The sequence below is a fragment of the Carya illinoinensis genome, chromosome 10 (assembly GCF_018687715.1).
Source record: "Carya illinoinensis cultivar Pawnee chromosome 10, C.illinoinensisPawnee_v1, whole genome shotgun sequence".
In the NCBI taxonomy this organism is placed as follows: Eukaryota; Viridiplantae; Streptophyta; class Magnoliopsida; order Fagales; family Juglandaceae; genus Carya; species Carya illinoinensis.
The window spans coordinates 8,942,927-9,015,015 of NC_056761.1; the positions used below are offsets into that span (position 1 = coordinate 8,942,927).

Genomic DNA, 72,089 nt, shown 5'->3' on the forward strand with positions numbered 1-72,089 from the left:
TAAAATTTATTTTGTGAGATTGATCGATTGAAAGATTTTATTATTGGATATTTTGACTATCTATATATTTATCTTGATTCATTGTGATTTCTGAATACAGTGAATGCTTGAAGAATCCATGTGATATTCAAATAGATTTGTGAATGTTTTAATCATCAGTCGTTCATGTTCAATCATTAGCGACTATTTTTCTTGATCTTAAATGTTAAATTTTTCAATTAAACGGAATCATTATTCTATTTTAATTGAAATAAATCGATTGGAAATAATATTATAAATTATCAGACGGATCCTCGAAACATTAGTCTTTCTCCATATCAATTCATTTTATTATTTTGGTTTTATTCAGTTATTTCAAAAATCATCATCTCAGTAATTTTATTTTATATTCGATTGCACGTTTCCTTTAGTAATTTTTTTTCTTTATTTGAATTTATTTTCTTTATCACAAAAGTCAATCCCTGTGGATTCGACCTTGTGAAGTACTACACATGTATACTTGCAAGTAAAACTACACTAAATTTGTGGTTCATTAGTTTGAGTCAAAGTTTAGACGCAACATCAAACACACCCACAAAGCTTCCCACTAGCAAAGCTTTTACTTCACATCCCTTTCCCTTTTACAAAAAGGCCAATAGAGGAATTTAACTAAAGTCAAAAGTTACTAGATAAGCTTTCAACTAGGGTACATAAACTAAGAGGCTAACCCTCTTATTTATAAGTCTGGGCCTATGCCCTTTATTTTCTTCCCACTGGTGTGGGACTAAAGAAGGAGAAAAAAAGTCAACAATCTCCACCTTGCGACTTTGACTGGTTCCACAGCCAAGCTCTACCTTAATGAAAATTTTCATAGTTTTCGCTATCATGTTTTACCATAAAAGCATACTCACTCAGAATAAACCAATTCCAAACATTTCACTTCGGCCCATGTCGAAAAACAACCTTATTGAAAATTATGGTATAACTTTCACATTTGGCTCTCCTGGATGTTCATCAGCCATCGACATGACTTTCCACCACACACGCTGCATCAATGCCAAACCAATGTCTGTGTGCAAACTTGTGAACCCGTTAACATTAACACATCCTCTATCGTGACAAGTTTTGAAAATTAACGGCATACCATAAGGACGTACATGTCCCTTTTTAAAGATCAAAGTCTGCCATGGAAAGAGATACAACGTTAACATCATTTCCAGTATATCTATTTACTGACTTGGAGCTACTTGCTAAACTTGCTCCAGCTCTTGGACAATTTTTCTTGATATGCCTAGATTGTCCGCACTCCTAGTAGACTACTTTCTTTTTCATGAAATTTTCCATCTTCCCATTTCTAATTGCTACCGTTACTAAGTTCTTAAGTGGAATATTACTTCCATTACCTAGTATTCTCTCTTCAGAAAAGATTTAATTGGTAACATCTGAAAAAATTATTTTCTCCTTCCCATGTAACAAAATAGGCTTCATGTGCTTATAGGAAGGTGGAAAAGACCAGATGAGTCTCGAGGTTTGATCCTCATTATTAATTTTAACTCCAATAAATTCTAACTCAACGACAATGCCATTGAGAACGCTTAAATGATCTGAAATAGTTGTATGTTCACTCATCTGCAGTGTATGAAATTGCTCCTTCAGGTACACACGATTTGAGGCACCCTTCATCTGATACAACTTTTCAAGTTTTTCCCAGAGTTCCTTTGCCGTAGATATTCCATGCATATTTGCAAGAACATTTTTGGCCAGGCACAAACGTATCGCACTTGCTGTTATCAAGTCTAAATCATTCCAATCTTCATTACTCATTTCAAATCTACTATTTTCACCAGTCACACTAGTACTAGTGTTGAATCAAGACATTATTGACTTGTACTTGCCACAAGCCAACATTGATTTTTTAATCAAATTTCTCAACCTCAAATCTGAAAGGATTTGAAGCCCTACTTCCTGACATTGCTTTGATGGATTTACTATAGAAATGAATAGTACATCACTAAGTAAGTTCCCAGGAAAGATTGGAGGGTCACAATGGACACACTTAAAATTTCCAATCTCCTAGACAGAACCTCCTTGATTGTATGTATCCACACTACCACACCAAAACTCCACCCCACAAAAAGAACCTAGGGCTCTGATACCAATTGTTGGGAATTGGGACCTCCCAAATTCACCCTTCCTAGGATCTACTATTTACAAGAATAACAATAAAAATAGAGAAATAATAACAATACAAAATATTTACGTAGAAACTCTTAAACAGGAGAAAAACCACCAGATCCAGAAAAGAAAATCTACTATATGAAAAATTATTACAATCACACGATTTTTCTCATCACCCCAAATAAACCCACAAAGTTTCTCACTAGTAAAACTTTAACTTCCCACCTCTTTCCCTTTTACAAAAAGGTCAACAGATGAATTTAACTAAAGTCAAAAGTTACTAAATAAGCTTTCAACTTAGGTACATAAACTAAGTCTGGGCCTATGCTCTTTATTTTCTTCCCATCGATGTGGGACTAAAGAAGGAGCAAAAGGTCAACACAATTTGATTATCTGAAAATAATTTAAATTTTTTTGTTTTATGTCGTTTTTTTTTTCTTAAATCTCTATTAGTCCGTTTTGTGCTTTTTTGGGAATATTTAGGCTTGAGGACAGAATATTCATGAATTGGTCCCTTCTTTTGTGCTCTTAGGAGTTTAGGCAACAATTTTATTTTTTTGGATGAACTCCATGGTGGATTTTCCTTGTATTCTGATTCAGAAATAAGGGCTGAAAGGTCACTTTTTGACATAGATTTTTTTGTCACTTTGTGATGTATAGTCGCTGAAACATAGGGTTTGAGATCGATTGTCTTGTGGGTCATGCATAGATTTTGACATAAATTACATATTGGAGTATTTGACTTGCAGAGCTGTTGTGGGATACTTGAGAAATTTGTATTAGAAATGGAGCATTTGACAGTTCTTGGTGATGGATGATCTTCTACGAATTTAGTCAGGGAAGAAGATGAGGAAGATTTCAAGAGTTGTTGCAAGGATGAGAAAGTCTGGAAGGAGACTGAAGGATCTGTGAAGGAAGAGTCAAGAGATGATCTTGATGAATTTTCAGTGAATATGTTCTTAGGGTTTTTTATTTGAAAGAGGGTGGAGTTGTGGACGGGAAGCAGGGAGGGATGGAGGACATATGAGATTTACATTTTTTTTTATTATTATTAAGAAAAACTTTCATTACTCACTCATCAAAGAAACTCACATCCATAACTGGATATATGCAGGAATATCCATATATCAATCATTATCTCATAAACCAATTAATATATTTAGAGCTCTATCAATATACTATTTTTTTTTTTTATTCGTCTGGTCTTTATTATTGCTGATACTCTTTATATATAAACGTTCAAGACACAATACCTTGTCTAAATAGATACTTGACTTCACTATTTTTAGAAAGAGAAGACTCAACTTTTATAGATAAACCTCCAAGAAATGAAAGAAATGATGAGGTTTTGTTTAGTGGATTAGATATCAAGGCTTGATAACAAAACAAAACAAACCCGACCCATTGTTTTGTTTAAGACACGTACTAGCTTGTAGCAAAGATGTCACCGCCACATATTATCATGGAACCAATGATTTTTTCAAACAAGACATTGACTATTACTTTTTTAAGAGATAGTGTCTGGAACACGCAAGCAATATTGCCTATATATATTACCTAAATACATACAATCATTAGCAGCACTACATTATGTCATTATATAGTATAGTGGGTTTTTAATCTTCATGGATGTTCATCATTTTTTATTGACATTTAAATGTCACTAGCAACCTCTAAAATGATTAGTAGCAACTAATTAAACGAACGTCCCCAGCTCCAAAAGTTCATGAACTAACTTCGTTCAAAAACCCTACTTTGTAAAGTGGCAAACATCCTTGGATCATGTCTGCACTTCATCATCTGTGTTTTTATCTGATGATCTGTATCCTCTCTACTCAATAATTATCTTTTTAAAAAGGGATAATATATATCATAATGGATTATATATATATAATATATATATATATATATCCTGCCATCATAATTACTTTAAGCTAGACACAGGAGCATGTCCACATCAAAGTTGTTAAGTTAGTTAATGAAATATGCTGAAAAGCAAATGGTCTTTTCCATTTTTTAATTTTTATTTATTATATTTGTTTAAGACTATATAATATGTGCCATAGATATCGTGTTGACGAGGCCAGCCTGATTGTAAATGTGATCAAATGCCAAATTTCCGGCCAAGAATTAAAACAAAGATTAATGAGCGTACTAAATTAATGATATTTGTCCTTTTTTCTACCTCTAGTACTGGCACCGGCATCTTCATATTATAATAGTAATTTGAGTCCTCTCACCTGGTGAGAGTAAGGTTTTCTCTTAAGTTTCCTGTGGAAAACTTTGAGTATTTCTCTCGGACCAAGGTATGTGGAGATGGGTCATCTGGCTGGGGACTTGACGTCCCTCTATGAGGGTCTGAAACTTACAGACGAGGAAAAACATGAGATTGAGGTAAGCTCAGAAGATATGACGCCCCCAAATTCCGTTTGGGATCGGACAGACATTTGAAGCGTCGAGACATGCAACACAAGGTTACTTGCCCCCGTTCATGACATATAAGATGCAATATTCCTAACATGCATCTAACATTATGCAATATTCGCAGCGGATAATTTTTTTTCTTTAGCAATACTATGCACCAAATTGAAAATATCTCAATTGCTTAAAACATATTTTATACATAAAGACCCATTGAACAACTAAGATCACAACACTAGTCCAAAATGCTTATGATCCAAAAAGTACTGGAGATGCAACTCCATCGTACAAGTAGTAATTTAACTACTATATTAATGTTAACGACGCACCATCGTTCAGTCGACTGTGTCTAGTTGGTCAGCTCCTGATCCTCCTTCAGGGGAATGGTAGTTGGGACTACCACAATGAGATTTGATTACAAATCTCAGCAAGTTAACAAGAAACTTCCACACAGACTAATGATGCATGGATGACAGTAAAAGCATAAATGCATAATCAAATTCATAAGTAATTAAAGCATAACTTAGCGTACAACATAGCATAATTGACATGACTTAAATTGAAACATGAACTGAACTTGACTTGACATGAACTTGATCTGAAACTTGACTTAGCATGAAAAATACATACTCCACAGTTGTTGTGGCCCCATGTATTCTACGTGTAAATACATACTCCACAGTTGTTGCGGCCCCATGTATTCTACACAAACTTGACTTAACATGAAAAATACATACTCCACAGTTGTTGTGGCCCCATGTATTCTATGTGTAAATACATACTCTACAGTTGTTGTGACCTCATGTATTCTACACATCACAATGCAGTTAAATACATACTCCACAGTTGTTGTGGCCCCATGTATCCTACATAAACTTGACTTAACATGAAAAATACATACTCCACAGTTGTTGTGGCCCCATGTATTCTATGTGTAAATACATACTCCACAGTTGTTGTGGCCCCATGTATTCTATACATCACAATGCTGTTAAATACATACTCCACAGTTGTTGTGGCCCCATGTATTCTACACAAACTGAATGTACTCAAGATGAGACGTGACTAGAAAACTAAAGGACTGGAGCCCTGACGTAACATAACGTGATTTGAACATAACTTGAAATACATGACCAACTTGAGATAGAAACATTTCGTAACATGGCATAACATATAACAGACAACATATTTAATATGACATACTTGTAATGTACAGTAATACATTACAGAATATATTATGTAACAGATAAAAATTGATGACAGAATAAATTCTGTATAATAGACAATTACGTGATAACTTGGCATGGCATGACATATATGATAACATACATACATACACTATAGTTCCTTTACTTAGCACACATACACAGTAGACTGCTAGTAAGTTAAAAGCTAACTTACCTCGATCTCCGCGTTTCTTATAAAACCTCAAGCGCGATCACGAGGAACTGTAATTAGTGATTCTAAAAGTTAGTACTAAATCACTAATAATTTGAAATATGGAAAAATACTAACTTAAAGAGTAAAATTTCCATTTTACTTTCTACATGTAGGAAAATGACCGTTTTACCCATAACTTAAGGATTTTGCATACTAACTTCAAAAGTCACCAAAATTTACATGCCTCATGTAAATTTTATCCTCAACTCAAATATCAATTTAGAAAAATTTAAAACTAATCACAACTATTAAAACTCCATAGGGCCGAAATTCTCATATGTTATTTCTATTGATTTTTGTTTCCAACTTGTTTTGATCAACCTTTTGATCTATGACTTATAAATATGTGATCTTCAAACCAAACCATCACATGGTTTAAAAAGATGTCCTAAAACATATATAAGCTTCTAATTCAAGATCACATGGTTAAAAATTAACCAAAACATAAATTTAGCCAAGAACATCCACACTTTGGCTTATCTGAATATCTCTTTGCATAAAATTTCATATCTTTGAAACTAACATCAAATATCTTCAAAATAATAATATAACATGTATATAAGATGCTTAGGATCCTCCAATAAAATTATCAAAGTCATTAGAATAGGTTTAGACCACCAAAGAGTTAAACTTTCTCAAAATAGAAACTGTTTTTCTTCTTCCAGTTTCTAAGTTTCTAAATCTAAGCAAATATTTCATCAAAACCTTTAATCATGCAAAAATCCTCAACCAATAGTCATATATACATGTTAACAATACTCCATAAAAATTTCGGACCAATATCTATCCATTAGCTTGGTCAAAAACTCCAAACTATAACATATTCTCCAGTTTATCTCCCAGAATGACCTTTTTATGGTTTACATAATATTTTACTGACCAAATGATCTTAAAATGGGGCAAATAAGATATCCATGTAAACTAGACTCAAAAAGGAACAACTTATATGAAGGAGACTTTATGATAAAACACTTACAACAGCTTCGAAATGGGCATGCAAAAGAACTCCTAAAAGCTGTCCGAGAGAGAATGTTTGATATTCTTTTAAAGAAAAGTGTAAATGAAGATAAGTTCGTGGGTGATGGCTGGAGATGCTTATGGAAGAGATAAGGGAGATGATAAGGCTGGAGTTGAGAGTTGAGTGTGGTTTTCTCCTACCCAAAATATCTATAAAATATTATCTCAAAATATTCTATCCAATAATATCTATAAAAATTAGCTCAATATATTTTCCAAATGTGGAGTAGACTTGGAAGAGTAAGGTGGCTAAAATCTTTCTATGTGTATTTTAAATCTCTATTCTTAAGATATTTTCCAAATGTGTATTTTGCTTAGGTGTCATGATCTCACACCTTGATTTCCTTCACAATTCCATCTAATGGTTTCTCTTTGTGCCAAGTATCTAATACTATTCATTATGTGTGGTTAAGATCTTGCCAAGTGTCCAAATAAAATATCGCTAACCTAATTTGGACATTTCACACTATGATTTTGAAAACACTGCGCTCAGTACATTTACCGAGGTTACTATTCACTCCAAAAATAAACGTAATAAACTTAGTACTGAAAAATTTTAAATATTCAATTAAGCCTAGTGGTGTAGACTATAATGTATTCTGACACTTTTAACTATCTCAAATAATTAAAATCGCATTTCTGGCACCATAGTAAGTGATAACACTAACTATGTTGACAGGCTAAAATTTATGCGATTAGTCGATTCATGTAAACTTACAGAGTTTTCACGAGGTTTCTAAAGTCAATAGAAATTCCTTAATTAAATTTCTAGCGGGCTGTTACAGAAGAGCTCTCGTTATCAGCATCTAAAAGCAAGCTATGTTTAATGATATGCCTAATCTCAGACAAGGAAACCAACAGAGGAGCTTTAATGAACACTTTGCCAAAAATATGGAATGCAGAGGGGAGAGTGGCTTTCAAAGAAGTGGGTAGGAATATGTTTCTGGTGGAGTTCAAGACGAAGACAGATAAAACAAGAGTGATGAATGGACGTCCATGGTCTTTTGACAAGTGCCTGCTGTGTATTCAGGACTGTGAAGGTGCCAAGTCTGTTAAGGACATGCAGTTCTGTAATGAACCATTTTGGATTCAATGTCATGACATGCCTTTTGCTGGTATGTCCACGAGCATGGGGGAGAGGCTGGGCAATTCTTTGGGAAAGGTTCTTATGGTGGATACAAATGGTAGTGAAACATGTTGGGGAAAATTCCTACGTGTGAAGGTCATGTTGGATATTACCAAACCTCTAGCTAGAGGCAGGTTCATTAACATGGATGGTGAGAAGTATTGGATTCCTTTTCGTTACGAAAGGCTGAATAACTTCTGCTATCACTGTGGAGCCATTAAACATGGAGAAGGAGGTTGTGAAAAACTGGAGGTGGGACAGCAAGCTGGGGTTAGCTCTGGACAGCAGTATGGAGCTTGGTTGAGGGCGAGCAGTAAAAGACTTATTCAATCTGCAGAGAAGGTTGAGAAGGAGAAAGCTGATGGGAGTTCATCGGAGAGTTGCCGGCGGTTATTCTCAGATGACTACAATAAGGAAGGTGACAATTATGGCAAGACACCAGAGGCAGGTGGACAGCAGGAAGGCAGCCAATCATTACACGGGGATGGGGAAAATGCAACTTCCAGTGCAAGGAATAAAGTTGTCAGGCTAGTGGAATCAGTGGTGCATGCTGAGGAGACAGGCACACATAAGGAAAGTGGGGGAGGCACGCCAACAATTCTGTTAGAAGTACCTATTGTATAGATGGGCCCAGCTGTAGTGGAGGAGGCTAAAGAAGGAAAGAAGGGACCACGTAAAGGGAATAGTTGGAAAAGAAGAGCACGTGAGTTTAGGATCCCCTCAACTAATCAAAACTCAGTGGCTGGTCATGACATGTCCAAACAAAGCCAGAAATGCAAAAGAAAAGCACAGGATTTATCGAATGGTGAATTGGCCAAAAGAAACAAATTGTCTTTAAGGGATGAAGAGGATGAAGATTTTCCTATGGCAGTGGCTGCTCTGCAGCCCTGCCAACCACTATGATCATCTTAAGCTGGAACTGCCGAGGGATTGGGAACCCTCGGACAGTTCGAGAACTTCACCTTTTGGTGAAGGAGAAGGGCCCAAGAATAGTCTTCCTGTCAGAAACAAAATGCAGGAGGGATAGAGTGGAGGGTGTGAGAAACAAGGTGGGTTTTGATGAAAGTTTTGTTGTGGACAGTGTAGGGAGAAGTGGGGGGTTAGCAATGATATGGAAAGCCGAGATGCAAGTGGATCTTTACTCTTATTCCCAAAGCCACATTTCTCTGCTAGTAAGTCAGAATGAGGGAGGACAAAAGGTTATGGTGACAGGCTTTTATGGGAATCCTGTGGTGGAGAAAAGGAAATTAAGCTGGAACTTGCTCAGAAGGCTTAAACCAAAGGGTCAGATGGCTTGGCTATGCTGTGGTGACTTCAATGAACTGCTCACCAATGAGGAGCAGCATGGTGGAGGTAACAGGACTTTCTCTCAAATGAAATACTTTAGAGAAGCGCTTGATGAGTGTGAGCTCAGTGATTTAGGCTATGAAGGATCAAAATTCACTTGGAGCAATAAAAGGGAAGGGAATGCTTTCATTAAAGAAAGATTGGATCGTGCTTTTGGCAACCACAAATGGCATCTGTCCTTCCACCAGACAAGAGTGCAGGTACTTCCAGTTCTTCAATCTGACCACTCCCCTTTATTAGTTTCCTGCATGAGTGAGGATGACTTAAGTAGCAGAGGTAGCAAGATCTTCCGTTATGAAGCTAGCTGGTCAAAAATAGAAGAGTGTAAGGAAGTAGTAAAAAATACCTAGGAATCTAGTATGAGAGGCGATAATCCTATCCATAGGATCCAGAACAGCCTAATCAAGTGCAAAAACAAATTACAGGATTGGGCAAAATCTTTGGGAGGGAGAAAGAAGAGAAATTTACAGCAAAAAAGAAGCATATTACAAGAGGTTCTAGATGCTAATAAGGGAGAATTAAATGATGAGATAAAAAGGCTGCAGGGAGAGATAGATGACTTGCTGAAGGAAGAGGAAGTTAGATGGAGACAAAGGTCTAAACAGCTTTGGTTAAAAGAAGGGGATAGAAACTCTAAATACTTTCACAAGTGTGCTACTCAAAGGAGACAATGGAATGCAATAAGGGTGGTTGGAAATGAAACTGGACAGGTGGCTAGAAATCAAGAGGAGATCAGTTCTTTGTTCCAAGAATACTATCAGAACTTGTTTGAGTCCTCAAACCCTCGAAACATTGAGGAAGTTTTGAGGGCCATTGAACCAGGAGTAACCATACATATGAACAGGCAGCTAGTGAAGGAATGTAGCTTTGATGAGGTGAAACAAGCTGTTTTTGAAATGGATCCGATGAGTGCACCAGGCCCTGATGGCTTTTCAGCAGGTTTTTACCAAGATCACTGGATGTGTGTGGGGCCTGCAGTATATATGGCAGTTAAAGAGGTGTTGTCTGGTGAAAGAGGGGTGGGCAGGCTTAATGAAACTTATATAGTCCTAATCCCAAAGAAGAAAAAGCCAGCTCTTGTCTCTGAATACAGACCTATAAGCTTGTGCAATGTGCTTTATAAAGTTGTGTCTAAAGTGCTGGCAAACAGGCTGAAAAGGATACTCCCTTTGCTCATCTCACCCTCTCAAAGTGCCTTTGTGCCGGGTAGATTAATCTCAGATAACATTGTTGTAGCATATGAGGCTATGCACTCTATGCAACATAGAATGAGGGGTAAGAAAGAAGGGTACATGGCAGTCAAGCTGGACATGAGCAAGGCATATGACCGTATTGAGTGGGATTTCTTGGCAGCGGCTTTGAAGAGCTTTGGCTTTGATGACAGATGGATTGGTTTGATCAAGACCTGTGTGGAAACAGTGAGTTACTCTTTGATGGTGAACAGAATTCCTCAGAAACCTTTTCATCCTTCAAGAGGATTAAGACAAGGGGATCCTCTATCCCCTTATCTTTTTATTCTTTGTTCAGAGGTACTTGGCAGGATGCTAAACAAAGCTGAGGAAAAAGGATTTATCTCTGGGTTTCCTTTTGCTCGAGGCACTTTATTGGTTAACCACCTCTTTTTTGCAGATGATAGTTTATTCTTCTGCAAAGCAAATCCATTGGAATGGAGCAGGCTGTACAGCATACTAAACCAGTATGAAAATGCATCTGGTCAGAGATTAAACATGGAGAAAACTGCACTGTTTTTCAGCAAGAACACACGTACTGAAACCAAGGAAGCTATACTGGCAGGAGCTAGTCTGAGTGAAGCAAGAACATATGAGAAATACCTAGGCCTCCCTTCATACGTAGGAAGGCACAAAGTGGCAGCTTTCAGACCTATCCTGGAGTCCATAAGAAACGGAATGAACAACTGGAAGGTTAAATTCCTTTCACAGGCAGGCAAGGAAGTTCTGATGAAGTCTATAGTCCAGGCAATTCCAACTTATTGCATGAGCATCTTCAAACTCCCAAGGGCAGTGCTAAATGCAATAAACAAGCTAATGAAAAAGTTCTGGTGGGGCAGCAAAGAAGAAAAGACCAAGACTCAATGGATCCCATGGAAACAAATGGGAAAATCAAAAAAGGAAGGAGGGCTAGGTTATAGGGACTTTGAAGAGTTTAACCTGGCTCTACTAGCAAAGCAGGGATGGAGGATCATACAACATCCCTCTTCCCTAGCAGCAAGAGTACTTAAAGCTAAGTACTTCTTCAGGACAGATTTCCTAAAGGCCAAGGTGGGGAGTAATGCATCCTTCCTATGGAGAAGTTTCATGGAGGCTAGACCAGTCCTGCAAGAGGGCCTTACATGGAGAATAGGAAATGGTGATTCAGTGCATATTTGGGCAGACAAGTGGATCCCGAGACCCTCTTCCTACAAAGTTCAGTCCCCTCTACAAGATGAATATGCTTCTAGTAGGGTGTCTGCACTAATTGACCTAGCAACAAGGGAATGGAATATGGAAACTCTTAAAAAGGTCTTCACGGAGGAGGAAGTGGTGCTGGTGAGTAGAATTCCTATTAGTGTGTGTAACGCTCAAGACAAGCTGATATGGAGGTGTACTAGTGATGGTAAATTCTCGGTTAGGAGTGCTTACTACCTGGCAGGAGAAATGGCAGCAGAACATAAAGGACAGTCCTCTCAATTAGGACAGAAGAGTGACTTATGGACTAGACTCTGGAAATTTAAGGTACCAAGTGCCACACGCATGCTCTTATGGAGAGCCTGTCATGACTCACTGCCTACAAAACAGCAACTAGTGAAGAGGAAAATTGCTTTATCCCCTTTGTGTCCAATCTGTATTTCTGAAACAGAAACCACTACTCATGCACTTTGGTCCTGCTGTTCTGCCCAAGATGTGTGGGGATTCAATCCAAACTGTTTACAGAAGCTAAAGGTGGTGGACATTCCATTTAAGGAGTTGGTTACAGAGCTACTCGATGGATTAGATGAGCACAGCTTTGCAGTCTTTGCTGAAACTGCATACATGCTGTGGAGGAGAAGAAACAGTTATGTGTTTGATGGAGAGTTCTTGGACCCCAATGCACTTGTAAGGGTTGCCAACCAGAAAGTTATTGATTATAGAGAGGCAAACTAGAAAGTAGGGGCAGGAAGAGCAGCTGCAAACCAGGTTCAGTCCTACTAGTGTGCTCCTCCTGCTCAGTTTCACAAGGCCAACTGGGATGCCTCGGTGGACAAGGCCAAATGCAGAATAGGCATAGGAGTGATCATTAGAGATTGGAGGGGCAAGGTTGTGGCTACACTCAGATGTCAAAGGGCCTTATTTCCAGATCCTGTATTAGCAAAGACATTAGGAGCTCTTAAAGCAATCTCTCTGTGCCAACAGCTACATATAAATAGAGTTATTCTAGAGGGAGATGCTAAGGCAGTGGTGGATGACATTAACTGTGACTTAGTGAAGTGGAACTCAGGAGGCATGATCATCCAAGACATTAGGCACAAGACTAAGTCGATGGTACAGTGTTCTGTGTAGTTTGTCCCAAGGTCTTGTAATGTTATAGCTCATTTGCTAGCAAAAGATGCACTTAAACTCTCTGAGGAGAGCATTGTATTGGAGGGAATCCCCTCGTGTATCCAAGCTTCAATGCTTTAAGTTGAATATGAATTGAGGTTCTTCTTTTCAAAAAAAAAAGTACTGGCATCGTCTCCCACTGCGCCCCAGTCACGATTGGCATGCATCATCTTTCGTGAAAAAATAATCAATTTAATCACTTTATTTTTGTTTGGATCGTATTATTACGTAATTTTCATCAATCATGCATATTATATATATATATATGTATGTCTGTGTCAACGAGGAATAATATTAGGCACCATATTAAGAGAATTATGGAAGAATGTTAGGCACCGTTTGTTGTATATAATTGCCTTTCCATGTATAGTATTCGGTGGCATAGTTTATATAATAAAGAGAAATCTCAAGGCCAGAGTATTCGGACCAAGAAATTGTCATGGTATCAGAGCTTTCTTAAAATTTTTTTGTGTTTCGGTCTATCTTAGTAGTGTGATCCTACAGAAATTTTTTTTCTTATAGAAATTTTTGACCAAGCTGTTCTGTTCTGTGTCTTTCGACACTCTGTGAGTTGTCTTTCGGCAGGTTCTTGGCACCATCATCTCGTGTTCTGCAGTTTCTTGGCACTCTGTTCTTGGCTTCGTGTTCTGCAGGTCCCTCTCCTCTCAGTTTCTCTTGGTTCTGCAGGTCCCTCTCCTCTCGGTTTCTCTCTTCTCTCCTCTCCTCTCGGCAAGTTCTGCAGGTCCCTCTCCTCTCGGTTTCTCTCGGTCTCATTTCCCCTCCTCTCGGCAGGTTCTCGGCAAACCACACGAGAACAGCTTCTGCAGGTTCTTCTCTCGGCAGGTTCTGCAGCTTCTCTCTTCCCGTGTATTTTTTTTCTTTCTTTTCCCAGCCTCGGTCAATTATTCCTCTTTTCCCAGCCTCGGTCAATTATTCCCAGCCTTAGTCAATTATTCCAACACAGCATCCGTTATTTTCAAACCCGATATATATGGGTTCAGGTCCTTTTTTGTTCTTCTTGAGGCTGATGACAATCTACTGAACAAATTCTTCTTGAGATTCTGTGTGGTATTTCGAGCACACAGTCCGTGGGTCATTTATTTTTTTGACAGTTTCGGTATCCTCTCGGCAGTTTTATTAGCTTCCTAATTTTTTTGTGATTTTGCTTCTTGGCATCTTTAGTGCTATTTTTTGTCTCGGCAATTTTTTTCCAATGGATTCTACCCCTGTGTGTGTTAAATTTATGGCACAAATTATTCTACCTCGGCATTTCAGTTTGAATTTTTTCTCAAAGGCAAAGACCTTTGGGGTCATATTGATGGCACGGATGTCGCCAAACCCTCTGCTTCTACACAATCTCAGGATGTCGGGTCTTCTCCGTCATGGGCCGTACTTGATGCAAGCATCATGTCTTGGCTTCTTGGTTCCGTGGAGCCCCATATTATCACCAACTTGCGACCTCATCGCTCCACCCAATCTATGTGGGCTTACTTGAAGAGGGTTTATCATCAGGATAATGATGCTCGTCGCTTTCAGTTAGAACATGCGATTGCCATGTTTCAACAGGGTAGCCTTTCTATCCAGGACTACTACTCGGCTTTTCTGACCCTTTGGCATGAATATGCTGATTTGGTTACAGCAGATGTTCCCGATGCCGCTCTTTGCACTATTTAGACTCTTCATGCGACTAGCCGCCGTGATCAGTTTCTTATGAAGCTACGTTCGGAATATGAATCTGTTCACTCCTCTTTACTAAACAGATCTCCTGTTCCCTCTCTTGATATTTGTTTTGGAGAGTTACTTCGTGAAAAACAACGTCTTAGTACTCAAGCTATTCTGGAGCAATCTCATGGCAGTTCTGGGATGTCAACTGTAGCTTATGTTGCACACAGACGAGGACCCTTTATCAATTCTAAAAACTTGCAATGTTTCTATGGCAAGGAATATGGGCATATTGCTGCCAATTGTTCTAAGAAATTCTGCTCTTATTGCAAGAAGAAGGGTCACATTATCACAGAGTGTTGTACTCGCCCTCAGCATCGTCAGGCCCAAGCATTTCAGACTTCGGTTACTGTTTTGCCTGCAGCGACTTCTGCAGCAAATGGCTCTCCTGCACCTCCTGCATTGAATTACTGCACCCCCGACATGGTGCAACAGATGCTCATTTCGGCATTATCAGCAATGGGGTTCCAAGGTAACAATTCTACTAAATTCCGGTACGTGGACTCGGGGGCCTCCAATCACATGACTAATAATCTCATTGCTTTATGCCATGTCCGGCCCTACGCTGGTAAATCTGCTATTCAGACTGCTAATGGCAGCTCTTTGCCCATAGTTGCTATCGGAGATGTTTCTTCGAAGCTCACTGATGTGTTTCTTGCTCTTCAGCTTTCTACGAATCTTATTTCTGTTGGCCAATTAGTTGATAATAATTGTGCTGTTAATTTTTCTGGTGATGGTTGTGTTGTGCAGGACCAGGTAACGGGGGAGCCGATCACAAAGGGACCTAAAGTAGGGCGCTTGTTTCCACTATTTTTGTCTGTTCCTAATTTTTCTCCAGTTTCTTCTATTAAGTCTTTTGCTTGTAATAATGTTTCAAATCTTAGTATGGTATGGCATCGTCGTTTAGGTCATCCTCATACTCAAATCTTATCTTATGTATTGAACTCTAGTTCACTTGGTAATAAAAATCGTTCTTCTTTATCTCTTGAATGTGATTCTTGCAAACTTGGTAAAAGCAAAACTCTTCCCTTCCCTTTGCATGCTAGTAGAGCATCTCACTGCTTTGATCTTATCCATAGTGATGTTTGGGGACCTTCTCCTGTTTCTTCACATGAAAAGTTTAAATACTATGTGACTTTTATTGATGATCATAGCAGATTTACTTGGGTTTACTTTCTTCGCTCTAAATCTGAGGTCTTTCGTATTTTTACTGAATTTTTAGCGTATGTTGACAATCAATTTTCTGCTTCTATTAAAACATTACGCACAGATTCCGGTGGTGAATATTTGTCTACTGAGTTTCAAACATTCTTGGCTTCTAAGGGTATTATTCATCAACGTTCATATCCCTCTACTCCTCAACAAAATGGAGTAGCCGAATGCAAAAATCGTCATCTCCTTGATGTGGTACGTACTCTCTTGTTAGAATCTTCTGTTCCATCCATGTTTTGGGTCGAGGCTCTGAAAACAGCTACTTATTTGATTAATCGTTTGCCTTCTCAAGTCTTAAATATGGAGTCTCTCTATTTCTGCTTATTTGCTACGCAACCTAGTTATGATAACCTTCGTACATTTGGTTGTGTATGTTTTGTGCATTTAACTCCTCATGAGCGACATAAATTATCTGCTCAATCTGTCCGTTGTGCTTTCTTGGGATATAATGTGTGTCAAAAGGGATTTGTGTGTTATGATCATACTTTACATCGTACACGGATTTCTAGAAATATTATTTTCTTTGAAAATCAACATTTCTTTCCTGTGTCTTCTATGTCATCCTCTTCTACTATGATTCTCCCCTCCTTTGAACAGCCATTCTCAGATCATCATCCGGTCAGTTCTCGCTTTAGACCAGGTTTTGTGTATACGAGACGCTCCCGTCCACAGTCTCTTCCGGTAGCTCCACCGATATCTGCTCCTACCATGCTCCAGGACCAATCAGTTGCAACACCCTCAAAGCACTTGGCACGTCGCTCTTCTCAAGTGTCAGTACCTCCGGATAGGTATGGATGGTTTGCTTCTGCTCTTACTGCTACATTATCCAATTTTGATATTCCCACATGCTACTCACATGCTGTCAAGCGAGATTGTTGGCGACAAGCTATGCAAGAAGAAATTGCTGCTTTAGAGGCCAATCACACCTGGGACATTGAGCCATGTCCTCCTACCATTGTTCCTCTAGGTTGCAAATGGGTTTATTCAGTCAAAGTCCAATCTGATGGACGTTTGGAACGTTACAAAGCTCGACTTGCTGCACTTGGGAATAATCAAGAATATGGTGTCAATTATGAAGAGACCTTTGCTCCTGTGGCTAAGATGACTACTGTTCGTACGATTCTAGCTCTTGCTGCTTCTAGTGATTGGCCACTACATCAGATGGATGTTAAGAATACTTTTCTTCACGGAAATCTTAAAGAGTGTATTTATATGAAGCCACCCCCGGGATTGTTCACTTCTCCAACTTCACATGTGTGTAAGCTTCGTCGCTCTCTTTATGGTCTCAAACAAGCTCCGAGGGTCTGGTTTGATAAATTCCACACAACTTTAATACAATTTTCATTCAAGCAAAGCAAGTATGATACTTCATTATTTCTTCGAAAATCAGACAAGGGTATTGTTGTTCTTTTAGTTTATGTTGATGATATTGTGATCACTGGTTCCGATTCTGTTTTACTTGATCAGCTCAAGACCCATCTCTTAGAGTCCTTTCATATGAAAGATCTTGGATCTCTCACATATTTTCTTGGTCTTGAGGTGCATCGTAGTCCCTCTGGTATTTCACTCAATCAACATAAGTATGCTAGTGACTTGGTGGCTACAACTGGCCTACAGGAGGCTACTTCTGTTGATACACCTATGGAATTAAATGTCAAGCTTCGCAAAGAGGAGGATGACTTACTTGTTGATCCTAGTTTATATCGAAAGTTGGTGGGTAGTCTTGTTTATCTCACCATTACTAGACCAGACATTTCTTTTGCTGTACAGCAAGTCAGTCAATTTCTTCAGACTCCTCGTCATCTTCATTTGGCTGCTGTTCGTAGGATCATACGCTATGTTCAGGGCACTTCTGCCCGTGGTATATTCTTCCCGGCTAGCAACTCTACTCATCTTGTTGCTTATAGCGATGCTGATTGGGCTGGTTGTGCGGATACACGTCACTCCATCACTGGTTGGTGTGTGTTCTTAGGTAATACATTGATCTCTTGGAAGAGTAAGAAGCAAGACAGAGTTTCTAAGTCATCTACAGAATCTGAATACCGGGCGATGTCTTTAATTTGTTCTGAAATTATTTGGCTTCGAGGTATGCTTGCTGAACTAGATTTTTCAGAGACCGATCCCACACCTCTACATGTCGATAATACGAGTGCTATTCAGATCACAGCCAATCCTGTCTATCATGAGCGCACGAAGCATATTGAAGTCGATTGTCACTCTATCCGTGAAGCATTTGACGCTCGTGTTATCACTCTTCTACATATTTCTACTGATCTTCAAATCGCTGATATCTTCACCAAGGCTCTCACTCGTCATCGACATTGCTTCTTAAATAACAAATTGATGTTTGTTGATTTACGGGCATCAATTTGAGGGGGGCTGTCAACGAGGAATAATATTAGGTACCGTATTAAGAGAATTATGGAGGAATGTTAGGCACCGTTTGTTATATATAATTGACTTTTCATGTATAGTATTCGGTGGCATAGTTTATATAATAAAGAGAAATCTCAAGGCCAGAGTATTCGGACCAAGAAATTGTCAGTATGTATGTATGTGTGCGCTCTTAGATTACCATGTCTAACCAAAAGTGCAAAATAAAAATACATAATTTTTCCTGCTAATGTACTATATATGGTGACCATGAAATTATTTAAATAGTCACGACTAACCTCTAGCCAGCACAAAGACCAGGCCGGTGCCAGCACTAAAATCGGAGCCGGGGTTGTACATCTGCAGCACCTTGGCCGGCACACCGGACTCGACAGCCACAAAGGAAAGATTCTCATCAGGACGGAGCGGGTACGTGGCGAACAACCCATACTTCTTTGACACGTGTCGAGCCTTGTTTGGTTAACCAAAATCAAAAATCTCATCTCATCTCAACTCATCATTACACTTTTTTCAAATCCTCATACAAAATATAATAAACAATCTAACTTTTTCAAATCTCAATACTAAATTAATATTCAAAAATTATATTATAATAATATTTTATCCATTACTATTTAAAATATCTCATCTCATCTCATCTATGTAACCAAACAGTGACATTAATTGTAGCATTGTCCGGAACCCTGGTTGGTATGAAAGTGTTCACCCTCTGCACCCCGTCGACGGTGGTGAGGTTGGCAAAAGCAAACCGAGCAATCCTATCATAGGTGTCATCGGGCTGGAAAATGTAAGTAAAGGTGTGGCCCAAGAAGTCACCGTTCAAGCAGTCACATGAGAAGGGCACGTTAAGTCTGGTACCCATATTGATGATATTCTCGTTTGCGATGTTGGGATTGTATTTCAGGATCTCGGGTATCTGTTGGTGGAAGAGGTCGCTAATATAGGTGAGGTAATTTGAACCTTGCCAAAGATAGTACGAGGCTAAGGCAAGGTGGCAGCCAGTTTTGCACTGGGCTTGGACTTTGGGAGCTAAGAACAATAGGAAAGCATGGAAGGTTAAGAGAAATGAGAATGAGTGGGAGTTTTCTCTTTGAACTCTGTTGGATAATGATTAATTTTGTGTTGTTAATTTTAATGATACAATCTGTGGATTTATCTGCATACGTACGACGTCGTCTTTGTCATGGCTAATTAACTAATTTATTATTTAATTAGTTGGCTTTATATAGCTAGCTATGGCCTTTGTCTTTATACATATGTCACGTTTACGATATTTTTAATATTTGTGCTTAATTTGTGTTTGAATTATTGTTAAATATATATTATCTCTGCAGCCTTTAATATATTATTACTTTAAACGTAATCTTTGACGGTAATCGAGTTTTAAATAATTCACACTTTTTCACGAGAAACAAACAAGAGCAATTACAGTAGTGTTCAACTCGTTAATGCTTAATTCCTTCAACTTGCCGGGAGCTTTTTCCATATGGTAACGTTATATACAGTTATTTTTACGTATTCTTTTTGTACTTCACTGATATGATTAGTTGGATTAATTTTTTTAATACACAACTAATCATATCACTGGAATGTACAAAAGAATCTACAAAAATTGCACATAGAACTTTTGTTTTCCATAACAATACATCCAGTGCATTGATATCCATCAGATCAATCTCCTCGTGAATTTGTCTATAAAAATTAATAAAAAATAATAATATTTGCAGTCTAAATACCGCGCACTTTTTTAAAAAAAAATAAGTAAATATAAAATTTACATAAAAAATTAATCTTTTAAAAAAAATGTACAATACTTACGTAATCTATAACTACATCTAATATTACTTATTAAAAAAATACAGTCCCCAATTAAAAGATAAGTTTGAGGTGAAATGAGTACACATGTTAAGCCCAACGAATGTTCATATATAGAAGATTAAAGCCCACTGCTAGGATGGAATGGAGGAAAAGAAGATATCACAAAGATAAGAAATTAATCCGATATGTAGTTAGGAGGGGACATAAAACTATAAGAGATAAAACATAAAGCAACAAAATAAACTAGAAGAGAGGCACAACAACAAAGAGAATGGGGTTTCGGATTTGCTTCCTTAGGAGATGAACCGACTTTGGGAAGGGAAGGGAAGGGAAGGGAACTAAGTGATCGAACTCCATGGAAGAAGTGATTATAGAGAGATTAGTGAGGAATGAGAGCTTGTATGAAACTCTACTTATAGTGCACTTTACATCTAAGAACCGTGAACGTGGGCCCTAGTGCCGAAATTTTATATAAATACGTAAATGCTCGTCTATTTTACTTTCAGTCATTTATTATTAAGCAAGCCATGAATGAATGTTCCAACCACACCACTCTCATGTATAAGAGAGGGTCATCTAACAATACTATTGACATTCATCTATAACCAAAAAATGCATCGACATGATATAATAGCCAAACTACACAACACAAGGTTTTCAGCACAAAAGATTTAAGTACCCTTAAGAGCAAGGCCCTTTGGCTTTACTCTTTAGGATAAATTTGTGTATTTCTTTGGTCCAATAATATACATGTAAAAGAAGGTCTATGATATAAGGCTTTGAAATTGAGAAATGTTTAATCTATAAAGAGATCTTTTAAAATAAAAGTTATAAACTTATATCACTTTCTACAATACATTAGATCGTAAAACTCTTTTTATTATAAAGTAGATCATGATCTAATATATTGCATTAAGATAAGTTTGTTTATAAACTATTTCTATATAATCTTTTGATAAATATATATGTAAGTGTTCTCTATAAAATTTGTAGGAGCCAGAAAAGTTCAAGTATTGGCATGCAATTGAGGAATCTCTGTCTATATTCCTTTCAAAGATAAAGCATTCCACAAAATCCCAACACAAAAATACACAATATGATATAATTAGATTCCAAAATCATGTTGTCAAGGTTTCATCATTCGATCATATATTCCCCAGTCCGTGAAAAAATTGTCACGGGATAGCTAGAGATCAGACACCATCAAGTTTTTTTTTTTTTTTTTTTTCCTTTTTTTTTTCGGTGGGGGTCGGTGTCTTAGCAGATAAGGCTTTTGGAACAGCAAAGCCCGCATGTATATTTTATAAACACCCGATATACAAATTTACCCAATCAATGTCTTGAAATTGATGCACACTATCTACAAAGGAACACCACTTCACACCATCCACAAAGCAACAGGTCTTTGTTAGATGTGTGGAAATTTTATATTTGAATTATATTTGAGAATAAGATATAATTGAATAAAATGAGATCAAATAAGCATTCATCAGATCAGAAAATTTTTTAATTATTTTTTAAATTTTTGTGTCTCATTTGAGGCTCCAAACCTGCCCTTAGAGCATTCTCACCGAAATAAGCAAATCCAAAAAATTGACACAAATGGCTAATAAAACATAAAAACATATTATTACATTGGATAATGCAAGTTACTGGAATATGAACTTTGGGCTGCAGTAAAATCAAGGCTTCAGTCAAATTGGGCTAAGAGCTGCGCCATGACCAAACCCTTTCTTTAATATTTTCTTCCACCAAAGCGCTCTCTCTCTCTGTAGTCTTTAACCTCAGTCTCTAGCAGCCCCTTACAACATTTCTCTCAGTTTAATAACCACAAACAATATTAAATGATAATTAAAAATATAAGTTTTTAAATAATAATTTAATTAAAATATGATTATTAACATATAATTGGTAGAACTGTAAAATGTGAAAAAAATAAATAAATAAAATTATTAAATTAATAATATTTTATTATTATATAGGATAAATAGATAATCCAATATAAAGATTAAATTTAAATGAAATAGACAAAGATAAAATCATGTAATATTAGCCAAAATATGAATTTACTTTTAGCCAGTTCAACCAGAGTGATCTAATAGCACTCCTAGTGAATTTTTCATCCTATCTTTTAAAATGTATCACCAAAATTCAATTTTTTGATTTAACATGCTGGCTTTTATAATATATCATATATCAATTTATCTATTTTTTCTTTATATCATTTAAATATTATACTTTTTATTTTTTTTTATTCATTTCAAATATTTTCTCTAACTATTAATGATATATTCATATCTTTTGATATTTGCAATATATCTTCATATATAATATTATATAATTATATTCTATTTGAAATTAATCTAAATTTATAAACTAAATCAAAATATAAATTAATTTAAAAAATTAAAAAAGATATTATATAATTCTTGAGCAGTAAAAGTAGCATTGGAACGAGCGAGTGGGTCTGAAATGAAGATAAAATACTTTTAAAAGAAATGGAAAAAATTAAATGAAAAGAGATAAATGAATTAAAAATACTTTACATAGGTAAACACTTTCTCTAAATGTAAAGGGATTACTGTAGTAAAATGAAAAATAAGATGAAATACATCATCTATTGTAAGTCACTTTTAAACCATTTTTTCATATTTAAAAAAAAAATATATATATTATAGAACATTCCTTGCGTGTGCTCTAATGATCATAATGCCTTCCAAGTCTTCATGTAAATGTCTTTCTAAAAAAAGAAAAATTGAAAAAAGTGTTAAATGATGCACAGATGTAATTAAAGATGAAACTGCATATTGAAGATGTCATTGGCAGGCAAGCTAGCTAGCGTCCAACTGCCAGTCCCCTTGTCATGTCATGTGTCCTCACCCCGCTCTTGAATGCAAATCTCACTTGTCACTCTTAAAGTTCCAACCTTTTACTTTGTTTTATTTTGTAAATTGAATTTAACATAAAAAGAAAACTTTGATTCTTTTGCACTTGCTTGGCTCAATCAATCTTTATACCAAAATTGATCACTCATTAATCTTATGAAATAAGATTGTTTTTTAAGATTATTGAAGAAAAGAATCATCTGTCGTTTTTACTTGGCATCCAAAATGTGGAATAACCTATTTTAGAAGCTAATATTTATTTTTTATTTCTCATTTTCTCATTTTCCTTTTTTCTAAACGTCTAATTGCCTATAAAATGAAATATTTTTCGTAATATTGCAATTAATAAAGTGTTGCAGTTAACGTAATTATTTGTCTCACGACATATGCAGGTGGAGCAGTCAAGGTGACAGGCGACACCTTTAATTAATTAAAACACTTCACTTCTGAATCGTTATTAACCGTCACGGGCAGTGACACTGTGATTCAAAAGAACTTTCGATTAACAAAATTAAGGTTTGTGGGGTCTGTTTTCATAGGTAGCTAACCCACTTTTAATTGAGTTTATTGGGCAATCGATTAGACACATCAAACCCAAAACTATGAGCCTTGGCCCACTTAATTTCCTGCTGCGCCTGTTTTTTTTTTTTTTAAACACTTAAATTTTAAATCAAGTAATATTAATAAAAATAGGTGATTAATTTGAATTATTTTATTGATTTGAAACCTTTTAAGTGCTATATCATATGATAGGAAACTGATTTTTTTTTTTTTTTGCAATACAAATAATAACATTTCTTACCACTATATTTTTACAAGATTTTTTTATAATTGACCAACATGACAATACCACTTTTTTTTTTTTTTTTTTGGGTGATATTTTTGGATATCTTATGCGCACCTCGATTAATTTCACAGAACTCTGAAGTTAAAAGCCAGTTAAACCTCTAGTGGCCTTGAAAGAATTTGAACTAGTGACTATTGGAGAGGAAATCTAAGACCTGACCGATTAAACTGCCTTTCAGGATTAATGTGACAATACCACTTCATCTAACATCTTACAATTTTTTTTTTCCTTTAATATTAAGTATATGATCTAATTTGGGTTTCATTTGAACTTCACATACCCATCTCCATTTTTGAGAGAATTATTGAAAGAATTATAAACAAAAAAAAGGCTACGTATGTATCATTACTCAACTATAATTCGTTAAAAAATCATAGTTTAATAATTTATTTAATGCTCTAATATTTTTTTTGCATGGGTGATAGAACTAAAATTGTATAATGTTAAAAGAGTTCTATTACATATAGTTACTTTTACTTTTACGTATTTTTTGTACATTCTATTGATATGATTGGTCAAAACTATTATTTTATATTAAAAAAATAATACAGCCAATCACTTCAGTGAAATATATAAAGAATACGTAAAAGTGACTATACATAAAATTTTTAATGTTAAAAACTAACAAGGCATAGATGAGCAAATGCAATGTTTGAAAAATGATAATTAATAAACAAAGTTATCATATAAATTCATTTTGGAGGAGGAGAGGAAATGGTTACCCCATGGCAGTGAGTTTTTTGTTTGTATTCATTGTTGCCTCCCATGTTTTACTCGAGGCAAGGGAGGAATAATTTAGCAAATAAAGCAAAAACCTTTAAATAATGCCATTGTGTAAAGTTACATAAAGTTATGGACAGCTCAATCCCTTCCTATATAAAACAAGAATAGGAGATAAAAAATATTTTGTCTGATTCTAAAGCCCTTTCTTTTAGTGCGATCCAGCTTGTAGCATCTGGCAAACAAGACAGCCTAGAAGCAAATAATCAATTAACCTAATAGTTATGAGTTTTACTATATATAACCACAGTTACGTACTAATATGTATATTAATACTAATTCATTCATATTTAAAATTTAAATTAATATTGTTTTTAATAAAATTTATTTTTTGATCAATCACATCACATTAATACATAGATTAGTGTACAATTATACTTACAATTATATTTTTTCAATAGTTAGTGAGAGTACGTACAATGTTAATATGTCACCAATCAGAATAAAGCATAGAGTTTATTTCCATAACATCACGTGAATAGATAGAAATGAAAATTATAAATAATATTTACAGTTTTAAGATGAAGAAGTTTTACGTGATTTTACTTTAAAAAATATAAATTTAGAGATAAATGATATTTATAGTTATAAGATATGTAAATCTCAAGTATTCTTTTAAAAAAATAGATAAATTTAAGATTCATGTAAAAATTTTATTTTCTACTCCATTTTTTTTAAAAAAAAAACATGTAGGACTTGTACAATATATGATTGTATTTATCATTAGTCAAATCTAAGAGCCACATAAAAATTATTTTTTAATAATTCACCTCATATTTTTTAAAGTGACTGCGAGAGACCTGCACACCCTAAATCTGTAACTACCATTACTTCTAAAAACTAAAATTATATATTTAGGAAAAAACATAAATATTTTTGTTTTAAATCTAATCATTATTATGTTTCAAATTCTAAACCTAAACATGATTTTAAAAAATTATTTGCTAATAAAAATTATTTAAAAAACTTAGTACTGTTAAAAACAAATTTGATTAAATATATTTTTATTAATTTTTATTCTCTTAACAAGTTGGAACTTATTCATGATTTTCTTTATAGTTAGTTATTTTATTTGTATAATAATTAAATATCTATCTACTGTCATGGTGCAATGGACCATCAAAATCAACATAAAGTAGGGCAGATAAAAAGGCATTTAAATTGTCATAAAAAAGAAATATAATGAACACTGTTTTTCAGAGCATTCCACACCTAATAATTTATCATCAGTACCAGAAAGCCGAAAAGTCCGTCGGCAACTTTACAAAGTCAAGAAAAGGATCAAGTCCCCACAGCCTGCAGCCTACCTACCGATTTATACCAATATTGCAATTTGCCCGTTGTGTTGTGTTTAACATACAAGGCACAAAAAGTGGAAGATCGGTTGCTTTTACACCAATCATGATTCGCATTCGAGGCTAACCATTTCACCTTTGGAATATATATACATACAACACTTTTTATAATTTTATATACAATTATATTTGAAATAAAAGTTACTTTTATATGATAAAAAATTATATAAATAGTTTAAAAAATGATTTTAATGTATTATTACTGTTTATCTTATCACAATCTCGTCACTGCCTTCCCTCTTCAATACAAGAGAGTAGGTCGCACTTCTTTCACTTAAACCTTATTTGTGTAATAAGATATTTTTAAATATTATTTAAATATAAAATATTTTTTAATTTTAATTTTAAACCTTTAACTTTTTTATCTAATTATTATTCAAACACGAAACTCAATACTGCTATTTCAAATTTTAAAATAAAAATTATATTAAAAAATTATATTTAAATAATAATTTTATAATATTATTATTTAACTTTTTTATTATCATTTCTTAAAATCTAATAAAACATCTTAACTCGAATAATTTTTTTTATTATTCACATACTATTTTATTAATATTTTAAAATATTTTTAAGTGTCCAAACAAATTTTAAGTCTCATAATATGTGTTATAATCCAGGTTATATTATTTCAGTACAAGCGTAATTCAATAATTACTCTATACATTTGAGATTAAAGATGATATAATACGATAAATTAGTTGGGACAAAATCTTGAAGGGTGGTTTCTATAATTAGGAATCAGTATAAAACTTAGCTTTATACCTCCTAAGGAAAGGTTTACCCATTAACTTTTCATACCTTTTTAAAATAACAAATATACACTAAATCATTTTTAATAAAAATTTAAAAAGTCAGGAAAATAAATGAAAAAAATAATGGAGGGTTATTGGAGATCAATCATGTATCTGTGCACGGAGGCTACCCGTAGGATGGAAGATCCACCTTTTATTTTTAAATATATTGAACGAGTTACGTTTAGATATTGAAGTGATTTCAGATTATTTATAAATAATAATAAAATATTAAATAAAAAAAATATTAATAAAATATTAAATAATGATAAATAGTAATGGAGTGACTCGGATCACTTCATTACCCAAACAAAATCTTTTACTTTGAATAAAAAAACAGGTTATATATTTGCTTATTAAATTAATCAAATAAGCTCATAGTTTCTTTGTTAGACAAATTATTTGTACAAGTCCTACGATATACAAACACTACACAATCATTTTAAAATAAAGTTAGCAAACTTATGATCTATATAAAAAATCTATTTTTAAAGGAAAAATTCTACTCATCATCTTCAAACTATACACTGCATATTTTTTCTCTCTTATTAAATGTGTGGTTTATAGATAATATGTTAAATAATTAATTAATTTAACAAGAATAAAATTAAAAGAAATTTTTTTAAAATGAAAGTGTATTATTTGAAGATAATGAATATCAAAGTTTATTTTTTAATAATAAATTTTATTTTAAAAAAATCTAAAATTTATACACTTTAATACTATATCTAGCCCCTAGGGGTGTAAAAAAAACTAATAAACCGATAAACCGGACCAAACCGGTGGCATCGGTCCGATTCCGAGGTTGGTTCGGTCCAGTACCGGTTTTAGTTTTCTTAAAATCGGTCAAAATTGGTCCGGTTTCAATTTTTCTTTTTCTAAAACAGGACTGGACCGGACCGAACCAATTTATATATATATTTTAATTTTTTATATTGTATATAATATTTATATATAATATATAACTATATATAAAATAGTTTTGTACTATATGATAAATTACTAATTAATATAATATTAAATTTTAAAATCTTATATAATTTTGCTTATTGTATTAATAGTTATAGTAATATTCTATAGTGCATATTAATAATTATACTTATACTATATCACTATATATTATAATATAATATAATATATCATTATATTATATATTATAATATATCATTATAGTCTATAATACAATTATAATATACTACAATATATTATCACTATAGTATTATATGCTATATTATATATATTATATAATATATAATATAGTTCATTAAAACCGATAAAATTAGATCAAATCGAATCGAAAACTGGTAAAATTGGAGTACCGGTTTAGGAGGGTAACGGGTGCGTAATCGGTTTTGAAAAATACAAAACCGGTATATACCGGTTCGGTTTTAAATTTTATGTAAAATTAGATCAAACCAAACTGATTACACCACTAATAACCCCTATAAACGAAGATATTTTACAAGACTATGGGGTCGCAACTTCCCAATAGGCAATAGTTAGGCAATGGCTGTAACAGCCGGTGATAGGTACGGTGGTTAATTGTGGAAATTGTAGGCTCGTAAATATGGATCCAAACTAGCCACGTTTAAGGTCTTACTTATAAGATCGGAAGTAAAGATATATGCAGATTCTTCGGAATATACTTACAAATTAAGAAGAGATTTGTTACTTATAACCTCCATATACTACACACATCACTTTTTTTTATTTTTTAAATTTATTTTTAAATCTTTTTTAGATTTATTCTTTTTAAACTAATTCAATTTTTCTATTCATTATTCATATACTAACTATTTGTTTAAAGAAAAAAAAAATAGAATGGTGTGTGGTGTATAGACTTTTGTTTAGAATTTTTCAATTAAGAATGTAATGTCTCATCATCTTGTAAAGCTTAGACTTCAATATGAAGAGAAACATATTATGATAGAAGAAGCACCTATTTTAGTTATGGAATATGTAATGAGACAGAGTTAAGGAAAATTATCATCATTCATTCATCAGAGAAATTTACATATATGACTGGATACATTAGATCATAAACATGATATGTCCCTATATCAAACAAGAAATCATAAACCAAAATTATGCATTTAGAACTCTACCAGTACATTATTTCTTTTTGTGACTGGTCTAGTTTTCATTATTGCCGATACTCTATAATCAAACGTCCAATAGACAACACTATCTACCTAAACAGAGGCTCAATGTCACCATTCACAGAAAGAGAAAACTCAACCTCTACAACACAAACGTTTGAGAGACAAACTCTTTTTTTTTTTTCTTTTAATTGTAGTTAATAATAAGGAAACCAAAAGGAAAACAATAAAATAGATGTGAAAAATGACGGATTGCAATTTGAACCAATTCTGGTAGATTTTGAAATATGTGACGGCCCGTAAAGGCAACACTTATCTCTTTTCAGCAACAAATGTCAGATATGAAAAGTCTGATGATGGCGAGTTAGGTAATCTGGCATGTGTGTTGAGAAAAACTGCTGAAAGCCTGGCGCATGAGGACCACGTGTAAAAGTGGGCGATGCGTGAGAAGCACGCGTGAATCACCACCTTCCTCCAAACATTTTTCGACCTATGAACCTTTTTGTGCAGTGCATGTCTTTTGGAAGTTGCATGAAAGTTATAAATATGCATTTTTTGGCCTTGAAGAAAGCAAAATAAAACTAAACAAAAGAAACATTGATAAACAAAGTGGGTGAATGAAAGAATGGGAAAAGGAAAAAGAAGAGGAGGAGGAATTCTAGCGAAAATCAGATCTAAAATCCTTGATTTTTTTAAGGAGGAAGGAGGTGCCTAGGGTTTTAGCCTTTGGTGTTTTGAAAGACTATTTATATGACATAATTCGATTTTAAAGATAAGTTTTAAAATTTAAATATTACAAATCAAATCTTCTTATTAGGATAATGTACTATACACTAATAGAGTAACCCCATTTTTTAAAATCTTAGAGCCATACGACTACAAGTCAAACTGATAACAATCCCATGAAATCAAAAAAGGAGAAGAACATGAAAGTTTGAAACAGACAATGAAATGCAAATAAGGGTAAGAGCATTAGCATTAGATTAGTCATTAGATTCAACAAAATAATAATATAATATTACTTTTTTAATAATAATATTTTTAATTTTTTTCTTCATATTTTGTAATTATACTAACCATATGGACATTAATAGTTTAATTTAGTACTTAAATAATTAATTTCCAATTAATTTAGAATAAAATAAAATAAAATCATTGCCTATTAAAATTAGAATAAAATATTAGTTTGAATGTGGAATAGTAAACCTTCAAATTTAAAAGAAGAGTAACAATTACTGAAGCTCAAAATTTTTCAAATACCTATTTAATAAATTTAATGTAAATTTATTTTAAATAAATTCATCAAAATTTAAAGTTACATTAACTTTAATAAAACCAATGCTAATACCCTAATCACTTGAAAGAGATTTGCATAGAATATCTAATCCCAAACATCTGATAACTTAGATACTAATAAAGAATGTGCTTTAAAATTCCCACAAACTTCTGACCATTCTAAAATCCATTTAAGAGAGGAAGACATTATGCCATCAGCTGTCAAATCATATTATATTTTTCTTTTCTATTATGTATATAACACGTTTGCATCTAAATTACTTTCAACTATTCACGTAATCTTCATATATTATATTTTTTTAATTTTTAATTTTTTATTAAATTTTTAATATATATAAATAATAAATAGAAGAATTTAATTAATTTAATAAGAATAAACTAAAAAAAATTAAAATTTTAAATTTTTTTAAAAAATATAAAATATAGAAATTGAAAAAGTTGAATGACATTACTCATATATTCAAATTAAAGGAGACAAGATTCATGCTGACTCAAATCCGTCTCAAGAATTATAAGTAATATTTGCTTGGGGTTCGTTTCTGCGAAATTGCGAATCATCCTAATTTAGAGCCTCATGACAAATTAAAATGATATTGTGACTGTGGAACATAGCAATATTGATCTCTATGGACGGTTGTATTTTTAAATAATTTTGAAGTTATGGAAGAGAAATGCTTTAACCAAATTTTTTTTTATAAAAGTAAATTCACGAACTGACATGACTTGATAGTATATCAGAATATAATTAAATTATTTTTATTATAAAATAGATCTAACTTATCACATAAAATCATGCCAATTTATGAATTTACTTTATCTTATTAACGTGGCACTATGTTGTTTATTAAAAAAGTTATATTCAAAACAAAATAAGACTTAAAAACATAAAAGATGAGATTAAAACCTTTGATTCTCCTTACCTTTTTTACATTTGTATTTTTAATAAAATTACAGTTATACTAGCATTTTCAAACCAAAGTCACATATTTTTAAAATTCTTCTAAATAGTTAACTTTTCAAAAGTAACAACTGAGAAAAAGCATAGGCAGAAGATCCAAAGCCAGGGGGGGAATGCCATGGTGATGGGCCATAATCATACTCATAGTCAAGAGACTGTGTCTGGCGGTAGAGTGGAACTTGGAAAGCTTCACCCGTTGCTTGCCTACTGCGAACCAACCTTTCCCCTGTTTCCATTATTTTTTTCATTTTCTTTTCTGTGTCGCCGACACACATATTCACACACACTCTTTCGCTTCTGCGCTCTCTCTCTCTCTCTCTCTCTCTTCATTACTCTAAGCTACGAATCTCCATCTCACAGTCTCACTCTCTGTCCCTTTCTTAATGGCGATGTCTCTGACCATTTGCCCCGATCTTAATCCAAATCTCTTCCTCTTCTTCTTTGGCTGCAAGTCCATGTTGCCCTTGCCTGTGCTCTGCCTTACCTAAACCCAACCTCTGATCGAGCCCCCGGCAGTCGTTCGACCCGAACTACAATGGCTAACCAACACGCTGATCTCCCACTCTCTTTAACTCGCCAACTCTCTGAGTTTGTGTTACTTGTGCTGATTCTTGCTTCTATGCCTCTTGTTAGAGGCACTACTGACCCTTCTGACGGTACATTTCATTGTTTTTTTTGGCTGTAATCAGTTTTCTTTCAGTGCGTCTTTATAATCATTGTTTGATATTTGATTAATCAGGTTGGTTGTGATTGGATTTGAAGGTATTTTTTAACTGGAAAACTTAGATTTTGATGTTTATTAGAGTGAGATGGAATGTAAATGAACTTTGACTTTCCGGGTTTTCATTTTCGCAATATATTTTCCTGAAGCGCAAGCTTTCAACTCAATTTGTCTGCCAAGAAAAGGCAAAGAAAACGAAAGAAGATGAAGTTGTTTTTAGTTATTTCTTGACAACTTTCTCAGCAATCAAATGTATAATTTATTTTATGCATCTTTCATTTTTCTTTTTGGGTTATGGGTCTGATTCAGAGCCGGATCCAGGAATTTATCTTTGAGCAAACAAGTATTATATAACTAAATATATTTTTTCATAATGTTATCGTGCTATATATAAAACAAAAAATAATATAAACACCATTCAAAATACAAAAACATATATATATATATATATTCAATATATCAATTTAGAAATATATGAAGCATGTTATTGTAATAGAGATAAGATTTTTCCCTCTTTAAGAGAAATCGTAATATTTTAAGCATTAATGAAGAAAAATGTTGAAGGACACTTAAGAAAAACTGGAGAAAACTCAGTGAAGAAAGGATAAAGTAGAAGAGGATAAGGAAAAGTTTGAAGGGGACTGACGGAAAAATAAAGAAAGATTTCACCCTATAAGCTTTTGTTATAGATATATTGAATTTTGGAAATTTTGAAAGATTTCACCCTATAAGCTTTTGTTAAATATAGATATATTGAATTTTGGAAATTTTTAGGCAAACTTCTCTCTCTCTTTATTTTTATTTTTAAATCAACATTTTTTATAAGAGGCGGGATTAGATTATGACTTTAATGGAAACCTTAATGCTCATATTTCTTAAAATGTTTCTAAAAATGTGATTATCATGGGTTTTTGAGTGGCTAGGGGGTTATTTTAATTTTTTGGGGACCAAGAATAATTTTTCATAAATTTATAAAAGAAAGCAAGTGAGAAATGCTGTTTTCAAGAAATTTAGAACATTCATTCTTTTTTATCTGTCAGATGGTTACCGCCTCTGTTTTGATTGGTTGCTTCTTTTGAATTGCAGTTCAATCTCTCCAGGTTTTGTACACTGCATTAAACAATCCTTCTCAGCTAACTAATTGGAAAAGTATTGGTGGTGATCCGTGTAGTGAGTCATGGAAAGGGATAACCTGTGAGGGCTCAGCTGTTGTTTCCATGTATGGATGTAATTGGAAAATGTGCTCTTTGCACTGAATTGATGGTTCAATCAGTTTAAAACTTTGTTAATGGGTCTCCTTATTGTTGTTGTAACAGTGAAATTTCTGGATTAGGACTTAATGGGACAATGGGATACTCGCTTGATCTCAAGTCATTGAGAAAACTGTGAGAATATTATTGCTTTATATTTTTTTTATTCGGTGCATTAAATTTTACTTCTTTTTGGGCTAACTCAGTTGTTGATTATATTTTACTTGTCTTTGTTAGTGATCTGAGTGACAACGGCATTCATGATACAATCCTATATCAGTTACCACCAAATCTTACAAGCCTGTAAAGTTCAATGTCTTGATGATGGTTTCCTTAGTTTTAAAGCTGTGACTTTGGTATTTAATGTGATATTTCTTGTTGATTGTATTATGCAGAAACCTTGCTAGCAACAACTTAAGTGGGAATCTTCCTTATTCTATTTCTAGCATGGTTTCTCTCAGTTATCTGTGAGTGGTTCTTTAAATGCTATGAGGTTTCAATCACTTATGTAATTTGGTTGCAATATGGAGGTCTTCGTATTGCTTATTTGAAAAATCATTGGTTTTAGGAACGTTAGCCGTAATTCACTTTCACAGACATTTGGAGACATCTTTGCTAATCATTCTGGTCTCGCAACCTTGTAAGATACCTTTCTTTAACACTTTTATCGTATGATACTTGATTTGCTTATTTTTCTAGTAGAATTTAGCTGGCTTCACTGAGTTTTGAATAACCCAGTAGTAGTACTCGTCCATATTCTCAGATGATTTATACCAACAGATTATTTTGCTTATTTTGAATAACCCAGTACTACTTTTATCGAATGATATTTGATTTGCTTATTTTTCTAGTAAAACTTAGGTGGCTTCACTGAGTTTTGCATAACCCAGTAGTAGTACTCATCCATATTCTCAGATGATTTATACCAACAGATTTTTTTGTTGCTTTCGAGATGGTTTTTGTTTTATGTTTTATATGTTTTCCAACTTGCTTGTGAATGCAGGGATCTCTCTTTTAACAACTTTTCTGGAGATCTTCCTAGTTCCCTAAGTTCATTGTCCAACCTCTCATCACTGTGAGTATTTTAATGTGCTACTTTTGTTTTAAGATCAGTTCCTTTTTAACTTCTCATGGTCTCTGAACTTGTCGCAGATATTTGCAGAAAAATCAATTGACTGGTTCTCTTGATGTTCTTACGGGTTTACCTTTGACCACTCTGTGAGTTCTTTTCCTCATGTTTGGATCCGAGGTTGCATTATCTGTTTTTCTATTGTTCTTACACGCTATATTTTCTACAGAAATGTTGCAAACAACCATTTCAGTGGATGGATACCTCAAGAACTTAAAGCAATCCCTAATTTTATGTAAGTCCTTATGGATCTTGTTTCACATACCCCAAGTTCTTTTGTAATGAAACCTTCTGCAATATTATCACTTACTCTCTGTAAACAAAACAGCGATGGTGGAAATTCCTTTGACAATGGTCCTGCTCCTCCTCCACAACCATACACCCCACCTCCTCCTGGAAGATCACATACTAATCGACCTCATGCTGGATCGGGCACACCTACCGCACGGGGTTCTAATGGTGAACCATCTCATTCAAATAAGGGGTGGACAATTGGGGCTATAGTAGGCATAATCCTGGGTTCCATTGTCATTGCTTTAGTTCTGCTACTTGCTCTTGCTTTCTGCATTCGAAAGAGAAAAAGGAAGGACACTGGTGCTAGAACTCCCAGGAGTAGACTCTCGGTTGAAAAAAATAATGGTAGATTCTCTTTCCCTTGTTCCTGTTTCGCCCAGATATCATTTTTTTTCTTTAATATTTGATCTATTCAGTTGCATTTATTGTGATCGGAAGTTTGAGCCTTTGAAGGGCCATAATTATATAAAAGTAAATATACTTGAATCTTGATTTTTTAGAGGTTTATGACTGTAACAAGTTCGTCCTTTGTTTTTGCAGTAAATACTGAGGTGCAAGAGCAGAGATTAAAAAGCATGGCTGCTGTTACAGATCTGAAGCCCCCACCTGTGGAAAATTTGATGGGTGAGAGGGTACAAGTAAAAAATGGATCTGTGAAGAGAATAAAGTCACCCATCACTGCTACTTCATATACTGTTGCTTCTCTCCAGACAGCAACAAATAGCTTCAGTCAAGAATTTCTTATTGGTGAAGGCTCCCTTGGTCGTGTTTACAAAGCAGAGTTCCCTAATGGAAAGGTTATTTCGCTTTGTTATGGTTATTCTGAAAATATTTTTCCTCATAATATTTTCTTTTGTTCTGTCATAACAACCCCCACTCTATTCAGGAGCATGGTTTGGATATTTTATCTTCTTTTCATAACGCTGGATTTGGATGGTAGCAAATTAACACATTTGTCGTGTTTTATATAGATAATGGCCATTAAGAAGATCGACAATGTGGCGCTATCATTACAGGAGGAAGATAATTTTCTGGAAGCTGTTTCAAATATGTCTCGCTTGAGGCACCCAAACATTGTTACGCTGGCTGGATATTGTGCAGAACATGGCCAGCGTCTTCTTGTTTACGAGTATATAGGAAATGGGAATCTACATGACATGCTCCACTTTGATGAAGATAGCAGTAAGACTCTGACTTGGAATGCCCGTGTTAGGGTGGCCCTTGGCACTGCTCGAGCCTTAGAGTATGTTATACTTGTTATTTTATGTATTCCTCTCCCCCTTTATGCCCTTTTGAGTAAATGCCCTTTCTGAGGAATAGTTTTGGTTATCAGGTACTTGCATGAAGTGTGCTTGCCATCTGTTGTACATAGAAACTTCAAGTCAGCAAACATTTTACTTGATGAAGAGCTCAATCCCCATTTATCAGACTCTGGTTTGGCTGCTCTAAATCCAAACACAGAGAGACAGGTAGATCAACAGAGCTTTGTGTAGTGTATTGATTAACAAATTTTGTTTCCTCTGTGCATTTGGGTACTTGCTCTCTATATAGGTTTTGTCCTTGCTTGCACGATAAATTATCTCTATTTCATGCTTCACAGGTTTCAACTCAAATGGTTGGTTCATTTGGTTATAGTGCGCCTGAATTTGCCTTGTCAGGGATATACACTGTAAAAAGTGATGTGTATAGCTTTGGGGTGGTGATGTTGGAGCTTTTGACTGGTAGAAAGCCACTGGATAGGTAAATTTGTCCTAAATTACTGAAGATTTTTAAAGAAGTATCTAACTGAAAAATCATGTCCTTGTTCTTAGAATCTCTCTGGAAGATTCTTCATTATCTTAGTGTTGATATATTTGTAAAGTTTTCTATTTCCCGCACATTCTTCTGTTCAGTTCAAGGGTGAGATCAGAACAATCACTTGTTAGATGGGCTACTCCCCAACTCCATGATATTGATGCCTTGGCAAAAATGGTTGATCCTGCCCTGAATGGCATTTATCCCGCAAAGTCTCTGTCACGCTTTGCCGATATCATTGCCCTCTGTGTTCAGGTAAAATTCTGTACTACTATTTTTTTTACAAGCAAAGGATGGCATTATTTAAAATTAAAAAAAAAATAGAAAGAAAGAAAGAAAGAAAGAAGGTAAAAGGCATAGCCAAGCAACGCTAATGCTAAGATTTCTTTATGTTGAGCTTAGATTTTGATAAACAACGGACATTACACATTTTTGGCTTGTTAAAGCAACTCAATCCTATGTTTCATAAAAGTTGATCTTGTTGAAGAAGGTTTTATTTTTCCATCTAGCCATTGACATGGATGGATATCTTGGTATATTGTTCCCTCCTATCACTTTAGATAATCTATTTTGCCCTTTTTTCAATGCCATGGTTTTTCCAATCATTTTTCAAATTTTTTAGAATGTTCAATTTACAAATTTGGTTCTTCTGTATAGCCGGAACCGGAGTTTCGGCCTCCCATGTCTGAGGTTGTGCAAGCGTTGGTGAGGTTAGTGCAAAGGGCTAGTGTGGTCAAAAGGCGCTCAAGCGACGAATCTGGTTTTGCATATAAGACACCGGAGCACGAGGGAATTGACATGCCATTTTGAAAGCCGAGCAGCCATGTTGGACCTATAAATGGCGTTGCAGTTTTGTGCACAGCTACGCAAAGCTCAGGTGAGTCTAGATCACACATAGTGAAAAGTGGATAAGTTGTATTGATCCCAATAAAATACATGTAATTATGTCCCCCAAGCATTCTGCATCGCCATTTAATATTCCAATTTGCAAATTAAGGTATATATCTCGCTAGAATTGTGCTATATATTGTATTTTGAAACGTCCAACAGATCTTTCGCGGCATGATATTATTTTTAGCTAAGTTTTGAGTTCAGCTAGCTGTTAATGAACAAGTTCTGTTCGCTTATAATCATGTATTATGTAACCTCATTTTTTGTAGAAAATAAAAATAAAATAAAATATAGAAGAGAGAATGGGAAGGGAGAAAGAAGGAGAGAGACACTTTTAGGGCTACATCTTTGCTATATTGAGTTATCTGAAATTCTGAATACATAACATGTCTCTATTTATAGGAGAATGAAACTAGAGAAATAATGGAAATACAATCATCAATAATACTAATTGATATTGATTGATTTACACAATAAAATAAATTTGGGTGTTTCTTGGAACGAAACTTCGAACCCAACAGAGCTCGGTTCACATTCACCTTGGATTGAACAATATTATTCTTCATCTTGAATTTTATCATTTTCATTCATGGGATTTCTCGAAAATAGACAGGTAGTAGTCTCACTTAATGTTGTGATAGATTGAGAGTAGTATGTATTCCGTAGTATCCTGGGAGCATCGAAGGTGAATGATAGATGACAATATATGAAGGTAAGAACAATAAAATCTTCAAGACTGCCAGTTATTTATGTAAATTACTGGTTAATGCGTTATATATATATATATATATATAACGCCATCAGCCTGAATACGCTACTTTACCAGAAATTAACCCGTTCTGTGGGAGTCTTGCGAAGGCCTACAAAAAGACAGGTCGGTCACGTGAGGAACTCCTTGAATACAGGGTGTGTGTTGGGTTGGATCTGAGATTCTGAGCGTTGGAACTCGGAAGACAGAAACAAAATGGAAAATTGAAATAAACGACAAAAATGTCGCTTTACTGATTGTGGAAGGACATTTGAAGCGCAACATCAATACGACACCCTTCGATGGATCTGACCAGGCTGTGCCACGTGCATCGGTCGTGTCGTTTTTTTATTCCAGGTTCTTATAGTGGTTTCAACTTTCAACAACTGGGTTTTAATTGAATCGTGTCGCTCCCATATTTGAAGAATGTTTTTGATAACTTTGGAGAGTACATAAAAGTCGGATTAGATGTTGGTTATAGGACTAATGGGGTGTGCAAAATGTAAATAATTATTATAATTCTGAAAGTTTTTCTTGTGAGAGGTATTCTTTCCTCAAAAGTGAGGATTATGAATAAGAGTGCCGTCCTTTCACGTTGAAATAGGTAAAACCGACAAGGGTATTCTCACGATGTGATTTGAGCTTCCCATTAGAACAATTTCACCAAAGCTGAAGTCATTCTTAGCTTTGGTCACGTTAATTTGGATGTTCAAATCTTGGGTTCCTTCTGGAGCAATGTCAAACCAAAGTGGTGACAAGCTAACCACTGTCCCATTTGGTGGCAGCACAGAACACAAGTATGTCTCTGGCCTGAGTCCTACATTCTTGACTGTGCGTTGTACTGATCGAGTTCCCGCCAGTGCTGACACTGTCACTGAAGGGAGGTTCAGGTTGGCAGGGTGGCTAAAGGAGTGGTTGCAGACCTCCCCAAAGAAGTTCTTGATTGTAACTGGATCAATGCCGGGTAAAGAGCACAAGAAACTGATGTAGTCATCATATCCTGCTTCAGAAATATCATAATATCAGATTTGAAGGAAGAAAAATCTTTAAGCAGTACGTTTCCTTTAGTTTTCTCACAACCTGAGGATAAGACTAGACCGGGATCCATGGCACAGGTAGGAGTGACAAGGCCGGCACCAAAGTCGAAAGGAGTGGAAGGATACAAGCTACTGATATCATATCCTTCTGCCATAATACGTTCTCCATTAATATCATATTTGGTAGCAGTGGTCGACATTGCGGATGCTATCATTGATGGAGTCCACAAAGGATTATGTTGTTTGATGAGTGCAGCTATTCCTGCAATATGAGGTGCTGCCATGCTGGTACCGGACAGCAATGCAAAATTGTATCCTAAATAACCAGTCAAATTGGATAAATTCTTATTTCCTATCAGCAAAAGCAAGTGAAGAAAAGGGGGGGGAGTGGAAAAAGAAAGCGAGCGACTACACCGTGAACCATTAAGGTTGCTGCATAATCAACAATTTAGCCATGAAGTTTAAGAAGCAATAGATGTTTGGCATTTGTATTTACCTGTTAGGATGGGATCCAAGACGCTCATGGGGCTCCAAGCTGCCCAAACTTGGTGACCTGGAGCAAGAATATCGGGCTTAAGAACATCAGCAGGAGTTTTGTTAATGTCAATCAAATCCGGCCCCCTTGAAGAGAATCTACTAACGACAGGCGCCTTCTTCTTGAAAGAAGCAACTCTACCATCTACTATAGACGCTCTAGCTCCAAACTTGACAAATCCTCTCTCATCCCTGTGTGTTTGTTGCTCATAGTATTGTGATATAATCTACAAAACAAAAGCATCATGTAATATTCTTAAAAGATTGTGGAGTAGTACTGCTGCTGCTGAATTAATCACTTTGTTATCAATATTATCTGTTATTACCTGGGCATCGGCAATAGAGGGGATCATAATTCCCGGAACAGCAAAGGGAATGGGTTCTGCAATGAAATCACCATAGCTTGGGTTTGCAGCTAGAATAAAACCCATGAATCCTAGCGTTCTTGCAGTGTTGATGATGGCAGTGAGAGTGGAGATCTCGTTGAAGAAGCCGGCTGAGAAGGTGCATATGACGACCCTACCTTGCACTATTTTTCGATCCAATGCTTCAGGATATTGGCACTCTTCAACATACGGTGGAGTTCTTGGAAACCTACCATTTATCTTAACTGCATCCTTAGCCAAAACTAGCTTATATTTAAATAATCCTCCCCCAAAAGTCGGTCCTAAGTAAAGGAAGAATATATAGATATAGATACATACATTATCAATTACAGGAATAGATGTAGAATGATTTTGATTTGGTTAAGTTTTGGTAATTTTGGAAACTAGCTAGAAGAGAATACCTGATAATCCCACCCCACCAACTTTTTGGCCATTTCCAAGGAGAAGAGAACTGGGGTAAGTTCTGTCTGTGCCAGAAGCAGCAACTCCGACAGCCCAAGGGCTATAAGATATTACCGTAGAAGGATCCGGGCCACGATTACCTGCTGCTTGCACCACAAAAACTCCAGCTCGTCGTGCAAACAACAAGAAAATATCTAACACGTTTAAGAAGGTGGGTGTAACTTCTGGTGTTTCATCTGGTCCAACAGAGAGTGTTAAGATATCCACTCCATCTTGTGTTGCCTAGATTGTTAATTACCAGATTATAATTAGATTCATCAACGAGAAAATATATATATATATATATATACTCGAAACATAGAAAGTTCAATACTTGCATGCGTGCTTGCATGCATTATATTCCTTTACACAAAGAATGATAGTTGCAGAAGAGACACGATATTAGTTTATATTCCATCAAAACTGGCTTCTTTTAATGTTAGTTTATCTGCATGGTGAACTTGAAATGCGAAGCAGTCTTACTTGATCAATTGCTAATACCACATCAGTTAAAGTTGCCACTGTTGGATAGACAGCCTTATAAACAGCAATTCTGTGTTAAAAAAAAAAATAATAATAAATAAATAGATTGACATTTCTCGGCCCTGGCCTGCAAATCCTATATAATAGACATCAATGGATGTCGCATACCGTGCGCGTGGTGCCATTCCACTAGCTCGCCCATAAAAGAAGTCATTCACAACAACTGGTACTCCGGAATTTCCCGCAGCAATTGATGCCACATGACTGAACAAAGGATATAGATTCTAGTCAATATAGCGAATCTATCGATCAACAATCATCTGTAAGTGAAATGCATTGCAAATAAAGCTCAAAGCATCGCCATCCTTTGCTCATGATCGAGCATGCATGTCGAACAACGTCAACATGCATCCCCCATCCTACCAATGGACTATTCTTCATGCATCCCCAACGTCAACATGCATCAATTTCCCGCAGCAATGATGATATTCTCCATCATTTTGAGCATCATCATCATTTTATCACATGAGTAATGCTATGTATAAGTTCCAAATATACAAGCTCCATGCAGCCCTTTGTAAAAAAGAACCCCAAAAGAAAAATGTGTGTTTTTTTTTTTTCTAACATTTTTACGATGGGTCCGCTTGTTTTACAAGAGCTTCCTCATGAGGACTTATATATTTAGGGCTAATCATTATTCATTTGGTATATAGATATACGTTTCTCAAAAGCATGATAACTTTATATATACCTTCCATGTCCAACTGCATCAAAGGGTGAGAGAAAGTCCACGGATGTATTAAGAGTGGCAATCGCTTCAGCCCCTGCTGAGAAGAACTTTGCCGAAACTATTTTTCCGTTACAAGAACTAGCTGGGAATCGAGGACCCGTTTCACAAGCACCCGAAAAGCCCGAAATATTGGATTTAAAAGGACTCAAAGGATCATTGAGGAAGCTCGGGTGGAAAGGGTTGATGCCTGTGTCCACGAAACCAATCACAATCCCTTCGCCTGCATTTCTGTCTCCTCCTTCCTGTGTCCACACTTCTGGTAAACCTAGGAATTGGGGAGTATATGTCGTCATCAACTTGGCTCCTCTATCTCTCTCCATCAACTTCACCCCTGGAGCATTTTTCAGTTTTCTAGCCTGAACATTATATATGAACATTGACCAATTCATACAAATACCATAAGAAATTAATGCAGTGAACAAGTGTGAGAGCACCTGGGAAGGGGTGGTGTGGACAGCAAAGCCATTAACGATGTGTTTGAAGCTACAGAGCCTTTTGTAACTTCCAGTCTCTAGAGTGCTCAGCAAAAGTTGGTCATGAGAATCCACCAAGTGTTTTTCATGAGTCTTGGAAACTTCACTATCCATCCATGCAAATTAGGAACTATAATGGTTCAGCTATTAATGAGCTAATATCAACACAAAACAAGGCGAGGATGATCATTTAAAAGAGAAGAAGAAGAAGAAGAAGAAGAAGAAGAAGATCAATTTAGACTGCTTATATGAAGATCTTTATAAGCATCTGTTCCCTAGCACTATTTCTCGTCTTTCATATATGTTTATTCATACTCACACTAGTATATACCGATATTTTTTGGCAAGAAATTATTGACGACTTGATATATAGTACCATTGACTAGGAATTAAACAAGTGTTTGACCTGAACCTGTTTGGCTCAAGTGTTCTTGCATCTTCACGAAATGAAGAACCTGTATGGAATGCAACGGGGTCTCCTTCCATCAAAACCAAGTAAATTGCTCGCTCTTCTGAAATGCAGATTACGAAGTTTACATGAAGGAGAAGTGCCATGATAAACTGTAACCGAACTATTTTATCAATCTCTCGTCCCATGCTTACAGCTAGCAGAGGAATACTAGTTTAGGGTGATGTACAGTTTAAAATGGGACTGGTGATGAAGATCAAGAAAGCTGTTCAACCCTTTAAAGCACGCAAAAAATAAGTGACTGGCCACATTGTTAATGTGAATAAAGCAACTTGTAATAAGAGAGTTATAAGATAAGTGATTAGCCAAATTGGAGCCAACCGTTACTGTTCTCTTCTGCTTAGTTTAAACGTTCGGTGTATATGCACGTTGTCCTAGCTTGCCATTTCACGCTAAACAACCTCGACTGCAGATTTTTTGTTTCTGTTTTTGGGTTGTTCTTGTTCGGATTTCTCGTGTTTTAACTTCAATTCATTTTTTACTTCGCTAGGTGCAATTGGCATACAAATTTGCTTTCATAGAATGCCTCTAATTCCCCTTCCCTCACAATCCTCACGAAGAATTTTGACCATATTTTACTAAAAAGAACTGCTCCATACACAAAGAGATTACATAAAAGTAAACTCACAAATTTATGTGATTTCACATGATACATTAGATCTACTTTATATTAAAAGTAAATTTATAATCTGATGTACCACACGCATGCATCTTATCATATTTGAAAATAAGAAATATTTAGATGATATCAATTTGAAAACATAAATGACTAATTATAAAATTCCAGTGTCATGATATCTACATTCAAGCAAGGGATTTCTTACTACCAGTCCAACTATTTTTCAAAAAAGACTAGAAAACTCGGATGCTTTAAATTTGTATCTAGCATTTGACGACTCAAATTCCTACAAAAATACCATGTATTTCTAATTCTGACCGTTGTGCATCATTTTGAAGCCAACCAGACAAGTTTGAACTAGAAATCATGACTAAAAAGTGACTACCTTGCCTAGTCTCTGAAGTTTGAACCACCTTTTAATTTCTGGTAATCATGATGAAGAATAGCCTAAATTCAACTGCAAAATTCTAAGCTGAAAAAACAAATGTCAATACACAACAAAAATCAACACGTCCGTCCAGCCATGCATGATTGCATGTACATACTTTGATAGAAGCAAAACACATTTATGTTTTGGATTCCTTTTCTTCTACAGGAGAAATATAATTCCTATTCTCAGGGAACAGCGGGCGAGCTCAAAGAGTGTATAGTACTTTAACGGTTAATTGGAGTGTGCATCCTCTCAACAATTTTGTTTACAGCATCACGGGACATCACCAATGTGTCATGAAGCAGGATGCTGTAGACATTCAAACCCTGCAAAATCACGGGCAGCAAAGCATCAGCAGTGGCAAGGAAACCAACGTCCTAAGAGGTATTAGTTGTTTGCTTTCAGAAAATCTTTTCATTTCATCTCATCTCATTATTACAACTTTTTCAAATTCCATACAAAATAATATAAACAATTCAACTTTTTCAAATCCCAAAACAAAAAAATAATATTAAACAAATATATTACAATAATATTTTATTTTCAACTTTTATCTCAATTAATCTCATCTCATTTCATTAGCAAAAACAAATGAGGCATGGCACCTTAGTCATGGGAAACTATATAGCCACACATTTCGATACTAGAATATGCGTGATAATATTTTTTCATCTAGGTAAATTGACCAAACCACCCCATTTTTTTTTCTTTTTTTCTTTTTTTGTGTTTTTTTTGGTGTGGGGGGGGGGGGGGGGGGGGGGGGGTGATAATCGAACATCTTGGAAAAATGAAAAAATTTGCCACAGTTGTAACCAATTCCATTGCCTAAAGAAAATGAAGCCCATTGCAGCTAGGAACCGGCCCATGCTTCTTATCCCTATCTCTAGTTAGGCCAACAATATTATTGATTTTCTTCCAATTGATTCACAGCAAGGAACAAAGTCCAGAACAGCAACTTACAATCGATGGCAGTACATTTACATAATGTAGATTTTGGGTGGCCAACTTCAGCTTTTCACCTATCGGGCAACCATCCACCAGCAAAAGTTTCTTGGTGTTCTCCATTTGCTTGAAGTAGTTCACCAAATTTTTAGTCTTGTGTGTAGGAACCTCCAAATCGTCAAATACTAGAAGCTGTTCATTTGCCAACTTCCCCAAGTTATGCTTCATAAATCATATAGAAAATAAAAATTCAAATACTCAATTAATGAAAGAACGTGCAGAATCTTGCCTTTCCTTCTGCTGCACGTGCTGTCAAAGCAATCTTCAGCCCTAGACGCCGAACCTTCTTATTCAGCTTGATAGCATGACTTCGTGGCTTAGGACCATGCATAGTAGCACCGCCCCTAAACTGTTACATGCCCATTGTATTGAATAAGGTCCATTGAAAAGAACCTTGATCACAAAATAACACTGGGAAACTTATAATTCATAAGCAGAGGACAGAAAGTATGATAGTGGTTATTTCTTATAAAAAAAAAAAAAAATCATTTTTTTTTATCAGTTTCTTATAAAAAAATTCATAAGCAAAGTAAATTACCTGGGGTCCACGCAATGTTCCATGCCTTGCTCGACCAGTACCCTTCTGCCGCCAAGGCTTTCTCCCGGTGCCACTAACCTCACTAATGGTTTTTGTGGAATGTGTGCCCTGCAGGCCACTCAATCAGCAATAAACCTTACTGATATCCACATCCACTCCATCCCCATGAGTCATAGGAGAGGTAAATAACATCTTTTCACTTTTTGGCTAGATTTTGGAGCAACTATATACAATATGACAGCTGAGAAAACTTGCATAGATATTATTAATATTTCCAAAGAAAAAAAAGCAGGTGAGAAAAAGGCTTGATATCATAGAAATGCTTATTCAGAACAGACTTTTCCTCCCTTCCCACCCCAATCCTAGCAAAACTAAATCAAATACTGCACTTAAAATGAGAATCAAAACTGGAACTCAATAGTTGCAACAGTTCCAAGACAGAATGCAGCCAGACGATGCCTCAGACTTGATAAGGGCATCACTATAACCATGGATGGTTATTGATTTGTTTTCTTCCAAATACGCAAGCACTTACAATTTTTATGTAATACAATTAGTGCCATAATAACCACATGCCACCAAGACTAAAAAATAATTATCAATAAGTACCTGTTGTCGTTTTGCAAGCTGCCATCGAACAACACGATGAACAATATCCTTCCTAACGGGCACGTCAAAAACATCACCAGCCAAAACCATGAAACCCTTGTCTTCGTTGTGAAAATTTGTTACTGGAATTACCAGGTCCTGATAAAGTCCTACAGCACGTTACATTATGTCATGAACACATGCTCAAAAATACAGTATGCTTCTCCTATGAAACATGGTACCTGTAAAGTCATGCATGAAATTTTAGGTTCTTCCTCGTACCTATAGAACGCTCAGCCATTGCTAGAGGCTTCAGGGACAATAAATGAGAGGGAAAAGCTCCTTCACCCGATTCAGGAGTCAGAATGGATGTTGAAAGCCATCTATTAGCAGGGACAGATGATCCACCCTACGATAATACATACAATATAGACTCGTGACTAAATCGCCAAAAGTACAACAAGCCAGTGAAACCAAACAAATTGACGTGTTGAATATACAATTGCTGTGTCTACATATCAGAATGGCTTTTTACAGAAAGATTGAGGAAGAAAATATAATAAGCATGCACCTTGAAAAGACCAAAGGATCCTGGAGAAAATATATTATCCCCATGAAGATGGCCGCAAAAGTCTGTCAAAAACAGGGGGAAAATGGACAAATAAAGATCTACACAGCCGCAAAAGCATCCAACTTTACAATCTAACGATATAACAGATACATATATCCCTTACCATAATAAGGACGAAACGATCGAAACGTGATCGTTGGAGAATCACACCGGCCAAATGCATATAAGGGCCCATAAAAGGAACGTAAAAGCCTTCTCGATATTGACACCGCCATATGCTCAAACGAACTAGCAAAGACTCTCGAAGTTAATCCAACCAAAGTAAACCAATCAACCTGTTCATCTACACTCCCATAGATTAGTTTTCCTTCAGACTCTCTGTAAAGCACACATTCTAAAACCTTGGTTAAAAAAGATCTTTCTTGATGCGGAATCCTAAATATGCAGCTAATGTGCATTGCGGCGTGGCCTACACCCGGAAACTCTTTTAAGAGGATTGATTGGAATATTATTTCACAGTGGGAATTGTATTCTCTAAAGTCTGGGAATTAAGAAGCAGTGTTTATAGCTCTCTATTACTGACCATTTAGATTGATTTCGAGGTGTTTGCCAAAATTCCGTACAGAAACTGAAACGACAAAATAAAATAGCAAAAATATTGGCCATCAAAAGAAACGAAAACTAGAACAAAAATATATATATACCTTTTCAACTTCGCTGCAGAAATATTTCCGAATAAATTCGTCTGTATATTGATGGCCGGCAATGCGCTGCCGGAGAGTGCGTCGGATGGAAGGAGGCAAACCAAAGAAAGGGACTTGCTACGCAAAAATGAAAACCCAGTTAGCACATGGAATGAGGGAGTAGTAGTTGGGGCCTCGGTGCGTGAAGCCCATTTCACTTGCATTAAGGGCTTTGACTAAGCCGAGAAAGCCCAAGTACATTTTCCATTCCATCGCCAACAAATTATTATATATTTTCAAAGTACAAATATGCGATATTTTTATTCTAACATAAATAAAAAGAAAATACTTTAGTCACAAAAAGATTATATAAAAGTAAAACTATAAATTTATGTAACTTGATATGATATGTCAGATTGTAAAACTATTTTTATTATAAAATAGATTTAATAAATTTCACGAAATTAAATTTATTTATAAGTTTATTTTGTATAATTATAGCAGTTTTCAAATCAAATTCTATCACGTGACCAATATGGGTGGTATGTTTTCTAACCGACTTATAAATAGAATAAGTCATCACAACATAACCTATCACTAATGACATAACATCTTACCTTAAGATAATATGATTCCAATACAAACTAATAATCGAATAAGTTATATGATAATATATTATGGTGATATACATTGCCTTATATTTTGTTAATAGGTTATACGCTCACCCAATACCTCTAAAACCCATGGTCTCACCCAACCTTCACCTAGTTCTCATGGTAGACGAAGTTCATTTGAATCAAGACTGATTGGCCAACTAAAATATGTTTTTGTTCCAAAACTGCTACCGTTGTATCAATTTCTTTCGGTTGATAATAAAGGATTTTTTCTTTGCATTGTTGATGGTTTTAGTGAAGAGCTTTTCAACTAATCATCTTTACACCATACATTACACATTATTTTTTATTTTATTTTATTTTTTGCTTAACTAAAAGAATTTTTGTACTCATCAACTACACACCGCATATTTAATAAAGAAAAAATAAAATAAAAATAAATAAATTCATGTGTGATGAATAATAATATAAAGACAATAAGTAAAATTTTTCTTTAGCGAATGCCCATGATTTCAATCATTTCCTTGTCTCATTTTCACGTCCCTCCTACTGGATCCAGATATTTTTGAGTCTCCGCACGTCTTTCCTACTCCCGGGTACTGTCGTCCAATCTTTCCTTGCAACCTTTTCAACCTCTAATGATAGATCGGTTCCTTCAATTGCAACTTCGGCCAATACAGTCCGATCCCTACCTCTTTCGTTGCTTCTCCATCTCTGCCACATGCATTTATGCAAGCAGAAGTACCTGTTGATCCCTTGTCCATTACTTCTTCGAATTGTGCTCCTCCTCCAGTACCCACTGCTCTCATCACTAGCTACCTTTCTTGCATCATCTGATATGGAGCACACCTCGGCCTTTGCCTCCATAGTCAAGCATGCTGGATGTGAAGAACAATCATGGATGAGGAGTTTGATATGCGGGACTCTTCGGAATGGCACCTGGACCTTTGTTCATCCTAAACCATCTACGAATTTAAGTGGGTTTCTCGTACGTATTAACAAGGCTGAAGGTAGGCAGATGGTAGTGTTGATGGGTGGCTACAAAGCACTCCTAGTTCATAAAGGCATTCGTCAGCGACTAGGGATGGTTTTGGAGAGACACTTTATAGTCTTGTTGTTAAACCGACTTCCATAGAACTCTACTCTCACTCACCATTTCTGCATGTCGGTGTATGAGACGGATAGATGTGAGCTGGGCTGTAAGAAAAAATCGAAAAATCAATCGAACTGAACAATTAAGTCCAATCGGTTTCGGTTTCCAGGAATCAAAACTTATTAAAAACCAATTTGGTTTCAATTTTCATAATTTGAACCCAACTGAAATATATATTTTTAATTTTTATATTATATTATATATATACACTAGTAGAAGAAACGTCCTTTGGACATTTACCTAGTTGAGAGAAAATAACCTGATAATATATATAAACTATATACATGACAAAATAAAATCATCTATAGATAATATTCATAGCATATCAACTATGCATCTCAAAATAAGTTAATATACACATCAATCATAGTAATATAGATGGCAAAATAAAACAAAATAATCATATATGTTAACTATGAATCTCAAAATACAAGAATGTATAAAAAAAATGAATGTCAAAATTAAAGAATATACGCATCCATTATAATAATATACTTGAACAAAACGACCTTGAGTATATTTGTTTAGCAACAATATCCTACATCAATAATACTATAAAATACTTATTATGCGTTCACCATATAGTAAACACAATATAATTCTCTACATGTGATACATAATTCCATTTAGGAAGGAAAAATCAATCTCTAAGAGTAACAGATCAGAAAGTCCAATCAAAATTTTAAGTTCAATAAAAATTTATGTACTTTAAATTAAAACATGTTGTAAAATAACATTGTAAGATTGTATGACCACCTTGAGCTAGCCGTCAAATGCACAGTGCATAGTGCCAGCATAGTACTGCATAGTAACTGGCATAGTAAATGGCCGACATCGCACAATGTGCATAGTGCCAGCATAGTATTGCATAGTAACTGGCATAGTAAATGGCCGACATCGCACAGTGCGCATAGTGCCAGCATAGTACTGCATAGTAACTGGCATAGTAAATGGCCGACATCGCATAGTGTGCATAGTGCCAGCATAGTACTGCATAGTAACTGGCATAGTAAATAGCCATAGTAACTGGCATAGTACATATGCACAGTACCAGCATAGTACTGCATAGTAACTGGCATAGTTCCCTTTGTACGCCTATATATATCGTTGAATTCTTTAAGAAATTCATAAGTTTCATAACTTCTCTGAGTTCTATCTCTCTCTCTCTCTCTCCTTTCGATAGTATTATAACACGTTATCAGCACGAGAGTTCTGACGATCTTGAAGCTAATAGTCCTCTACTTCAAGTAAGTCTTTCAATATATTTTTTTGTAGTTTTCAAAATGAATATGAAATATTAAACATACTTATGTTCCTGATTTATATATGTAGAAAATGTCAAATCTTACAAAATTGGAATTCGTTGCTCTTGACATTTCTGGGAAAAATTATTTATCTTGGATCCTTGATGCTGAGATACATCTGGATGTAATGAACCTGGGAGATACAATTAAAGAAGGAAATCAAGGGTCCCTGCAGGACCGTGCTAAGGCAATGATTTTCCTTCGGCACCATCTTCATGAAGAATTAAAAACTGAGTATCTAACGGTGAAAGATCCACTTATTTTGTGGAATGATTTAAGGGAGAGATATGAACACCAGAAAACTGTAATCCTCCCAAAAGCTCGTCATGATTGGATGCACCTGAGGTTGCAAGACTTCAAGAGTGTTAGTGAGTATAACTCTGCACTCTTTAAAATTAGCTCGCTATTGAAATTATGTGGTGAAAAAGTCACTGATGATGACTTGTTAGAGAAGACATATACTACTTTTCATGCCTCGAATGTGCTCCTGCAGCAGCAGTATCGAGAGCGAAAGTTCAAGAAATATTCTGAACTTATATCTTGTCTTCTATTAGTTGAGCAAAATAATGAGCTTTTATTAAGAAATCACCAGTCACGTCCTACTGGTTCTATATCATTCCCTGAAGTGAATGGTACTAGATTTACATCATTCCCAGAAGTGAATGTTGCATCTTTTCAAAGAAAAAGAGGGCGTGGACGTGGTAAGAAAAACTATAGAAGTGGAGGTCCTAGAAGTGACCACACTAAAAGGGAAAATAATAGATATACACCATACCACCAGAAGTGGTACAACTCAGAAAAGGGCAAAGGTCCTCAAAATAAATTTGTAAAGAAATATGAAGATGAATGCCATAGATGTGGTATGACTGGACATTGGTCTCGTACCTGTCGTACAGCTAAACACTTGGTTGACTTATACCAATCTTCCATAAAAGAAAAAACAAAGAAATTTGAAACAAATTTTGCTGAACCATCATATGCTTTAAATTCTATAGATGGAGAAGATATTACAAGTCTTGATGTTTCTGATTTCTTTGAGGATTCTAGTGGTAGAGTTGATCATGGAAGTGTTCCTTTTTAATTAATGTATTTCCTTTATATTATTGTAAAATATTTTTATTTTGTAATGTTTTTCTTTTAGTAATGAAAGTTTTATATATTTTGTAGAATCATGAGTCTTATTGATGAACTTTCTATCTCCGAGATGAATAATAAAGATGTATGTCTGGCTGACAGTGCTACAACTCACACAATTCTTAAGGATAAAAAATATTTTCAAAATCTAACATTGAGTAAAGCCTATGTTCATACCATCTCCGGTTCATCGAATCTAATTGAAGGCTCCGGAAGAGCTTATATTGTGCTGCCTAATGGCACCAAATTTTGCATTAATGATGCTCTATTTTCTTCACAATCCAGAAGAAATTTATTAAGTTTTAAAGATATACGTCGTAATGGTTGTCATATTGAAACCATTAACGAAGACGATAAAGAGCATCTTCTCATTACTAAAATAATTTCGAGCCAGAAGCTCGTATTAGAAAAACTGTCTGCCCTCTCATCTGGATTGTATTATACAAAAATGAGAACAATTGAATCACATGTTGTAATGCACCAGAAGTGCATTGATCCCAAAATATTTATGACTTGGCATGATCGCCTTGGACATCCTGGATCAATAATGATGAGACGAATAATTGATAATTCGTATGGGCATCCCCTAAAGAATCAGAAAATTATCTTACCCAATGAATATCCATGCTCTGCATGTTCTCAAGGTAAATTGATTATCAAACCATCTATCTCAAAGGTTGGTTTTGAATCTCCATCTTTTTTACAAAGGATTCATGGAGATATATGTGGGCCTATTCAACCATCAAGTGGACCGTTCAGATATTTTATGGTTTTAATTGATGCATCAAGTCGATGGTCACATGTTTGTTTACTTTCCACTAGAAATGCTGCATTTGCTAAACTTCTTGTACAAATAATTAAGCTACGAGCACAATTCCCTGACTATCCAATTAAAACTATTCGATTGGATAATGCAGGAGAATTTACATCTCAAGCTTTTGATAATTATTGCATGTCAATAGGAATAGATGTTGAACATCCAGTTGCCCACACACATACTCAAAATGGTTTAGCTGAATCATTGATTAAAAGGCTTCAGCTAATCGCTAGACCTTTACTCATGAAATCAAATCTTCCTATTTCTGCTTGGGGACATGCTATAATTCATGCAGCATCATTAATTCGAGTTAGACCATCAGCATATCACAAATATTCACCATTACAGCTTGCATTTGGTCAGCAACCAAATATTTCTCATCTTCGTACTTTTGGATGTACTGTATATGTTCCAATTGAACCTCCACAACGTACAAAGATGGGCCCTCAACGTAGACTTGGGATATATGTTGGGTTTGATTCTCCATCTATTATCAGATACCTTGAGCCTCTTACAGGGGATATGTTTAAGGCACGTTTTGAGGATTGTCATTTTGACGAATCCATTTTTCCAACAATGGGTAATGAGAAGTCGGTGCCTGAAGCACGACAAGAAATTACTTGGGAAAATAAAGCTCTTTCCCAATTTGATCCTCGTACAAAAGAATGTAATCTAGAGGTTCAAAAGATTATTCATTTGCAAAGTGTTGCAAACCAATTACCGGATGCATTTACTGACACTAAAGGTGTGGTAAAATCATATATTCCTGCTGTTAATGTTCCAGCAAGGATTGCAGTCCCTGAAGGACAAATTGCCAAAATAGCAATAGGCGAGTCTAAGATACGCATGAAGCGTGGACGGCCTATTGGTGCTAAGGACAAAATTCCTCGGAAGAGGAAAATACAAAATGAATTTGGTACTCCTGAAGAGTCCATACCAACACAGGCCATAAGAGTAATTAATGCTCATGAAGAGAGTAAATCTCCTGAGAAAGAACCTCCTGAAGAGGTATTTCATGAAATGTCTTCCCTTGAAGAGGGACAGGTACCTGAAAATAACGAGATCTCGATACATTTCATGAATACAGGAGAAATTTTGAATAGAAATAAAACTGTTGTCGACAACATATTTTCATATAAAATGGCTCTTGACATTACCAGAAGTAATGAAGAAATTGAGCCAAGAACTGTCGAAGAATGTCGACGTAGAGATGACTGGCCAAAATGGAAATCAGCTATTGAAGCTGAATTAAACTCGCTAGCAAAGCGAGAGGTCTTTGGACCAATTATACAAACACCAAAGGGTGTAATGCCCGTTGGATATAAATGGGTATTTATACGTAAACGTAATGAAAGTAATGAAATTGTGCGATATAAAGCACGACTTGTTGCACAAGGTTTCCTGCAGAAACCGGGGATTGATTATGAGGAAACATACTCTCCTGTTATGGATGCAATCACATTCAGATATTTGATTAGTTTGGCAGTTATAAAAAGATTGGATATGCAGTTGATGGATGTGGTCACCGCATATTTATATGGATCATTAGATCATGACATATATATGAAAATCCCTGAAGGATATAAAATGCCTGAAGCTTCTAATCTGAGTGCATCCAGAAGTATGTATTCTATTAAGCTTCAAAGATCTTTATATGGGTTAAAACAATCCGGACGCATGTGGTATAAACGCCTTAGCGAATATCTATTGAAAGAAGGATTTGAGAATAATCCAATATGCCCATGTGTTTTTATTAAGAAATCAGACTCCGGATTTGTTATTATTGCGGTTTATGTTGATGATCTAAATCTTGTTGGAACTCCTGAAGAGATCAGAAGAACCGCTACATATTTAAAGAATGAATTTGAAATGAAAGATCTTGGCAAAACGAAATTTTGTCTCGGCCTGCAGCTCGAGCATTTGCCAAATGGAATTCTCATTCATCAGTCAAATTATACAGAGAAAGTCTTGAAACACTTTTACATGGACAAAACTCATCCCCTGAGTACTCCAATGGTTGTTCGATCACTTGATGTGCAGAAGGATCCATTTCGTCCTTGTGAAGACAATGAAGAAATTCTTGGTTCTGAAATACCTTATCTCAGTGCAATTGGAGCCCTGATGTATCTTGCAAATTGCACTCGGCCTGATATTGCATTTTCAGTTAATTTACTTGCAAGATATAGTTCCGCACCAACTCGAAGACATTGGAATGGCATTAAACATATCCTTCGATACCTTTGAGGTACGGTTGATATGGGATTATTTTATCAATATGGTTCAAGTCCACAATTAGTTGGATATGCAGATGCAGGTTATCTTTCAGATCCACACAGAGGTAGATCTCAGACTGGATATGTATTTACTTATGGAAATTCTGCTATATTATGGAGATCTGTCAAACAAACACTATCTGCTACATATTCAAATCACTCAGAGATCATTGCAATTCATGAAACAAGTCGAGAATGCATTTGGCTAAGATCAATGATCCAACATATTCAAGAAAAGTGTGGTCTTCCAATGATTAATGATAGTCCAACAACTTTATACGAAAATAATGCTGCTTGTATTGCTCAAATTAGAGGAGGATATATCAAAGGTGATAGAACCAAACATATTTCACCTAAATTCTTTTATACTCATTGACTCGGTTTCGAATGTGCTTCCAAGTGTAGAAGTGTCAAGTTGTATCAAGGATAAGTCCAGGATCGTATTCCACAGGGACAAAGGGTTATCAAAGCGTATAAGAGATTTGTGAGTAACAAGTGAATCGAGTATGAGAGATGAAAATAAAATTAAAATACAATGCAAAAAGATAATCGAAATTGAAATTAGAGTTTCTAAAAAAACAAATTAACGAACACTTGGGTTGGGTTTGGGACTCTTTATTTTGGATTCTAGATAATTTTCTCGATTAACAACCCAATCAAGGCATTGATAATCGGAAGATAAAAAGGTTAAGCTCAAGTTTTGCAAGATTTTCCTAAGGAATTTTCTATTTTTACTAGCCGAATACACAATAACAAACAAACGAGAGAAGCCTTGATAATTTTCAAGCTTTTGATGTGCCTTACGTCAACAACAAAACAAGAGCAAGAGCTTCAATCTATTTTCAATTTAAATCCAACTAGTAACTTAGTGAAATCAACATTATCAACAAAATATTGCATCGATCTAAAATCCAAAACAAATCACGTCCCATTCCGCAACCCAAGCTTAAGAAATTAGCTACGCATAATATTTCTAGCAATAAAAAGTAATCTAAGTAAACTCATATTAAAAATTAAAGAAATTACTAACATAGAATAAATTTTAAAATGCAAAATAGATGATCTATAAAAAAAAAAAAACAATTCAAACGGTCAAAGCTCAAAGAGATAAAACAAATCAAAACTAACTAAATGAATAAAACTTAAGAAAATTAAATGAAACTTAACGCTGCCCAAAGGAAATGAAAGGAAGAAGAAAAAAAACTCCAACTAAGCTACTGCTGTAGCCGAATAAATAAACTGGAAGAAACAATGAAAACAAAGTTTAGCTACTGCTGTAGCCGAATAAATAAACAAAGAAACAAAGAAAACAAAGTTTAGCTCCTGAACCGTGTGTCCTCTCTTTGTTCTCTAAGGTCTTTTTATAGCCATGTGTCTCAACCACCCAGCTGTCTTCCTTCTCCAATATTGTCCAATTAGGTGGAAAGGCAGCAGCCTTTAATGACTTCCATGTCAAATTCGGTGGAGAGGCAGCCTATTTCTTTAATGTCAATTTCAGTGGAGAGGCAGCAGCTTTGTATGACTTTCAGCTTATTAATTTCCAGCCTCTTTTCACTCACTAGCGTCCTTGTGATGTGCTCCTGCATGTGTGTATTTTTCTTCCATGTGCAGAAGCAAGAAAAGCTTGCCTTCCAGCAACATTTTTTCTGCATTGGTGTGCTGTCCATGTGAGTTTGGTCTGTATGTTTGCATTTTTCTGCACGTCTACATTTGTTGGTCTGCTGCATGGTTGAATTTTCTGCATGTCTACATTTGTTAGTCTGCTGCATGGTTGAATTTTCTGCATGTCTACATTTGTTGGTTCTGCATCTGTTTTTTTCTGCATCTGTTTTTTCTGCATCTGTTTTTCTGCATCTGTTTTTCTGCATGTATTTTTCTGCATGTTGGTCTGAATGGTCTAGTTGCTGCATGTGTTTTCACTTTTCTGCTCTTTTATTATTTTCACAAATGTCCTGCAACAATTATAGAATTTTATGTATAAAATATTAGCATCAACTAGTTTAACATCAAGTACTAAAATTTGATACATAGTTAAGTGCTCAATTCTCATTTGATAAAATAAATCGTTCATTTAAGCAACTTAATTATGCAATTCTAATACTTTATCACACCCCCCAACTAGCTTATTGCTAGGCTCTAGCAAACATAGCGAAAGAATTCATGCAAAGGTGAGATTTCCAACTACAATTTCAAAAGAAGTTTGAGAATCACATGCCATGAAATAGACTTGTTGAGTTTAAGAACACTGGAGATAGATTAATATGAATTTCGTATCAACTAAGAGATTTATACACAATTTAGATAATCAACCAAGGGAATTACATGTAACAAAGCTTGCTTTCTTTCAAGTGCATGGAAATGGGGTTAGAATTCCAAGATCGACTACCAAGAGACATTAACAGTTTCAATCACAACAACCAATCTGAGAAAATCACATGGTCTTACTCTAATTCAAAACCATTGTAGTGGCGGCTTTCACGCTATTACACTTTGAAAGGCGCCTACTTCTTCTTTCTTTTTTTTTTCTTTTTTTTTTTTTTTTGTACGGGCCCCGGTAGTAGGCAGCCTTTTCCACTACACAAATGTAATTTTTATTTTTATTTTTTTTTTTGTTTTTAGATTTCCTAGTGGGGGAATCGGACCTATGAATGTGCGCCTATCCACACTTTCACAAGTCAGCCCTTACCACTAGTCTACCTAAAGGATTTTTTTTTTTTTTTTTTTGGGATCCCTGGCTTGTCCCTTTTCTCATATAATTCATTTCAAATTTCTTCCTAAGCCATTAGGATATGGTTCATTAGAGTCTCAAACAATTGAAGTGTAAATCAACCAACAATGACTCAATGTAGTCTTTCTAGGTCTTCCGGATATGTGTTGTGTGTGTTTTAGCAAAACTTTTAACATCTTTCCCTTGGTTTAACAACTAAATAAAATGGATAAATCCCTCTTTTGACATATACTCCTATTTGCACTACCTTCCACATGTTCCATGACCTCAACAAATCTCTTCTTTTTTTTTTTTTTTTTTTTTTAAATGGACCAAAATATGTCTAAGGCATGCAAACAGAGAAATAAATTCTCTTCCACCCCCCAACTAGATTGTAGCATTGTCCTCAATGATGCAAGAGAAATGAAAGAATTTACACAAAGAGATCAGTTAAGGGGCAAAACAACTTAAAGAAGAACCGAAAATTCAAAGAAAAACTGAAGGAAAGAGGAAAATGAAGTACCTGGATAGCTTTGAAAGGAATGCAACCAAAATAAAAGATAAAAACTGAAGAACAAAAGAAAACAATGAAAAGAAATGGATAGATTAAGATCCATCAATTATGATCAAGCAAATGTAGAGTAGATTCCTCAGGTGCAAAGTTAGAAATAAAAGGCTTGAGCCTTTGACCATTAACCTTAAAAATGTTACCATTGAGAGGATTCATTATCTCTATAGCACCATGAGGAAAAACAGTTTGTACCACATAAGGCCCACTCCATCGAGACCTTAACTTACCAGGGAACAAGTGTAACCGAGAGTTGTACAATAACACTTTTTGATTAGGCTCAAAAGTCTTACGTTGGATGTGTTTGTCATGGAAGTTCTTCATTTTTTCTTTGGACAACTTAGAGTTGTTGTAGGCATCCTTCCTCAACTCATCCAACTCAGACAACTGCAATTTTCTCACACAACCAGCTTTATCAATGTTAAAATTGCATTGCTTAATGGCCCAATACGCTCTATGTTCCAACTCTACAGGCAAATGGCAAGCCTTACCATACACTAGTCTATATGGAGACATGCCCAAAATGGTTTTAAAGGCTGTTCTATAAGCCCACAAGGCATCAGACAATCTCAAAGACCAATCCTTCCTGTTTGGGTTAACTGTTTTTTCAAGAATGTTTTTAATCTCCCTATTTGCTAGTTCAGCTTGTCCATTGGTTTGAGGATGATAGGGAGTAGAGATTTTATGATGGATACCATACTTCTTCATTAAGGCCGAGAAATGCTTGTTACAAAAGTGGGTGCCATTATCACTGATTATGGCTTTAGGCATGCCAAACCTTGCAAAAATGTTTTCTTTCAAAAATTTTAAAACAACTTGATGATCATTAGATTTGCAAGGGACTGCCTCAACCCACTTAGAAACATAGTCAACAGCAAGCAAAATGTATAAATAGCCATAAGAAGAAGGAAATGGTCCCATAAAATCTATCCCCCAACAATCAAAAATTTCAATCACTAGCATGGGTTGCATAGGCATCATATTTCTCCTAGTGATTCCTCCTAATTTCTGACAAGGTTCACAAGTTTTACAAAAACTAAAAGCATCCTTGAACATGGTTGGCCAATAAAATCCGCTTTGAAGAATTTTGGCCACTGTTTTGTGGGCTGAAAAATGCCCACCACAAGCTTCCGTATGGCAAAAATTTAAGACACCAGAAATTTCGTTATTGGGCACACACTTCCTAATGATTTGATCTGAACAATACTTGAAAAGGTAAGGATCATCATAGAAGAACGATCTCACCTCATGCATGAATTTCCGTGTATCTTGAGCGCTCCAATGAGGTGGTGTTTGTCCTGTCACCAAGAAATTTACTATATCAGCAAACCAAGGCAAATTTTCAACTAACATAAGATGTTCATCAGGAAAAGAATCAAGAACAGGTGTCGGTTGTTCAGTTTCAGCAACTGTGAGCCTAGACAGATGGTCGGCTACCACATTCTCTACTCCTTTCTTATCCTTGATGATAATATTGAACTCCTGGAGTAAAAGTATCCATCTAATCAACCTTGGTTTTGCATCTTTCTTTGTCAATAAATACTTGAGAGCTGCGTGGTCAGTGAAGATGACTATAGGAGAACCAAGAATATATGCACGAAACTTCTCTAAAGCAAATACCACAGCAAGTAATTCTTTTTCAGTAGTAGAATAATTTTTTTGAGCAAAATTCAAAGTTTTACTTGCATAGTAAATGACATAGGGAAGTTTGTTCCTACGCTGTCCAAGAACAGCTCCTACAGCAAAATCACTTGCATCACACATGATTTCAAAAGAAAGTGACCAATCAGGAGGTTGAAGAATAGGAGCAGTGGTTAGCAAAGTTTTAAGCTGACAAAAAGCTTCTTGACACTCGGGTGTCCAATCAAATTTTACATCATTCATCAATAGCTTACATAGAGGCTTAGAAGTAGAGCTAAAGTCTTTGATAAATCTCCTATAAAAACCCGCATGCCCAAGAAAAGATCTAATGTCTTTTATTGACTTAGGTATAGGAAGTTTAGAAATCAACTCAATTTTTGCTCTATCTACTTCAAGTCCTCTAGATGAAACAATATGTCCCAGAACAATGCCATGTTGTACCATGAAATGACACTTCTTCCAATTAAGTAGCAATTGCTTCTCTTCACACCTGGCCAAAACAGCTTGTAAATTGGTTAAACAACTCTCAAATGAATCACCAAATACAGAAAAATCATCCATAAACACTTCTAGAGTGTTCTCAATCATGTCACTAAAGATGCTAAGCATGCATCTTTGAAAAGTTGCTGGTGCATTGCATAAACCAAAAGGCATTCTCCTAAAAGCAAAAGTACCAAAAGGACAAGTAAAGGTGGTCTTTTCTTGATCCTCTGGTGCTATTTCTAATTGATAGTAACCGGAGAATCCATCCAAGAAACAATAAAAGGCATGTCCAGCAACTTTTTCTAACACTTGATCAAGAAAAGGCAAAGGAAAATGATCTTTCCTAGTGGCGGCATTCAACTTCCTATAATCTATACACATGCGCCAACCAGTAGGAATCCTTGTAGGAATCGATTCATTTTGTTCATTTTTAACAATGGTAAGCCCGGATTTTTTTGGAACTACATGAATGGGACTTACCCACTTGCTATCCGAGATGGGGTAAATGATACCCACATCAAGCAATTTCAACACCTCACCTTTAACCACTTCCTTCATTGTGGGATTCAACATTCTTTGCATTTCCCTTGAAGGCTTTGCTTCATCTTCTAAATAAATCCTATGGGTACACTCCAAGGGACTTATACCTTTTATATCAGCCATTGTCCACCCAATAGACTTTCTATGCTTCTTAAGGACCTCTAGCAATTTATCTTCTTGTTCACTAGTTAAGTGAGAAGAAATTACCACAGGGAAGGTGCTTTGTGGTCCTAAGAAAGCATACTTCAACTCCAATGGAAGAGGTTTGAAGTCCAAAGTTGGGGATTGCTCTTCTGAAGGCTTGAGGCTTGATGTCAATGGTGGAAGTTGTTCAAATTTTGGCCTCCATGGTGGAGTAACTTGCTGACCTATTGAAGAAACAAAAGATGAGTCATTAACATTATCAAATATTTTCAAATCTTCTTCAAATTCTTCTAAAGAATCAATAAGTTGAAAGTAATGTGCAGAATTTTCATCAATGAAATTTTCCAGCAAATTCACTTCATGAACTTCTTCAACTTCTTGCGGTTGCCTGCAAAGATTAAAAATATTTAGCTCCAAGGTCATATTTCCAAAACTCAACTTTAAAACTCTACTTCTACAATTTATGAGTGCATTAGAAGTAGCCAAGAAAGGTCTTCCTAAAATAACAGGTGCTTGGAAGGAAGAATGATTAGTCAATTGCATGTCGAGTACGACAAAATCTACTGGATAGTAGAATTTGTCTACTTGAACCAAAACATCTTCCACAACACCCCTTGGAATCTTAATAGACCATCAGCCAACTGCAATGTGATAGAAGTAGGTTTCAACTCTCCCAATCCAAGCTGAACATAAACATTATAAGGCAATAAGTTCACACTTGAACCTAAGTCTAATAATGCTTGGCCTATTTTTGAGCTCCCTATCATGCAAGCTATGGTAGGGGATCCTGGGTCCTTGTATTTGGGAGGAGTGTTGGTTTGGATAATAGCACTGACCTGCTCAGTAAGAAAAGCTTTCTTTTGCACATTCAATTTTCTTTTTACGGTACATAAATCCTTTAAAAATTTAGCATAGGTAGGAATCTGTTGAATAGCATCTAACAATGGTATATTAATCCTAACTTGCTTAAAAATTTCAAGAATTTCCGCGTGATGCTTATCTTTGTGCAAAGGGGCTAACCTTTGAGGAAAAGGTGCAAGTGTAGTGCTTGGGACACTTTCAGATTTCAAAGGATCATGTGCCTCATTTTCAGAAGGAGGTTTAGAAGTGTTACCATTCTTTTCTACCTCTTGAGCTGGAATGCCAATCACCTTACCACTTCTCAAGGTTGTAATAGCCTTGACTTGCTTGACATTTGAATCTCCTGCCATATTTTGAAATTGGTGGTTTTGACCTTGGGGATTAGGCTGAGATTGTGCAGGAAACTTCCCTTTCTCTTGAGCACTCATGGTTGTAGTCAACCTTGTGACTGACCCACGAATCTCAGCAATGGCTTGTGAATTTTGACTGTTGATAGCAACTTGGCTTTGCATGAATTGCTGAAAATTGGTGGACAGCTGCTGGAAGTTGGTGGATAATTGCTGGAAATTGTCTTCAAGGTTCTTTTTCTGGGCTGGCACCATGTGGTTGGCATACTGAGATGGTCCTGGACCTCCTTGGGTAGTGTAGGGTACAATTTGTGAAGGACCAGCTATGTTGGGTGCAGGTAAAGCAGCTTGATCACCTTTCCAACTGAAATTAGGGTGATTTCTCCATCCCGAATTGTATGTGTTGGAATAAGAACCTGAAAAAGATTTAGCAACCATATTAACAGCATTAGATTGATCCAAAAGAACTTCTTTAAAAGCTGGAATGGTTGGGCAATCATTAGTTGAATGCCCTTGGCCTTCACAAATATTACAGCTCAAGGCAATCTGAGGTACAGCTTGTACTTCATTCACTTTCTTCAGTTCTATGGTTTCTAATTTCTTAGAAATCATAGCCAACCTAGCATTCAAATCATCTACTTCTCTCAGATTATATTTCCCACCCCCTGAAATTGTCCGTGAACTTTCCGACCTATCATGAACATCAGATGTATCCCATGATTGTGCATTTTCAGCTAGATAATCAAAATATTCAAAAGCTTCCTCAGGTTCTTTGTTAAAAAACGCTCCATTACACATGGTCTCCACAAATTGTCTCATTTTTTGTTGCAACCCCTCATAAAAAAAACTAATGACCCTCCAATTCTCATATCCATGATGAGGACATGCATTTAAAAGGTCTTTGAATCGTTCCCAACAATGATAAAATGTTTCCACATCCTTTTGGCCAAAATTCATGATCTGTCTTTTCAAGGCATTAGTTCTATGCATGGGAAAAAATTTCTTTAAAAATTCAGTTTGCATTTCTTGCCAAGTCCCAACGGATCTTGGTCTTAAAGAATTTAACCATGTCTTAGCCTTGTCTTTTAAGGAAAATGGAAACAGTTTCCTAAGGGATTTTCTATTTTACTAGCCGAACACATTAACAAACAAACGAGAGAAGCCTTGATAATATTCAAGCTTTTGTTGTGCCTTACGTCAACAACAAAACAAGAGCAAGAGTTTCAATCTATTTTCAATTTAAATCCAACTAGTAACTTAGTGAAATCAACATTCAACCATAAAATATTGCATCGATCTAGAACCTAAAATAAATTAAGTCTCATTCCACAACCCAAGTTTTAGAAATTAACTACACATGATATTTCTAACAACAAAAATTAATCTTAACAAGGCCATAACAAAATCTAAGAGCAAAAGAAATCCAAAATAAAAATGAGCGAAAGCCAAAAAATTAAACAAGAAGCTGCCCCCTGCGAAGAAAAACTAAGACTGAAATAAAAACGATGAAGAATCCCACCGTAAACGAAATGAAAAATGAAGCCGAATGAAAAATGAAGAAGCCACAGTAAACGAAAACTTGAAAAAAAATAGCAGCCGAATGTTCAATTGGGAAGAAACTTCAGTGTCCCAAAAGGAAAAAAACTAAAAAAAACTAAAACCAGTAAAAAAAATGAAACCCAAAACTGAGAGTTCCGTCCAAACTAATAAGACTGAAAACACGAAGCAAAAAAAATTAAAACTCCAGACGAGCAAGGGCGAGAGAGTTCCGTCTCTGCCGCCGCCTCAAGTCCCTGAAGAAATGAAAAGATAAAAACTAAGAAACTCCTACTGCTCGCGAACGAAAACGAAAAGTGAAAGAAAAAAAAATATAACAAGCTGCCGACGGTCTGAACAACAAAATAAACACTGAATGAAGAAAATAAAACTCAAACTCTCTCTGCTGCCTCCCAGCTTCTCACGTTCCCATCTCACGTAACTTTTCGTCTCAAGCTTATCACCGCCAGCTTCTCTATGTCACGTAACACCTCTCCCTCTCTCACCAAGCTGGTCTCACTCCAGCTCCTTCTAATGCAGCGTTACCCAGCTTCTCACCAGCCGGTCTCACCCCTCAATAAATCACCCATCTCAAAACTAATTCCAGCCGATTCTTAAGAACCACTCCGAATGAAAAAGGAAGCCTGCCCCCTCCGTCTAAAATGAAAAAGTAAGATAATCCATAATATTCCCACCCGGCCTTCAGTCAAACAGAAAAGAAAGATAAATGCTGCTCGTGTCCCCTGCTGCGTCCAGCTATCCAGTCCAAGCCGAAAAAGAAGACTCCACCTTTTACTCCTTCAATCTGCATCTACCATCAGCCAATCTCACTTCTTTTCTTTAATGAGGGGCCCACGTTCAGCTAACAATTCCCTTCTTTCACTTTTTCTCCTTTCTTTTCTTTCCGTTCTCCCACTTACTTTGTCGTCCAGCATTATATATATCACATTAGTGCCATTACGTAATCACATTAGTTTCCAGCACCATTGGTTGACTACACGGTTGCTCACCCACTCTCCTTCAATCATGGCACAACATATAATTCTGTCCCCTTCGACTTGATGAGTGGTTCCTTTCTCTCAAATGAACGAAAAGTATGAAAGGATCACTTGACTAAACGAAAAAGTATCTCCACTCAAACGAAAAAGATAATTTTCTTCTGTGCCTCTTTCCGTGAAGTCTGCCAGCCAGCCAAGAAAGTCCAACTCGTTGTTTGTTGAGTGCTGCATGTTTGCTTCATGTGAGTGGGTCCTGCTGTTGGCTGTCCGAGTGGTCTGCTGCATGTGAGCTGGTCTATTTCTGTCCGAGTGATTCTTCTGCTTCTGCTTCATCTGCTGCTACTTTAAGCTCTATTCGAATAATCCTAACCGATTGAGAACAACAAGACAGATGAAGAGTTGGCCCGTAAGTCGCATCTCTTATTTCTTTCTCTTCATGGTCAACAGTTCCAATTGGATTTATTTGAACTGAAAATAAAAATAACACTCAAAAAATAAATTAAAAGAAAAATAGATTATCACAAATAAACTATATATGTGAGGAAATATTGTCCCATTAAATCATAGTTATAAAATTAAGCATAAACATGATATTAATCAATTAAAAATCGCAACTCGTATTTATGCTTATTAACTATTTTTTTTCATTTAAAACCAATAATAGTGTCATGAAGAATTTAAAATACATTGATTTTAAATAACTAAAACATGCAATATTTCAGCTCAATCACTCATGAACTTCAAGAAAAAGGTGAAATTAAAGTCAAGCAGATACGATCAAGTGATAATCTGGCAGATTTATTCACAAAAGCATTACCAACTGCAACATTTAAGAAGATTGTGCAAAACATTGGAATGCGGAGACTTGAAGACCTTTTATCATGCACTTTTCAGGGGGAGTAACGTCTTGAAGACTTATGCTGATTGTACTCTTTTTCCTTCGCTAAGGTTTTATCCCACTGGGTTTTCCTTCGCAAGGTTTTAATGAGGCAATCTTAAAGCATTTTACGGTACACATGAATATTGTACTCTTTTTCCTTCGCCATTGGTTTTTTCCCACAGGGTTTTTCCTTGGTAAGGTTTTAACGAGGCATATTCATTATATGTGGTCATCCAAAGGGGGAGTGTTGTAAAATAACATTGTAAAATTGTATGACCACCTTGAGCTAGCCGTCAAATGCACAGTGCATAATGCCAGCATAGTACTGCATAGTAACTGGCATAGTAAATGGCCGACATCGCACAGTGTGCATAGTGCCAGCATAGTACTGCATAGTAACTGGCATAGTAAATGGCCGACATCGCACAGTGCGCATAGTGCCAGCATAGTACTGCATAGCAACTGGCATAGTAAATGGCCATAGTAACTGGCATAGTACATATGCACAGTACCAGCATAGTACTGCATAGTAACTGGCATAGTTCCCTTTGTACGCCTATATATATCGTTGAATTCTTTAAGAAATTCATAAGTTTCATAACTTCTCTGAGTTCTATCTCTCTCTCTCTCTCTCTCTCTCTCTCTCTCTCTCTCTCTCTCTCTCTCTCTCTCTCTCTCTCTCTCTCTCTCTCCTTTCGATAGTATTATAACAAAACAAACTTTTATGACAGGAGAGTCATTATAATCCAACAACACAGTACCTCTTCAACTAATTTTGTACTCATAATTCAAAACATATCTATTCGATCATGACCAACAACAATAGTCACAAATCCGGAGCTCTGAGATTCACCACCAGGTCCCACTTTGACCCTACCTCCCACAATGACTTCTTGGAGCAAATGCTCTCCATCATTCCTCCTCCTTGCTACTCCTAGTCCTAGTCCGAGCTCAACCCCGCTAAGATCCCCGCCAACGCCTCATTTTCTAGTAATTAAGGAGGAAGAACATACCTCTACATTAAAATTAAAACTCAATACTAAAAGAAATATCATGCAAACATGAAAATTAAAACAGACAACACAAAAATTTGGAACAGATAGTAATAGAAACTGTAATAGATGGCAGCAAGCTCTTTTCTCTCTCAGGTTCTTCAAGTTTTCAACCCTTTTTTTCCTTTATTTCTTAATGAATTACAGCTATAAAAATCATAAATGAATTTGGTAGAAGCAATCATTTGCCCCAAAGATATCTCAAGAATTGAGCATGAAAATAGTTCAAATAGAAAAAAATTGTTCACAAAGACATAATCATCACCTTTAGTAGTGCAAATATAGACACACCTTCGACAACAAGGAAAGTACAAAGATACTCCGGAGAGGTGTATCTTATACCATAAACTAAAGTATCCATTAGCATTACTGCATACAATAAGATAAAACATTAGTTACTAGGAAAAAAAAATCACTCTCACGGATATATTAATCGACTTATACAAATAATTCACCCTCAACACAACAAATAAATAGCAATAAACTTCCCTTTTCATTTCATCGATCATCATTTTAAAAACAGCAATGGCAAAATAAAGCCATTATTTTCATAAACTCTTTACATATATAGCAAATTCTATTTGAGCTCTAGGATCCTCCATTCCTTTTTCACACAAGAGATGCCGTCAAACAACACATCTCAATCCAAGGAAGGCTAAATATATACAATTTGTAAGTCCTCTAATAACAATCTTTCTTTCAACCAAAAAAATGATGAAAATCTTTCTTTTCCTTTACATGTTAATAAACGTGTCAAGGGAATGTAGGATTGGTTTGTCAGTAAAAGCATGCAGTTTACAATTAGATATCATTATGCTTAGTGAACAACATGTTTGTTTTAGCTCAGATTGTATAAACTTGTAAATATTTCACTTGGAATCATTTTTGAGGATTTTGCCAGGACATGCAATTAACGAAAAAAAAAATCAATATTTTCTACGACAACAAATTAAATTTCCCTAATTGGTAGTACGGAAGTAGAAATAGTCTTCATGCGTTTTTAACACTAAAGCATATCAACCACCTTCTGTTTGCAAGCAGGATATATACCATAAATGTTTGCTTATTACCTTGATATACTTCTTGTAATACAAATAAATGCTATGAAAACATTGGTAGAGGAATTTTTCTCAGCCCAGTGCATGTTGAAAGGAAAATTTCTCATTAATACAATATACAAAAAAAATATACCACATATTTTGATTCTAAATAAAACACAACTTGGAAACTAACTGCAAGAAGGAGCCATTCTGTTTACCAATGAGCTGCGACTCCAGGAAATGCACAAGTAAGATAGATAAGAAATGCATGACTGCAAAAATGAAAAACTTCAAAGACAAATCAACAAATAAATTGAAAAGTTTGATTAGGGAAATTAATGGATAAGTTGAGAAATAATAAAACACAACAGATATTTAATAGCATGAATGATAAGCGAAACTTCATACAACTTTAGTTATAAACATGACAGGCCACACACACACACACACACAAATTGAAAAGTCTGATTAGTGAAATTAATGGATAAGTTGAGAAATAATAAAACAGAGCAGATATTTAATACCATGAATGATAAGTGAAACTTCATGCAACTTTAGTTATAAGCATTACAGGCCACATTTCTTTAAATTGACGGTAATGGAGGTAATTTCTTGAAATGAAACAAGTTTCCTATTTGATAAATGAAAAAACTACCTTCTTGGCAAGCATGTTGTTTTGCTCCGATAATGCCTTATCCTGTGATCATGAGAAGCTGTTAAAGGACTCATCTATTAAACAACATAAATTTTCAATGATAGATGGATTCTCTACTTCATAGATGTTTATGGGAGAGTTAGAGGAGTACCTTTTCTGAAGCCCCAAAATGGACTCGTGCAGAACTTAGTTCTGCAAGTGAGAATGATTTCTTATTTTATTACCAAATAATTAATGGATCAAACCGCATACGCTAGTAGTCTGTATATATGGATGAAACATTTTAGAATTTCACTTTAGATGCCAACCAAAGCTTCAAATCATCATTTAGTAGGAAATCAATACTTGCCCTTGACTTGGACATCTTTTATGACTTTTCTGAAAACCCCTGAGACAAAGTTTGTCAGCTTGTTTGGTGCATTGACATCAAGACATTACTTACCAATAACATTGAAATTAGACACTACAAACTCCAATGAATACAAATATTGAAGGGTTTAATATATATGTATATGTATATGTATATGTATTAAGCAGCTTATAGTACCATATGGGTGGAAGTCATTGACCTATACTCTTGCCATGTAATTTCAGACTGCTCATAAGTATGCTTTTCAGAATCGAATGTTAGTTATATATATTAAGAAGGCCACCGAAATGTGGAAAGTTCACTAAATTATACTGCATTAAGCATTAATATTTATTTACAAACCGTGAGTTCTAAAAGCACGTTTGGATGATCATAAACAGATTTTGCTAGTACTACCAATGCTGAAGAAGTGGCTTCGTGGAAAGCATAAAGGAGTACGTGGACCATGTCTACAACACATGCTTAATCTAGAATTGGTTTTTCTTTCTCCATTTCCTTAAGCAAACGGCCCAACAAGTTGCAAAATGTAATTTGCAAAGATTATAAAGAATGGGGCATTTTTATCTTCTCACGCTCTGTTCTTTGAAAAAAAAAATCGAAAGTAAAAATACTAGAAAATTTTGAGAAAACAGGCACATCATTAAATCATTTCCCATGACAATAAAATCTGGATCTTTATGTTTACAGGAGGAGGACGAAACTGATTTTTGTCTTAATCTCGGGCTATAACAAATTCAACTCCAAGTCTCCAACAAACCACATATGAAATTTTTATTCTTAAAGAAACAAATTAGCAATGATTTATGAACTTTCATTTGAAAATACATACTAACCTCTACTGGTTTAACACGTAAAAATAAAGGCTTAAACATAATTAAAAGTTATTCAAATAGAGGAAGAAGTAGAGCTAAAACTATAGCAGATTTTTTTTTTTTGTAGAAATTGTACACATCTTGGATTCCTCTCTTTATAAGAAAACAGGGTAGAAAATCATCTCACCTCTTCAAGCTATAGGTTGCACAATTTATGCTTTTGTCTAACTTCCCTCCACTTGGTTACACATCCAACTAAACAAACATTAGAAGGAAATACAAGATAAAATTAAAAAATAAATAAATACATCTATTTAAAGTTAACAATCAAGGGAAAAAGCATACTGGGCAGCTAAAACTTGCAGAAGCTCATCCAAGGGAAAACAATGGAGACACTAAGAACAGACTTCGACGGGCTGGTGGCGTGGCAAAGAGAAGTTGTTACCTTACATGTTGGTTGTTTCTGATGAGAGAAGCTGCTACCTTGCATGGTGGTTGTTTCCGACAAGAGAAGCTGCTTGAAAATGAAGGTCTTGCGATGTGCACTCGACGGAGAAGATGTGTGGAAGTGAGGCAAAGAGCTGGACACAGCAACTAGTCTGAGCGTTAACCAAGACACCATCCGAAGGTGGAAGCTCACGGTGGCTCCCTGGCTTTGTGCTCTCGCTGGTTGGGCATGGTGGAGTGCTCTGTTTCTGAACATCAAAATAGAGGTTTCTTGTGTGCGTCTAGGCGGTTTCCAAGGTGTTTCTGACATGAGGTAGGGTGGCTGCCGTGGGAGAAAATAGGTGCAACGAGGCTGGGTTTTCTGTGAAGGTAGTAAACATTTCTCCTGTAGCGATGAAGAGGAATAAGCAGAGAGAGAGAGAGAGAGAGAGAGAGAGAGAGAGAGAGAGAGAGAGAGAGAGAGAGAGAGAGGTTTGTGAGAAATGAGAAACGCAGAGGAAAAAAAAAGACCTAAGACAAGACATTTGTCAATCGAGAAGGTAAAAAGACTAAAATATTTGTCGGCAAAATAGAAATAAAAGCAAATAGCTTGGAATTTTGAAATACAACTAAGGGTAAAATAGGAAAAAAAACTTAGATTAAAATACTGTACAAAGCAGATTCGCACTTTATATATAAGTATAGATATTACATTATTCTATAAAAATATAGAATGTTGCACCAGTTGCACTTATTTTACACAATCAACTCTGTGTTATCAACAGAGATTATTTTGAAATTGATTTAATTTTCGTATTTAAAGAATATAGTTCTATTGAAAATCGTGATGAGAGAAAATCTTATCTTGAAAATTTTTCTGCTTCTGAAAAACTACATGTCAAACGCAAATGAAAAGAAAAGATCAATGAGCTTCAAAAGCACATCATTTTCTTTGATTTCGTGGAAAATTACTATGTTTCAAAAAATAGTTTAAATGTTTTAAAAACAGATTTTGTCAAGGAAGAAGGAAAGGTTATCATCAAGTCTAGCCACCCTCCTTCGAAGGCAATTGTTATTTCCCATTTAGGAGCTAATTTAATTGCTTCCCCTTTTAAAGCCTCCAATATAGAGTCCAAAAAGAATGAGATTATTACAATTTTATCTGCAACAAAAAAGATTATTCAGCAAAATAATTTTTCAAATATATTTCTCCAAACCATTGGACAATAGTTGGATCGAATTGAATAAAAGATAGAAAATCCAATTTCTACCTTATCTTCAAAATCTATTTCACAAATTATTGAAAAACCTCTGATTATTTTACTAGAGACAAGGCCAAGACTTGATTTTCAAAACAAACAGGCCAAGACTCTTGATAAAACTAATCAAATGCTTAAAGAAATTAAAAGAGAAAAATCTTCCATTAGGGCTCTAACCAGCAACGAAAAGGAAGAGGTTTTTGTCCAAACTACATATAAATCATCTGAAAGTGATTCCTCAACTGTTAAAAATATTGATTTACTTGAAAAGAATTTTCAAGATTTTGATTTAAAACCTAAAATTGCCGAACTTTTTTCAAAGCCCAAATCAATGAGCTTTACGAAGAACTGATATTCCAGACCTTCTCCTCCTGATTTACAATTTGAAGAAAAGATTTCTCAATCTCAATTTTCATATTCTGCTGACAAAACTTATGAATGGAATATTGATGGGATGTCTGAAAAAGAAATCCTCAATACCATGAGTAAGACGTCTCTTGTTACAAATGATTATATTAACAATAATATCAAAGAACCTGATATTGTTATTATTTTAACCACTGGTTTTACTAGAATGATCCATAATTGGTGGGATAAACACCTTACTGCCGAGACCAGAGATTTAATTCAACATGTTGTTAAGCGTGATGATAATGGTATACCTATTTTCAATGAAGCTATTGGAATGGCACAACCTGATGGTGTTAATACTTTAATTTATAATATTATCAAACATTTTGTTTGTACTCCTTCAAATATTACAAATTGTGTTAGTGACTATTTAAATAATTTACGATGCCGTCATATGTCTGACTATCGATGGTATCAAGATGTTTTTATGTCCAGAATGATGTTTCGTGACAACAGTCAGAAGCCCTACTGGAAAGAAAAATTTATTAATGGTCTACCTCATTTATTTGCTTTAAAAGTCAATAATGAACTTACTGATATCTCAGGATTTCTGAATTATGATAATTACACTTACTGTGATATTTTCAATATAATTAAGAAACTTAGTGTTAGTATGTGCAATGATCAAAGAATACTTCGTCAACAATTAAAAAATATTAAGAAAAGCAAATACGAAATGGGAACATTTTGTGAATAATTTGACCTTCCACCTATTGCTCCTTCCAGACAAAAGCATAAACATTTTACTAATTTTTCCAAACCTCATGGTGGGAAAATGAGAAAACCCCATGATGATTTTTACAAAAAACCTTTTAATAAAAAATCTTTTCATAAAAAGAATTTCCAAAATCTTTCAAAAGGAAAATGTTTTAATTATAGCAAGAATGGACATTTTGCTAATAAATACACCCAAAAGCCCAATAAACTAAAAAACAAACTTAATGAGTTAA

The 72,089-nt window shown here is 35.3% G+C and overlaps 4 protein-coding genes and 1 non-coding gene across 10 annotated transcripts; 3 read left to right on the forward strand and 2 right to left on the reverse strand.

The window, feature by feature from the left end:
- The first annotated feature begins 9,060 nt into the window (after positions 1 to 9,060).
- LOC122278389 lies at positions 9,061 to 13,044 on the forward strand. The gene is made up of 4 exons (XM_043088583.1): positions 9,061 to 9,708; positions 9,934 to 10,926; positions 11,038 to 12,600; positions 12,715 to 13,044. Exons 1-4 carry the CDS (start codon positions 9,061 to 9,063, stop codon positions 13,042 to 13,044), a joined length of 3,534 nt encoding a protein of 1,177 aa, XP_042944517.1.
- An 18,322-nt stretch (positions 13,045 to 31,366) lies between these two features.
- On the forward strand, positions 31,367 to 37,558 carry LOC122279200 (protein STRUBBELIG-RECEPTOR FAMILY 8-like). Its single transcript, XM_043089620.1, has 16 exons — positions 31,367 to 31,899; positions 33,051 to 33,183; positions 33,281 to 33,349; positions 33,452 to 33,517; positions 33,610 to 33,681; positions 33,783 to 33,854; positions 34,218 to 34,289; positions 34,367 to 34,432; positions 34,513 to 34,578; positions 34,672 to 34,982; positions 35,178 to 35,434; positions 35,609 to 35,880; positions 35,971 to 36,106; positions 36,238 to 36,377; positions 36,530 to 36,686; positions 37,089 to 37,558. The coding sequence occupies exons 1-16, from the start codon at positions 31,779 to 31,781 to the stop codon at positions 37,239 to 37,241; spliced, it is 2,163 nt and encodes a 720-aa protein (XP_042945554.1). The 5' UTR covers positions 31,367 to 31,778; the 3' UTR covers positions 37,242 to 37,558.
- Positions 37,559 to 38,564: 1,006 nt separating this feature from the next.
- Positions 38,565 to 42,883, reverse strand: LOC122279198 (subtilisin-like protease SBT2.4). Of its 4 annotated transcripts, none has more exons than XM_043089617.1 (10): positions 42,627 to 42,883; positions 42,176 to 42,320; positions 41,703 to 42,097; positions 41,120 to 41,215; positions 40,952 to 41,021; positions 40,429 to 40,711; positions 39,968 to 40,308; positions 39,604 to 39,868; positions 39,151 to 39,423; positions 38,565 to 39,070 (listed from the first exon to the last, which is right to left on the reverse strand). In XM_043089617.1, exons 1-10 carry the CDS (start codon positions 42,809 to 42,811, stop codon positions 38,661 to 38,663), a joined length of 2,463 nt encoding a protein of 820 aa, XP_042945551.1. In that variant the 5' UTR covers positions 42,812 to 42,883; the 3' UTR covers positions 38,565 to 38,660. The 4 variants fall into 4 exon arrangements, with proteins under 4 accessions (XP_042945551.1, XP_042945550.1, XP_042945552.1 ...); XM_043089616.1 differs by having other exon boundaries at positions 42,621 to 42,883; XM_043089618.1 differs by having other exon boundaries at positions 42,176 to 42,369; positions 42,627 to 42,677.
- An 817-nt stretch (positions 42,884 to 43,700) lies between these two features.
- On the reverse strand, positions 43,701 to 47,293 carry LOC122279201 (50S ribosomal protein L4-like). Of its 3 annotated transcripts, none has more exons than XM_043089621.1 (9): positions 47,136 to 47,293; positions 46,595 to 46,774; positions 46,432 to 46,493; positions 46,143 to 46,269; positions 45,882 to 46,030; positions 45,273 to 45,380; positions 44,964 to 45,083; positions 44,693 to 44,866; positions 43,701 to 44,058 (listed from the first exon to the last, which is right to left on the reverse strand). In XM_043089621.1, exons 2-9 carry the CDS (start codon positions 46,704 to 46,706, stop codon positions 43,957 to 43,959), a joined length of 954 nt encoding a protein of 317 aa, XP_042945555.1. In that variant the 5' UTR covers positions 46,707 to 46,774; positions 47,136 to 47,293; the 3' UTR covers positions 43,701 to 43,956. The 3 variants fall into 3 exon arrangements, with proteins under 3 accessions (XP_042945555.1, XP_042945556.1, XP_042945557.1); XM_043089622.1 differs by having other exon boundaries at positions 46,595 to 46,809; positions 47,136 to 47,290; XM_043089623.1 differs by having other exon boundaries at positions 46,595 to 46,766; positions 47,136 to 47,265.
- Positions 47,294 to 62,568: 15,275 nt separating this feature from the next.
- On the forward strand, positions 62,569 to 62,676 carry LOC122280213. Its single transcript, XR_006229799.1, has one exon. It is a non-coding gene; the product is annotated as a small nucleolar RNA R71 (small nucleolar RNA).
- Positions 62,677 to 72,089: the final 9,413 nt, after the last annotated feature.

Bases quoted from the DNA above. Each gene is read 5' to 3' on its own strand.
- LOC122279201 (XM_043089621.1), bottom strand. From the start codon at position 46,706: ATGGCGGTGTCAATATCGAGAAGGCTTTTACGTTCCTTTTATGGGCCC. The intron at 45,084-45,272 runs GTAATTTACTTT...GGCATGTAACAG, and splicing joins GAACATTGCGTGGACCCCAG to TTTAGGGGCGGTGCTACTAT. The intron at 44,059-44,692 runs GTAAGTTGCTGT...GTGATTTTGCAG, and splicing joins TAAATGTACTGCCATCGATT to GGTTTGAATGTCTACAGCAT.
- LOC122279198 (XM_043089616.1), bottom strand. From the start codon at position 42,811: ATGGGACGAGAGATTGATAAAATAGTTCGGTTACAGTTTATCATGGCA. The intron at 40,309-40,428 runs GTATTCTCTTCT...TCCTTTACTTAG, and splicing joins TGGTGGGGTGGGATTATCAG to GACCGACTTTTGGGGGAGGA. The intron at 39,869-39,967 runs GTAATAACAGAT...TTTGTTTTGTAG, and splicing joins CCTCTATTGCCGATGCCCAG to ATTATATCACAATACTATGA.
- LOC122278389 (XM_043088583.1), top strand. From the start codon at position 9,061: ATGATCATCTTAAGCTGGAACTGCCGAGGGATTGGGAACCCTCGGACA. The intron at 9,709-9,933 runs GTACTTCCAGTT...AACAAATTACAG, and splicing joins TCCACCAGACAAGAGTGCAG to GATTGGGCAAAATCTTTGGG. The intron at 10,927-11,037 runs GTGAGTTACTCT...CTTTGTTCAGAG, and splicing joins TCAAGACCTGTGTGGAAACA to GTACTTGGCAGGATGCTAAA.
- LOC122279200 (XM_043089620.1), top strand. From the start codon at position 31,779: ATGGCTAACCAACACGCTGATCTCCCACTCTCTTTAACTCGCCAACTC. The intron at 33,855-34,217 runs GTAAGATACCTT...TTGTGAATGCAG, and splicing joins CATTCTGGTCTCGCAACCTT to GGATCTCTCTTTTAACAACT. The intron at 34,983-35,177 runs GTAGATTCTCTT...TTGTTTTTGCAG, and splicing joins CTCGGTTGAAAAAAATAATG to TAAATACTGAGGTGCAAGAG.